The 72,089-nt window shown below is 48.2% G+C and overlaps 1 non-coding gene across 1 annotated transcript; it reads left to right on the top strand.

Annotated features, from left to right (window-relative positions):
• The first annotated feature begins 1,106 nt into the window (after positions 1-1,106).
• LOC147712621 (small nucleolar RNA snR60/Z15/Z230/Z193/J17) lies at positions 1,107-1,190 on the top strand. Its single transcript, XR_015296166.1, has one exon. It is a non-coding gene; the product is annotated as a small nucleolar RNA snR60/Z15/Z230/Z193/J17 (small nucleolar RNA).
• Positions 1,191-72,089: the final 70,899 nt, after the last annotated feature.

Here is a 72,089-nt window from a genome sequence, read left to right on the forward strand (position 1 = left end):
CTTATGGACGATAGCGATGCCTCCTCCTGTTTGCTTGATGCGGTCCTTACGGATGATCTTGTAGCCGTCCGGGATGGCAATGGTGATGTCTGGGGCTGAAGAGGCATTCATCCATGTTTCTGTTAGGAAGGCGACGTCCGGTGAGATGGTGTCTAGTAGATTCCAGAGGTCGATGGCGTGTCTGTGGACCGAGCGGGTGTTGAGCAGGATGCATTTTAGGTGGTTGGTGTCAGGTCTCTGTTTGGTGTTGATGGATGAGGAGTTGGTTTTGGTGCCGTCGAACTTGCAGGAGTTGCAAGAGAAGGGTCCATGGGTGTGACCAGGAGCGGCTTGAACGGAGTTGGGGGAACGGCCGGGGTTAAGGGCTAGGAGGGTGGTGGCATCGTAAGTGATGCGAGTGGGCTGGGCATTGCGGGAACCAGGGGGTCTGGCGCTGGGCGCGGTCCAGGCGCGGACGGGCGTAGACGGGCTTACCTTTGGCGCACCTTCGGCGCGGCCGTAGCGTGTGGATGCTGCGCGTGGGTCCATCTGTCCATAAATGGATAGTGGGGGGGGGAGCGTGGGAGGGTCAGCTTGGGAGGCGGGAACGGGGAGGAGACACGGGGACAGGTAAACACAAACAACAACAGCAAAATGGCGGTGGGGTAGCGCGATTCTAAGCAGTACACGCGCTAAAGTTGCCACTAATCAGGAGCACTGAGCAAATTAATAAATTAAATTATTGCGCAGAAAAACGATACCAGGCAAATGCAGATTAAAATTATTCAATCAAAGTAAAACGATACCAAGCGCTATACAGGAGCGCTATGCAGAGGAGATACCAGGCGCTGTGCAGCTGCCCTATCTCTGGAAGGCAGGGCTCGAGGAGGAGCGAGTGGGAGCGACCTCTGAATGCGAGAGTCAGACGGTCACAGAGGCAGAGGGGGACGGGGCCTGCAGGTCGATGCTATTGTGTGGGAGGGTCAGCTTGGGAGGCGGGAGCGAGGAGGAGACACGGGGACAGGTAAACACAAACACAAACAGGTAAAGACAGGACCGTTTATATTTCAAATGCATGTATTTTCGTGTACTGCGTTTGTGCAGCACGCGATGGATCTGCACCGAGATCGATACAATGATGATCACATAGTTCAGCAGATGAACAGTGGTGAATAAGAGCTCTTATCTTTCACTCCTATCTGATGTATCGATGGCTTGTGGCAAAAGCAGCAATTTGTATGTAATGTGTGCAGGAAAACAAATGCATGTCGTCTCCTTTCTTTTCAGCCTCAAAAGAAGTATGATGAATTCAAGGTAAGTGTGTGTTTTTTTTTGTGGTTTTTCCGCTCTTCTCTACCCCACCCCCTCTCCCTTAGTTTGGCACTAACAGGCAGTGTTGTAGCCTTTCCTATCGGTGTCGTTCCTGGGCAACTTTATTTGACCCGTGCCTTGCAGGGCTACTGTTGGACAGGCCACATGAAGGGCTCGCTCCCTCCCCGCATGACAGGGCCCGAGCCCCGGCCCTCCAGGTGTTACCCACAGAAGCAACCCGCACCCCGTCCCCTACGGGACTCCTGCCCCCGGACATCTCTGTATCATGGGGCCGAGCCACTACCAGCTCCATCGCCCGGCCCGGCCGCCATCTTGGACCCTGCACCACGAGGCTGCGTGGCCTCGACTCGACCCTAACCCTGGGCCTGGCCAGGCCCCGACATCCTGGCACCGCCATCCTCCCAGGAGGTGAGCGGACCACTTGGCAGGTCAATGGGAGAAAGAAGTGTCGATGGCTCTCCCCCGCCAGGTGCCGATCGCCCCCAGCTCCCCCGGGCGCTGGCTCCACCCCCCTGCTGGGTGTCTGGACTCCCTCATCCCGGACCTCCCGACCTCCGAGTGCGAGGGTCCGGACATCAAAGGGCGCCAGACCTATAACTGGGGCAGCTCCAGAGTAGGAAGGCAGTTATATCCTGGAGTCGAGAGACACCGTGAAGAACTCATCCTTGACGGACTACTGGCGCTGCCGTAGCCCTGCCTTGTGAACTATCGTCCTGCCTGCTGTCGCTGCCGCAACCTTCTGCATCCTTCATCCTCGTCGGGACCTGCTGGCGCTGCCGCGGACCGTTGTAACTACCACCTTCACTGGGACCTGCTGGCGCTGCCGCGGACCGTCGCTACCTACGATCATCTCGGGACCTGCCGGCGCTGCCGCGGCCCGTCCACCTAGAACGCCGAGCTTGAGGATTGTGAGCTATCCATCATATCATCGCATCTACCAGATTGGTAACAAGACTGTCCCGCTACCCCCTTTCCCATCCAAGAGACTAGAATCGAGGGGACCCCTGAGTCCTGACCTCCTTGTACCATTCTATCGTACTTCAAGATTGCTTATAAAGAACGTTAAACCTTATCTTTGTGTGGTGTACATCTGTGGGGGGGAAGTTACTCGTCTGTACGATCGCTGGAGACGGCTCTCCCCGGAGACCTCTCCCCTTGTCCTCGGCAGACCCTCCAGGTCCGTCTAACATTGGTGGCCAGCGGCGCGATCCGAATCAACGCGTAATTGTACAAAGAGTAGCTCACCCCACGACTAAACCACAATGACAACCAAAGAGAGCGGATCCACCGAGAAATTCCAGATAGAGAAATTGAAAGAGTACAGCCATCGTGAGTTGAAACAATTTTGCATTGAACTAGGCATTGCTACCACCGGTCTGAGCACTAAAGACGATTTCAAGCACGCCATTGAGTCTTGGACAGAAACCGGGGCCGTCAGACCCCCGGACCAAAACATTGCAGCATCAGAAAGGAACACCACGGCTCCCGAGGAGTGAAGCACGGGTCTCTCGCAGGAAGAGATCCAAGAGAGAGAAAGAAACAGACTACATGAGTTAGAAATGGCACGGCTCAAAATGGACGGTGAACTAAAATTAGCCGAACAAAAACTGAACCTGGAACATCTGCGGCTCCGAGAAGAACGGGAAGAAAAACAGAGGCAAAGAGAACTCGAAGAAAAGAGACTAGCATACGAACACGAGCGCAAACTGGCAGAATTAGACCTACGGAAGCAAAACAAAGATCTGGGGGTGCCCGAGCAACCGCGCACCCCAGGAGCGACAGAAAAAAAGGTACACATCCCCAAGGATGTCGTACGAGAATATTTCCGAGACGACGACATCCAACAGTGGTTCAAGGCCTACGAGATCGCCATGACCTCCCACCGGATCGACCGAAGTGACTGGGGAGCCGGTCTATGGGGGAGGTTCGTCAATGAAGGCCGCGATGCCCTGTTACAGCTCCCCGACCATCTGATGACATCCTATGACCACATGAAGGCTGCCCTCCTCACTCGATATGGGCTCACACCCGAAATGTACCACCAGAGGTTCCGAGACTGCACCCGGATCCCGGGTACAACTTGGGTGGAATATGTAAACTAAATCAGCCGAGACTTCGAGGGTTGGATAAAGGGGAACCACGTAACGACCTACGAGCAACTTTTTAATCTCATGGTGTGGGAGCACCTCTCCAACAACTGCTTCGTCGAGCTCAGGCAGCACCTCCTCGACAGTAAATTGACTGATCCACGGCAGCTCGCCGCCGAACCTGACCGATGGGAGAGCCCCCGAGTAGGCCGGAGTGGGCCGCACGAACAGAACAGGAACAACCAAGGTCAGCACCGTCCCCGAGGAGGAGGAGGAGGAGGCCAGGGACGGGGAAGAGACACCGCCCCGGCCGCTCCCGCTACCAGCACCCCGCCCCCGGCCGGCCGGGGCAACCCCCCGGTGCGCCCGGGGTTCCGAGCCAATGTCACGTGTCACCAATGCCAGCGAGTCGGCCACTACGCCAATGACCCGAACTGTCCACAGAACCAGACTCCGAGGCCCCGCCAGGTAGCTGCCGCCGCCCTGGGGGGAGAGCAAATCTCCGAAGAACAGGAAGAATGCGAACAAGAACAACACGAGTGGGAACCGGCCGCCATGGTGCTAGCGTGCCTAGGGGGAAGAGACATGGTCCCGCGGGCTCCCCTACCCGCCAACACCAGAAAATACAGTCAGTGGGTGAACATTAATGGGCGCAGGGCCGAAGCACTACGTGACACGGGGGCCAGTGTGACGGCCGTCCGCTGTCACCTGGTGACCCCGGAACAGATCCTGCCGAACATCCTCCGCCCCGTCCGTTCAGCCGACAATTCCGAGAGTCTGTGTCGGATGGCCTGCGTCCCCTTCGAATGGGGAGGAGTCTCCGGCATGTTGAAGGTGACGGTCCGAGATGATGCCCCCGTGGACTGTCTCCTGGGGAATGATCTTGAGAGTTCCCCGTGGGCCGCCGTGGAAAGAAGAGAGCACCTGGGGATGTTGGGCCTCCCGGACTGGGCATGCGTAACCACTCGGTCCATGGCCGCCCGGGCCATCTCCCGACCTGAAGAACCAGAATGGCCAGCACCTCCTCCCCCGGTCGCTCCAGTGGAGGACACCGACCACACCAACCCCCCTGAGCAAACCCCCGAAGGGCTCGCTCAGCTCCAGGACCTTCCCGACCTGGCTCAGTGGCGTCAAGAAGGGGGACCCACCCAGGAGCAGTTCCGTCAAGAGCAGAAGACCTGTCCCTCCCTCGAGGGACTGCGACAGCAAGCCCTCGCCCAGAGCACGGGAGACACCGCCGGAGCCCATTGGATCTATTGGGACAACGACCTGTTGTATAGTGAACAAAGAATCGCGGAGTTAGGGGCCAGTCGAGTGTTGGTGGTGCCCCTCCGTTTTAGAGACTTCTTGTTGAATTTGGCCCACGATGTCCCTCTGGCTGGACACCTGGGACAGGACAAAACCTACAGTCGCCTGGTGACCCACTTTTTCTGGCCAAAGATGAGAAACGACGTCCTCAACCACTGCCGGTCCTGCCCCACGTGCCAGGCCAGCGGGAAGAGCGGCCGCAAACTCAAAGCACCTCTGCAACCGTTCCCAGTTGTCACCACCCCGTTCGAGAGGGTGGGAATAGACATCGTGGGGCCCCTGGACCCCCGAACAGCACAAGGACATCGGTTCATCCTGGTACTGGTGGACCACGCCACCCGCTACCCCGAGGCTGTTCCCCTGCGAACTGTAACAGCCCCGGTGGTCGGCCGGGCCTTAATGGGGATCTTCTCCCGGGTGGGCTTCCCCCGATAAGTCGTCAGCGACAGAGGCACAAACTTTATTTCAAAATACATGAAAACCCTCTGGCAACAGTGCGGGGTCACCTACCGATTCACGACCCCCTATAACCCTCAAGGAAACGGACTAGTCGAGCGGTTCAACCGCACGCTCAAGGGAATGATCTGGGGGTTGGAAGAGCCCCTCCGTCGCCAGTGGGATGTGCTACTCCCGTGCCTCCTCTTCGCCTATCGAGAAGTCCCCCAGAAGTCCCTCGGCTTCAGTCCTTTCGAACTCTTGTACGGACACCCTGTTCGAGGGCCCCTCAGCCTAGTCAAAGAAGGTTGGGAGATGGCCCCCCTGAAGACCCCTCCAGACGTCTTCAAGTACCTCCTGACCCTACGCAATCAGACCAGACGATTCAGAGAAATGGCAAAAGCGAATCTTGAGGCCAGTCAGGAGGACATGAAGCAATGGTACGATCAAAATGCCTCCTCCATCGAATTCGAACCTGGCCAACAAGTGTGGGTGATGTCCCCCACCGAACCGTGTGCCTTGCAGGACAAGTGGACGGGGCCCTTCAAAGTGGTCGAGCGCAAGAGCCCCGTCACCTATCTCATCGATATGGAATCTCCCCGGAACCCCCTCCGGGTCCTCCACGCCAACAGACTCAAACCCCACTTTGTGCGCTCGGAGCTCAGCCTCCTGATGGCTACGGACAGTGGAGCGGAAGAAGACTCCGAGCCTCTCCCTGATCTCCTAAAGACCCGTGAGAAAGATGGATCCGTAGACGGGGTCCGACTCTCAGATGTCCTCACCCCGGAACAGCGCCAAGACTGCCGGGACCTCCTGCTGCAATTTGCGACCCTGTTTTCCCTCATCCCAGGGGTCAACCCCTGGTGCTTGCACGACGTGGACACTGGGGACAGTCCCCATATCAGACATCGGGCGTACCGCGTACCAGATCGGGTACGTGCCTGCATCCAAGAAGAGGTGTCAAAGATGCTCACGCTCGGGGTCATTGAGCCCTCGGACAGCCCCTGGGCCAGCCCGGTCGTGCTGGTCCCCAAAGCTGCTGCCCCCGGCACCACTCCTGAGCTCCGATTCTGCGTCGACTATCGGGGCCTGAACGCTGTCACCAGAACCGATGCTCATCCCATCCCCCGAGCAGATGAACTGATCGACCGCATGGGGGCTGCCCGCTACCTCAGCATCTTCGACCTGACAGCGGGCTACTGGCAGATCGGTCTCACACCCCGGGCCCAAGAACGATCCGCCTTTTCCACCCCCGATGGCCACTACCACTTCAAAGTCATGCCATTCGGCATGAAGAACGCTCCAGCTACTTTTCAGCGACTGGTGAACCAGGTATTGGCGGGACTCGAGGAGTTCAGCGCCGCCTACCTGGACGATATCACTGTGTACAGCCGCCACTGGTCAGACCACCTCCGCCACCTCCGAGAGGTCCTGCAGGCCCTCCAACAGGCCGGCCTCACAATCAAGGCCAGCAAGTGCCAAATTGGTCAGGGGTCCGTGACCTATCTCGGACACCAAGTGGGAAGCGGTCTGGTGGCCCCTCTTCAACTCAAGATCGCTGCCATCCAGTCCTGGCAGCCTCCAGTCACGCAAACCGAGGTCCGAGCCTTCTTGGGGCTCACCGGCTACTACCGGCGGTTTGTGAGGGACTATGGCAGCATTGTGGGGCCCCTCACAGAACTCACATCCAAAAACCACCCGAAGGAGGTCAACTGGACTCCAGACTGTCAAGCGGCCTTCGAGAAACTGAAGGCCGCCATGTGCACTGCCCCTGTGCTCCAGGCCCCCGACTACAGCCGGGAATTCATCGTACAAACAGATGCCTCCGACCATGGCATCGGGGCGGTCCTCTCCCAGTTGAACCCCGAAGGACTTGACCAACTGGTGGCCTTCATCAGCAGACGCCTACTGGCCCGAGAACAGCGCTGGAGCACCATCGAGAGGGAGGCCATCGCAGTGGTGTGGGCCCTCAAGAAGCTCCGGCCCTATCTCTTCGGTACCCACTTCCGGGTGCAAACAGATCATCGGCCCCTGCAGTGGCTAATGCAGATGCGGGGGGAAAATCCCAAACTATTGCGTTGGTCCATCTCCCTGCAGGGGATGGACTTCACTGTGGAACACCGACCTGGCCAAGACCACACCAACGCGGATGGCCTGTCACGCTTTTTCCGCCTCGACGAGGAGAGTCCCCAAGAGGATGGGTAACTCTCCCCGCCTTCAGCTGGGGGGGACGCATGTTGGACAGGCCACATGAAGGGCTCGCTCCCTCCCCGCATGACAGGGCCCGAGCCCCGGCCCTCCAGGTGTTACCCACAGAAGCAACCCGCACCCCGTCCCCTACGGGACTCCTGCCCCCGGACATCTCTGTATCATGGGGCCGAGCCACTACCAGCTCCATCGCCCGGCCCGGCCGCCATCTTGGACCCTGCACCACGAGGCTGCGTGGCCTCGACTCGACCCTAACCCTGGGCCTGGCCAGGCCCCGACATCCCGGCACCACCATCCTCCCAGGTGGTGAGCGGACCACTTGGCAGGTCAATGGGAGAAAGAAGTGTCGATGGCTCTCCCCCGCCAGGTGCCGATCGCCCCCAGCTCCCCCGGGCGCTGGCTCCACCCCCCTGCTGGGTGTCTGGACTCCCTCATCCCAGACCTCCCGACCTCTAAGTGCGAGGGTCCGGACATCCAAGGGCGCCAGACCTATAACTGGGGCAGCTCCAGAGTAGGAAGGCAGCTGTATCCTGGAGTCGAGAGACACCGTGAAGAACTCATCCTTGACGGACTACTGGCACTGCCGTAGCCCTGCCTTGTGAACTATCGTCCTGCCTGCTGGCCCTGCCGCAACCTTCTGCATCCTTCATCCTCGTCGGGACCTGCTGGCGCTGCCGCGGACCGTTGTAACTACCACCTTCACCGTGACCTGCTGGCGCTGCCGCGGACCGTCGCTACCTACGATCATCTCGGGACCTGCCGGCGCTGCCGCGGCCCGTCCACCTAGAACGCCGAGCTCGAGGATTGTGAGCTATCCATCATATCATCGCATCTACCAGATTGGTAACAAGACTGTCCAGCTACCCCCTTTCCCATCCAAGAGACTAGAATCGAGGGGACCCCTGAGTCCTGACCTCCTTGTACCATTCTATCGTACTTCAAGATTGCTTATAAAGAACGTTAAACCTTATCTTTGTGTGGTGTACATCTGTGGGGGGGAAGTTACTAGTCTGTACGATCGCTGGAGACGGCTCTCCCCGGAGACCTCTCCCCTTGTCCTCGGCCGACCCTCCAGGTCCGTCTAACAGCTACTCATGCCCCGAGATTTGGCTTCTGTTGTAAATAAAGCAAGTTTTGACTGTAAAATGGTCCCTGCTTTTCTCGTCCATTCTCTCGCTCTCCAAGTTTTGGATTTTTCTTATAATTTTGGTTATCTTAACTCACTGAAGTTGTGCAGCCTGCATCTTATTTATGGAATCCCACAGCAGTGGCTCGTGTTACTTTCTTTGTGTGGTGCAGCGGGTGGATGAATCTGCCCCATGCTTAATTGGTGGTTGCTTTGCGTGATGAGACGGTCAGACTTCACTTGCACGTGACAGTCTGTATTAGCTTTATCTGATGTGGCATTGTGAAGCCATCCTCCTGATAGTGTTTTTTTTGTTTTACCCCATTTGTTAATCCTAAACTGTGCCTATTTGTTCTTTGCAAATTACACACTGCAGCAATCGTGAACGGTAAATTTCTACTCTTGACCAAGTAAATTGAGAATTTCGTGGCTTAAGTGATGAGACATGTCAGACCTGAAACACCCGTATGAATACAAGGCCGACTTATGCACCTAGAGGTGCTCTTGCACGAACTGTACAATGGTGTGTAGGTCAATGACTTATGACAAGTCGGCAGCGCGTGACTGTCTGGCACTTGCAGCTTGCTCTTGCATTACTACCACCCTCTGCTATTACAATTGGCTTTATTTCCTGCATGAACAGCATACGTAGCAGCTCTCGTGTCTGTCCCCTCATGAGCAATCGTACAACTGGTTCCTTGTCAAACAGCCTTCTATGTAGTAGTTGGTTTAAGGGTACTAACTTGGGAGTACTCATGGTATTCCTCGAAGGGGGGGGGGGGGCTCCTTGCTTGACCTGTGCATGAGTGCCCCAAGGGAACATCAGCACTGGGCTGCTGCTAACCTGCCAGGGCACTAACGTTCTGAAATGTTAAATAGGCTAGTTACATGGTAACAGAAGTAAAGGAAAAACGCAGGAGTCGTGCACCACTTAACCCCGAGGAATAGCCTCATGTTGCAGACATTGTAGACAAACATGTAACCAGCATTGGCATGCCCAATAAGTCTCGCATTTGGGAGCTTGTAAGTATTTAGTTATGCAGCACAATATCCTTGGTGCAACAACATCAACTGTTGCGTGGCTAAACATATAAGGTACCAAAGGCAAGACTTATTGGCTATGCCAGTGCTTGTTACATTAGTTTCTAGACCGCCTTTTGACATCTGTTCTATTAATGTTTAGAATGTAAGCCTACATGCCACACTGACTGGATAGTGATGTACCACTTCAATAAAGACATGTTAGAAAAAAAAAACTTTAGGGGCCATAATCTTATGCCTATGATTGTTGAAAAGCTATTCCTTTTCCTGGTTTCCTAAAAAACTCTCATACCTTAGGTAAATCTAAAAAGAAAATCATAGATTTCCATATGTGCATCTAAACCAGTAGATTTTACGCTGATATTGGTTGATTTTGGGACAGGGTTAAGCTGCAAATGCACCTTAACTCTTCTATTGGTACGTCAAGAAATGCATTGCTTGACCTGACTGGAAAATTAGGGTGCACTTTGACACCTAGTTTGCACACTTAGATGAGCAGCTTTTGCCACTAAAGCTAGGTGTATACATTGGATGTGATATCTGTGAATACCTTAATTATGGGTGTGAATGTATTTTCCACATTCCTATTCCCAATCCCCCAACTCTTGAAACACACAGTAACAAACTCGGCACTGGAGCAGTGGTAAAAGATAAGAGTATCCAGCAACTATTACTACTGCACCAGATCTGGCATCCATACTGGCACAGCGACTTGTACTAAGTGCGCTCTGTTGCTGTTTCCTTACACCTATCACTAAGAGCGGCACCTACACTTGCAGAAATAGACTGCAAGGTGGGAGGAAGACAACACAAATTCCTCCCTTACAGGCCCATCACCAACACCTTTTGTACTTTCAATATCCTGTCTTAGAGATGAGAGCATCACGGTTGAAACCTTTCAATTTGTTTCAGACAGGCGCACATCAGAGCCCACAATGACACTTCTCAAATTGCTAAAAATAGACAGATATTTGGAAGAGAGATTTTTCAAACTATCTATGAGGTGTTGGTCTATGCACAATCGTGTAAGAATGTCAAGTGCATCTGCCTGTGTGTAATTGTGTATAACTTAAGGATCTCTGCAACACAAACACTGAGATGTCTTACATGAAGTATAGATCCGTAACCTGAAAGTTACACACTGTTTTCCGCAGCAAGCACATTGACCCACCTAGCTGTTTAATAAGTACAACCTATAACCATATTGCAAGGAGATCTTTTCCGCAAACGTTTTAACTACTAGAGTAATTTTACCATTATTAAACCTTGACACGTGCTACATTCACCAAAGACCCTTTGCAGCAAGATGCCTTAACCCCACAGGACATCTTCAACTACACATTTGGTCATGACTATTTTGATAAGCTACAGAAAATCTTTACTATCACACTTGTCCTTGTTGCATTTATTTCTGCGGCACAATACAAAAAAATATATAAATATATATAAATTGTTTGTCATGCATCCCATCCCTTATGACACTGCTCTACATGACTCGCTCCCTCTGTGCTGCCATCCCACTAGACCCCTCAATGTAACGGTTCCAGAGGTACACTGATTCCATTTCTGTAGTCCTGGCTGGGATTCAGGAAGGGGAAATTAATCAAATCCTGAATCCTTGAAACTGAATTGGAAGCGCAGACCCAAAATCCTACTTGTGGTAGGTGAGATACTTGACCCAGGTCACTAGTGACCTCACTGATCTACAAGTGATGCAGTAGAAGTAGCTCGTTTGATGATTGGTCGTATGAATTAAGCAGACAAGCCACTGACAGCAAACTTTGCATTAGCCTAAATTCTTTTTACAAAAAATGCCAGATAACAGTGAGTTTGCCCATGGACATAGACATATCTACAAATGCGTCCCCTACCAGACCCTGCTGCCCCACTCTACGTACAACAGCGTTGTAAAAAAACAAAAAAAAAACCAAGATGCTACTGCCCACTAGATTAGTATTCAACCATATAGGATCACATCTGTCCCCAACTGCCCCTGAAGCCAGGTCACTGAACAGTGCTTTAACCAAACACCCTGTCAGTACGCAGAGGTTGTCGTCACCAGCCGTTGTCTGACTCGAGGGCAGCATACCTTTTGAAGCCTTCGTGGTCTGTATTCAATGAGAGGGAAGCGAGTGAGAGGTGACAGCAAGAAACCAATGAGCAGCAGCAAAGATGCAAGAGGGGGAAGGGAGCTGGGCAAACAGATAAGGAACCTAGAGAAGGAGATATAACACAAAGGCAAGGTGAGCAGGAAAGGGGAAGAGTGAAGTGGGCAAACGAGAAACACCGGGAGAATGCCAGACGTAAATGAACTATTGTAGGAAAGAAGAACAAGACGACTCCTTCTTGGTAATGGATTGGGAAGGGCAGAACCTGGGAGGGGAGCAATACTGAGCGAGGCATGCATGCCTAGGAGTGTAGGAGGTAAGAGGGAGCAATAGGAATGGAGAGCCCATCGTTCGTATGTAGCCGAATGGCGGGAGGCAAGTATCCTGTGATTGAGGGCAAATCTCTGACAAATCTCCTGTGCTTGAAAAATGAAAGTGCGTCTATAATGAAACGGGTGCTGATGTAAAGCGCTCTCCTACCTGTGGGTCAAGAATGCGCTATTTGAAACTGCAACAAAAAAACACATGGGACTACTAGGAGTATAACGCACCCCTCAACACAAGACACTGTTTGAAACTGAGCTGCAATTAGCGAATGTAAACAAAGCACATCTCTTACGTTAGCTGTGCGCTTGTCACTGCCTTCTCTAATCTTATTTAATCCAACTCACATATGGGCTGCTCGAACTCCACTGGCGTGCTCGCGCAATAACCACTCCACGCTGTTACTTTAGCGTAAAAGGCCATTTATTAGGACAGGGTTGACAACCAATTCAAGATAACACCATTAAACAGTTAACAATCCCCCAACTCAATCCTTCCACACATCATCCACTCTCATCCTCCACTTACTCAACTCCCCCAATTCACGCCACGACCTCTTCACTTATCATTCACTTCCACCCTTCTCATTCAACCTCCTCCAACATCTACAGTCATGGCACTCCTGCCTGCCACACCCCCATCCTGCACCTGTATCCCCCTCCCCGGAAGGGTGATTCTTCCCGTCATGGACTCCCCACCCCTCCCAAGTGCCGCCAACCAGGGAACCTCCGGAGGGCGGTAACCTGCCCCACTCAAAGCAGCGCACCTTTCGTTCTCAGTCACGCCGACACCAGATAGACTCATTCCACAACAGACTGATAGCATCCCGCATCCTGCATTTCCATCAAATAATACGCGTTTCCCATGTACGAAAAGTGCACTCCATCGTCCCGAAAAAGAAGGGGTTCCTCCAGACGGAGGCCTGTGTGAGCAATCACTTTGATCCCTTTATCGGCACAAAAAAGTCTCATGGCCCTATTCAACTTACGCCGTGCCCTTTCAATGGCTGCCGGCTTCAATGCCCCTCTCCAAATACGTTGTGGCACAAACTCTGTCCAAACAATACAGGCAGCCAGATTGCTCCTCATGGCTTCTAAGTCCAGTATCATCAAATGTAGCAATGCCACTCCTGACTGCTTGACTAGGTCATTTTCCCCCAAATGGAGCACAATCATGTCCGGAAAACCCAGTTGGCCCACCTTCCTCGTCAGCATGGGCAGCAAATCGCCCCAACGCATGCCACTCTTACCCCACCACTGGACCTCATGATGGCTGCTCCTCAGTCCAAGGCTACGGCCGTACACCTGTCTGTCTGCATATTTTGAGGCGCAGTGAACAAAGGAATGCCCAACGATCCAGGTAACAGTCTTGGCCCCTGGCCCCCGGACGCAACCTACGGAGAAAAAGAGATTAGCACACAGTGAAAGCCATAACCGCGCCAAAACAGAAGCCCTCAACAACTCCCTCAACACCCTCCCCCCGAAACTCATTTGCGTACATAGCATTCACAACAGCGAGACCGCCAGCGCCCCCGCCCCAAACGCACTGCTGCCGTGGCTGCGCCTATCCAGAAAGAATGAGTCCTGTACCGAGAAGGATCCCTGCCTACGCGTCGCAGCGCCATCCGCAACACCGCCAACAACTGAAAAGATAGTCACCCTCCTCAAAGAGGCACCCTAAAATATCTCTCCCGACGACTGCTGCCCCCTGGTGCAAAACACTCTCCACTCGCGCACCAGGCACACCTCCACACAACAACTCTCCCGCAACCATACCCATTTGCCACATCCACCTTGGTCTGTCTTTGAACAACCCAACCAGATACCAACACGCGACCCATACAAAAGCACATCCTCAAACTGCCGCCCAGGCGCACCCCTCTCCCCCAGCAACTCAGACACCCGAAAAGGCCCAAAGAACATCCAAATCATGCACAAACGAAACAACCTCAGTTCCTGGTCATCATAACAACAATGGGGCAGCTCCGCCAAAAGGCCCTGCAACAACTCAAACGTAATGGCCTCCTGAGGCTCCTCCCCCATCCACCCCCCTTAAATGTCCCCAACCTTTCAGCATTCTACTCAGTAAAGGAGACCTAGCGGGATCAAAACCCAAATAAACCATGCTGTAAAACAAAATCCCTGCCAGTTTGCCTGAAATCGTCGTCTGAGACAGCCCCTTATCTATGCAATGCAACACAAAACGAACCACACCTTGCTCACAGTCACTTTCAGGCATACGCCATGTGCTCCTGGTCCAACCCAAAAACGCACCAAATTGAGACCATGCCAATCTGTAGGAGCGTCGGGTGGAGTCCGCGATGGATCTTTCAACCAACCCCACAGCTCTCACTCCCCCCAGGCCCAGATACCCTCCGGCACCTTGGTCTTGCAAGCATCCGCAATAACATTGCTTGCACCTGGGACATGTTGCGCGCAGAACAGCACATTGAAACGCAAACACAGCAGCATGAAACTTCGCAGCAAGCGCAGCACCCTCCAATCCCTCGCCTTCTGGTTGTTCACCAAATCCATCACCGTCCTGTTATCCACATGAAAAAGCACCGGACTGTTTCAAAACTCGGGCTCCCAGACCTGCAACGCCACCAACAAAGGAAAGAACTCCAAAAAGGCAATGCTCCGTCCCTGCCGCAACCAATGATCCGGCCACTGCTCCGCACACCATCTCCCATCCCAGAAAATTCCAAAACCTGCTGCACCTGCCGCATCCGAATAGAGCTGCACCTGCCAAACCATCTTATCATGTCCAAAATCCATGGAAACGTCATTGAAATCTCCCAAAAAGGTCAGCCACACCCGGAGATCCGACCGGACCCCGAGCATGACACAGACCCTGTGGGAGCGCCGCCCATGACATGGACATGCCAAGGCGCCTACAAAATGTCCTCCGGCCCTCACCAGTCGGCAAGCAAAATTCAGCAAACCCAAAAGACGCTGCACTGACCGCAAATCAATCTTCCGGACCTCAACCACCTGCAACAGAAACACCTGAATCTCCGACACCTTCTGCTCCGGCAAGCGCGCCTGCCAGGCCCGCAAATCAAGCTCAATACCCAAAAAGGTCAAACAGCATCTGGGCCCTGCCGTCTTTACAGGCGCCAAAGGAACTCCAAACGACTTAGCCACACTCTGAAACTGCGCCAACGCCACCCCACACTCACCAGTCTTTCCTCGTCCCAGAAACAAAAAATCATCCAAATAGTGCGACACCAGCCGGTGTCCACTCCGATCCACAAAGGCCCACTGCAGAAAAGAACTGAAAGTCTCAAAAAGCGTGCAAGAAATCACACACCCCATCGGCAAGACCCTGTCCACAAAAGTGGTCCCCCCAAACTGCATTCCTAGCAAAGAGAAATCAGCCGGGTGAATGGGCAGGAGGCGAAAGGCCGACTTGATGTCACATTTAGCCAGTTCCGCCCCCCGACCACACCTCCGCACCAGACCAATAGCATCATTGGCTGACGCATACAACACCCTGGAGTCCTCTTCCGCAATGAAATCATTCACTGAACTCCCCTCCGGCCATGACAGATGATGAATCAGCCTGTACTCCCCTTGCTCCTTCTTAGGGACCACACCCAAAGGTGAAATAATGAGGTCTGACATCGGCCACGCACCAAACTGGCCCGCAATCCTGCCTTCCATCAGTTCCTTCTGCAATTTTTCCTCCACCACCTTCGGTAATTCCTTCGCAGACGGCAGATTCTCCGCCCACAGTCTCTCCGGAGGACCCTGATACCCTACCCAAAAACCTTCCATAAACCCCCAATGCAACTTCAAAGCCACCTCTCTATCACTGTATCGAGAGAGCCATGTACCCATGGCCACCACATCAACTGGTGTAGGGGCCCTTTGGCCCAGACTGTCTCTGGCCCTTTGTAATCCTCCACTGCTCGGAAGATGTGGGCAGTGTAAAGCCCTGCGTAACCAGGTGTCGCCCCCCACACATGGTACACTCGTGTTTAAATTTACAGGGGTGTCGCGTGCAGAATCCTTTATTAAAGTTCCAGGATGCTCCAACAGTGGCTCCCCAGACTTGGGCTGCTGACCAGCAGTTCCTGTGTAGGTAGCTTGATTCCCTGCTCCCGCGGAAGATCCCTAACCACCCGCCCCAGATTGGGCGGGACGCGACTGAAATGACCGGTATGCTACCGGAGGGCCACTCACAGTGTGTGTAGATGCCGCCGCCTGCGTAAATAATAATAATTAAACATCTTGTATAGCGCCTGGTTACACTAGGAACAGTGTGTCCCCGACATCCATTGAACCCAAAGCTCCTGATCAATATCCCCCCATGCCTTGTCCGGGTTGACACTAATCCTTGCCCAAAACTCCTCATGATAACTGAGCTAAGCAAATCCACCAAAATGCAACTGTGCTTTCCTGATGATATCCATTTATTTGAAAAGAGCTATCGCCCTGCCCCCATGCTTCTCTCAATAAATACTGGCATAAATCAAAAACGCTGACGTCCAATTTTCCATCGTAACAGGCACTCTCGGCCGCCTAGTCAATTCCCATTCCTCCTCCTTGGACCCCTCTTTTGCCTGAATCTCTCTATGTAACAATTTGAAAACATCTACGTACTCATGCTTCCATATCCTTGCCCTCGTCTTTTCCGACAAATGCGACCCAAGTGGCATCGCCAAGCCCATATAAGGCAACTTTTTCCGGTGCTTATCAGGTTCCTCAGGCTTATCAGTTTGCACACTGGCGACCACCACCTGCGCTTTCCCCTCCCCCACCTTCCCCTCGGAGCCCCTTATGCCTCCCCGTCCCAGACACTCCCATCGCCGACCCCCACCATCCTACAGGCCTTCTTGCGACCCCCTTTGGCACCATCCTCCCACGCATCCCACCATGCACCCTCACCTTAGAGTTTGATGGGCACCTCCCGGTCTTTCCATCTGGCATCCACCGTCTTCAGTCCCACCTGCGAGCCCTGACTGGTGCTGCTCTGTGTCCCCTGTAACATACCAAGTGTCTCTATTGCCGCCGCATTCTTCCCCACGCATCCATCCTCTTGCAACTCACCCTCTTCCAACTCATCCTCATCCTCGTCATAGTCCAGTTGTTCATCATCCACAACCTCCACCACAGCTCACTGCACCTCACTCACCACTCTCTTTGCACCTTTACCTCTCACCCCAGGCACAAACTCGCACTCCAGAACACCTCCGCGCGGACCCCCCTGCTGCTTCGCACCAGCATTTAGAGGCCATCTTGCGCCCCGCCGGCCCACCCTTGCCTCTGCCAGCTTCAACCGCTGGCTGGTAAACCCCCCCCCATACCCCCCTGGGCCCTCTGCGCCAGAGGGGGCCCCAGCGCCTTCAGGTCTCAATGTTGTCAAAACAGTCCCCGGCCCCTCTACCCAGATCCACTCACCACTGACCCCTGCAGCTCTTGGCCTCGGACCCCTGCCTGCTCCCGGTACCACCCCAAGCGCAAGGCGGCACCATGCCCCCAGGCACCCTCGCTCAACCTGCCTCCCTGGTGGCACACAAAGCCTGCCAACGCTGCTCTGTCTCCTCTATGATGCAACGCTGGTCACGGGCCTTCTCCTCCTCCGACATGTGGTCCCACCATGCGTCCCAGGGTACCTGGCCCGCCTCCTCAGCCTGCCCTACAACCTGGGGAGGGGCTTGGGTGCCCCCCACTGTTGGTTTCCTGACCATCTGGGCAACATGGGCCCTCAGGGGCCCCTTGCCCTTGGAACCTTGCGATTTAACCACCCCCTTTCTACCACAGGACAGATCCACTGGCTGTTCCCCCATGGCCCCCCCTTCCTCTGATTCCCCCTCAGACAGGCGCAGGACAAAATCCTCACCAGCCGGCTCCTCTGTGGCACTCTCACCCTCCCCCGCACTGTCCTCACTGGTGTCCCCTACCCAATCCCCAAAAACATCCCCAGGCAGCACATTGACCTGTAGGTCTTGCTGTGCCCCCCCTAACCCAGGGCACCCAGGCACTAGCTTCATACTCCTGGCTGCCCCACCAATTGGTCCTGCCCTCTCATCGAGAGCCACTGTGCCCTGTTCACTGCGGGGGCGCGCGGGGTGGCTCAGACGCCTCCCGCCGCGCTTGCCTGACTCTGGGTGCTTCCTGCCCCGCCCCCGCCCCGACTTGGACTGTGGCGGCTCATCAAGACAAGCTGATGTAAGCAAGCCTCAGCTAGGCCTACCAGTGCAAGGGGTTCGCCCTTCTCTGCACAGAGTCCTCAGACCATAGGAAGAAGTTGGCACAAAAACTGGAAAATACAAATGCAAAGTTTATTAAACCTTTAAAGGTGGTATTACAGTCCACACAACACCCTTCAGTATTGTATAGAGTAGCACACTGAACTAAAGCACATGGCCCCTTTTATATACAATGAGGGGGCTCAAAAGAAGGCGGTACAAAATACAAGAGCAGTTTTATGACCATATAAGGACATATTGGAAAGCACAATCGATGAGTGGGCGGAGTTAACAGTCTTCAGAAACTAGTAAACACATTCCTATCTGGAACTAATTAGTAACAGCCGCAGACCCTACTGGGCATGTCTGGCCATGCTGGAAGTGGGGGATGCTAAATATAGCCTGTTGCCGGGCAGACTTCAGGCGCAGTTAACAAGGAGGTAGGACAAAGCACATGATGAGCACATGGCAATGTATGGCATACAAAATGGCCGCTACTAATACAAAATGGAGTCGGTTCATTTGCTACGATAATGGTAAAATACAGCATGTCTTCTGCTAATGCTTAACCTAATCGCCGTTGATTTACAACAAAGCCGCCACCGCCGCGGCCACACCTGAGGAAGCAAAGCGCGGCGTTCTGGTAATCCCAACCCACGCCTGCTCCAGCACGCTGGGCTGAAGGAGATCATACCTCCCAGCCTGGCCAAGAAACAACAGTGCGGCACATACCGCCACCGCGTCCGGCTCCGCCATGGCCCGCCCACGCACTACCGCCTACCTTCAGGGAAGCCCTTCCCCCGCCGACACTGACACTCGGACATGAAGCGACTCCGAGGCACCCGAGTAACGCCTCCGCCCAACGCTTCCGACTCCAGCAAACACACCCGCAGGAACCTGACTTGAACTACGCTACCCTACGCAAGGTATCGGCAAAATACCCCGCAACTAAAAACCCCTCAAACTTTCCCTGACCTAGCCCTGATGGCGCTGGGACAGGAAGAGGAAGGACTTCCTCTCCTGTCCCCTTTATAACCCAGCCCTAAACCCCACCCCTAATCCCACACCTACCGTATCTAACACCCTGTCCTAGCTATCGTGCGAACACCCCAGGTGAAGGCTGGTCTGCCGACCTCACTTCCCCGGGGGGCCGCATTATGGGGGAAGATCAACATTCTTGGTGCCAAAGCGAACAGAAAACTATACTGCTTTAGAGTCTGAGGCACTTCTTATTAGCCCAGCTAAAATTAGATGGAAGGGAATCAGTAAATAACTAACGTACCTGCTGTTTGTAGAAGTGCAGCGGTCAGCCACTCTTTAAATTGAAAGCGGATCTGCGCTAAAATAACATGAAAGGCGCGGGCGATAAACAGCACGCAAGTCAAGTCAATTAACAGTATGCAAACGCTAAAAAAGTGGATGTATAAAATAAACAAGCCGGGGTAGGATGGCAGCGGATAGCCGGCGCCCCTCCTCTTTCCCCCAGCGGCTGTGCACAGCTCTCACTTTCCCAGCGTTTATGGTATCATTTCACACAGACTCGCGGTCTGATAAAGGGAAACGTGCATTTGCATTAGGAGGGTGGAGGAAGGCTTATAACATGAAGCTGAAGGGGGAAGCAATCGAAAGGGGTAGTGCGGCGTTGCAGCCGAAAACAGTAGTTAGGTGCCGCTACTTCCGGACTACACAGAAGTCACTATCCGACCAACAGGCAGTAAAAAGCCAGCTAACAGGAGACATGCCAACTTTAAACAAATCATGAACAACTACAGGGGCAACCCAACCAATGTCTCTGATGGCTTCACAATTTAAATCGGCTGTTTATTTGAGTTTTCTTATACAGCACAATGTGAATATGAATTTCCCTGCAAGCTCCTTAAATATAATGTGACTGCTTGTGCAATATTTTTAATACAGGTGAATTCTCAAATTTAAAGATATCTGGTGTTGGTAATTCTATGTCAGTTCACCAAGTGTGTGGAAGGGATCTTTCTTCTTTCGTTATTCTGGTTAATTTTTAACCAAATCAATACTTTTTCACTGGGAGTTTTCTTCTTTCCCGTCTCTTCTCTCTCTTTTCCTTTTTTAGGTCTCGGACTAGCGTTGCACTGCGCAGCCGAGATTTAATGTCTTTCAGTATGGGGGCCCGTACCCGCCCCTCTTCTCCATTGGCTGGCTTCCTAAACGGAGGCCAGCCATTGGAGGAGAGAGGCGTCACTCGGTTCAAGCCCCGTCTTTTCCAGATTCGGGGCGTATTTTTTCTCTTTTTTCTTGTTTTCGTTCTCTCCTATTCCCATTGGCTGGAATTTTACCTTCCAGCCAATGGGAAGAGGAGGGAACGAAAACCACGTCCCGAATCTGAAAAAGACGATGCTTTCTCTGAGGCATTCCTGCCTCGCCTTGGAGAAGCATGGTCGTGTGGAGCACTCCTCTCTTGCCTTTGAGATTGCAGTAATTTTTTTTAACATTGCTTGTTAGGTTTGTTTTCGAAATTATCAAAGGGCAAGATTAGGCCCATCTGCTAAATTACACCCCTAGATGACATTGTGGCACCAGTGATTTCCTTTTGAGTCAGGGCTTTTCGGGGCAGTGTTTTAGTCGTGTGATTTTATCTTGCACTCGAATTGACGAGGGCCACATCCAGAACAGCTTAACGTAGAAGACAAGGGAACCTTAAAACAGACAAGTGCGCGCCCGCTAGGTTTGGCCTCAACAGGGTGGCTCTAATGACGTAATTCTTTCTGGGGGCCTACCGGGAAGGAGTTTGGACGCATGCGCACGCCGGTGTCAGACTTCTTTAATAGCTGGCGCTGTGCTCCTCCTTGGATCAATCTCTTGCCGTTTGAATCTGCTCTCAGGTGAATTATGGCTGGAAAACGTTTCTACGAGTTGTCCGCGCAGCTGCTGGCATCTGGAGAGATCCTCAACTTCAACGCTTCAAGGGCATGGTGGTTCTCATCGAGAACGTGGCATCGCTCTGAGGCACGACGGTGCGGGATTACACCCATATGAACCAGCTCCAGCAGACCTTTGGGGATCGCGGGCTGGTGTGACTGGGCTTCCCGTGCAATCAGTTTGGGCATCAGGTAAGGAGGGCGAGGCTAGCTGCACCACTGGTGTGTACCACGCACGTGCACCGGGATACCACAGGTGTGCCACTCCCGAGTGCGTGGGAGTCTTACCTGTGAGTGACCGTGAAAGTGCCAGGTGCGATTACCGCAATTATATGTGCGAGGTTATTGAGGCACACATATGTATAAACCACCCCCTGTACCGTAAGCTAGGGGTTGATACCTTTAAGGGATTGTAGCCAAGAATTCAGCTGAACTTTAAGCGGCGGTTAATAGAATTCTCCCCCCCCCCTCACACACCCATCCTCCTAAATAACCACAGAGTTCTCTCTAAATCCTAAACCTACATGCCAACGTTTTTTAGACAGGGACGTGGGAGATTTAAAACAAAAAATCGGGAGAATTAAAATTCCCCATTGACTTCTATTGTAGAAAATGCAATTTCAGGCGGGAGACTGCTAAAATAAAGCCATGTTTTGGCTTGAAAAATTGTCAGTCTCCCGGCTGAATCGGGTCTATTGGCATGTATCCCAAAATTAGTTGTTTTACAGAGGGTGGCGAGCCAACACATTAAGCGATAGACGAGGTTTGGGGCTGGCTTGGCTCTTTAGAGCCTGCTCACTAGCCGGAGCCATGATAATAGTTGGCGGAAGTCCAGCAACAGGCATATTTTAAAATATGATCAACTCTGTTTATGATTCAATGAATTTAATGTGGAAAGATTTTATCCTAAGTAGTACAGGTTGTTCTACTGCATTGAAAAGCATGTATTAAAACAAAGTTTTTAAACATGAAACTAGCAAGCTTTCTGCTGCTCACCCTGACATCACTAGCATTAGACTGTCGAACCCTGTCATCTGTACCCTACACGTGGTAGATTCTTATTAAGAGATGAAGCCACATCATTATTTTTGTACACCTCGTGCCCTTATTTCACCTATTTAAAAGTTTTCTTATGTATATTAACGTACAAAAAAAGGTCCAGAAATATTGGGTGTGCCTGGGACCACAATTGGGTCAAGCGGGGAAGCCGGGCGTGAGTAGGTGTTCTGTAGTCACCTTAGTGCCGGTGGCTGGCAGAAGCTGCTGAAGCCTCGGCTGCAGCTTTAGCGACTCGCCCACCTCACCGCTAGGGCCTTATTTACCAGCCCATTGCGCAGCCGGTGCATTACTTTTCCCCATATTTAGTGGCACAAGGGATGTGTAAATAAGCCCCTTGCCTTCCAATATGCTCGTCATGATGTGAGTGACGACCCCTGCCTTCAGTGGCGGTAACAAAACTTGAGCGGAGGGACTGCAAAGTACAGAAACTCCCTCCCCACCCGGACCCAATCAGGAGGAGCTCTAAGACCATGTGCCCTCACCTGTGCACAATGCCGAGGGCCCCTACCCCTCTGGGGGCTAATATTACGCCACTGGCATCCTTACTTCAAGACAGCAGTTGCGCCTAATGTCCGAAGTGGCATGCGCGTTATATCTTAATTTCTTTCGTTTCGTGTCCGGTTCAGAATTCTCACTACAATACAGTGGTGGTGGGCGGACGGCTCATCTTTGCAATGCCTAGTTTACAGTTTACACTCTAACATTTCATTGTAATTGTTTGGAGTGGCCTGGGAGTTGTATAGCCAAAACATTACTGGCATTCCACACCAGGCACGCAACGCCCATTGCTGAAAGGGCCCCTCCCCCTCCTTGGAGCGTATGCTTCTTCGCCTCTCGGATCAGGCTCCATTGTTTAACTCAGTATCGACCGAAGCATGCTCCTTGGCAGCATGAACAGATTAGCCAGCCCCGTGGTACGGCACCTGTCTCTGCCATGGAGATTGTAGTCCACCTGACTCACAGCCCAGTACCCTGGCCTCCGGAGATGGGCCAGTGAGGTAAGAGAGCGCCTCGCACTTCTGACCGGGATTACTCCCCCACTCCCCTCCCCCCAATTCTCTTCCAGTCAGAAGAGCTGCCCGGCCATCCCCGGGGTGCAGCTCTCCGTGAAGGATGACGAGGTTAATGAAGCGCCGCTGCTGTAGCTGCGCTCAAAGGTAGCTCTTGGCTTGAGCCCATCATTTTCCATCTCCGGCTGAGTTTTGGGGTTCACGCTCTAGTTTACTGACTCTTTCCAAGACTAGAGGTTGATTGCGTAGAGTTCTGTGGGTAATAATGGCTCCGCTCCCGCCAGGCACGAGCTGTGTGTGTGTGTGTGGAACTCTGTGTGTGTGTGGGGGGGGCTCTGTGTATGTGTGTGGGGCTCTGTGTGTGTGTGGGGCTCTGTGTGTGTGTGGAGGGGGTTCTGTGTGTGTGTGTGTGGGGCTCTATGTGTGTGTGGCTCTCTGTGTGTGTGTGGCTTTGTGTGTGTGTGGTCTGTGTCCGCGAATACTCTCTATTACACTCTAATGCTCACCTATTGCCATTGTAAATGACAATACCATTTATTTATGTTTAAAAAAAATGAAAAAAATGTCATCAGCAATACCAATAGCTCTACCTTTAATAATGGCGAGACCATTGCATTGTAAATGCTTGTCTTCTCTTCCATCAAGGGAGTCAAAAATATGTTATTTGTGATACATGTATTTGTAATTGCAGAACTTTTTGACGCTCAGTGAACAATTTTGTCCTGATGATGACCGTGTAATTGAACAGTGGTTGAAACGCCGTCGACGCATATGTGGCCAATAAATTTCAGAGGACACATAATTCTTGTATATGTTGTATCTTCACTGTAAAATATTTGTTGTTTGCCACCTGTCTGGTTTTTGTGATGTACTGTTTTGTATACCAGCGAGTATTTACCTGAGCGTGTTTGTTTTTCTTAAATTATGTATTTATAATAAATTTGTGATATTTTTCTAAAGAATTTTTATACTGTTTGGTTTATCTGATATATGGTTTCCCTTTATTCCCTTTTTTTCTTTCTTTACCTTCTATCTTACAAATGTAAATTTGTTTGTAATAACCTATGTGTGAGTAGACAACATTTGTTGTTAATCAACTGTCTCCTGAACTGTTGTTAGGAATATAAACTTTAAACAAATGGCAAGCGGCAGGAGAAATAACCTGGAGTTTCACATAACATACAGATTACTTGATGCCTCGGAGAGGCAACGCATGCGCTGCCTACTGCGAGAACTAAAAAGGTTATGCATGCTGAGGCAACTGCCTCAGCCCCACAGTACCAAATCCAGCCCAATCAGTGACACTGCCAATTCAAATAATTAAGGCTCCGTGTTCACAATAAAAACATTTTGCAGTTTAATGTACCTTACGGAGGCCATGCTGCCAGTTTCTCTGCATTCCAGTGATCATGGAATTCCACATGTAAGGCAGATCAGAAAATGACCTTAAATCTATGCATCCGGTGAAATTCGATCCATCGGCCAGGGTCTCTTGCCCCCACCAGAGCTCCAAACATAATGTTTGCCTCTGGACACTGCCTCAACAGGACTCTTCACCTGGGACTCGTTAGAAAGAGTGTGAACACTGCAATAGTTTTGTGTTGTGCAGTCATTGGTGTGTTTGTACTCAGGTGCAGCCCGGCCCTAATAAATAAATGCTGGTGCTAAGCACGGGAAACTACAGGCGCAAATTAAGCACTGGGGCAAAGTACGAAACTGTTTTGGTCGGATTGGAAGAGTGTTGGTAAATGTGATTTCTAGGCAATCCACGAGTATTTTACTAAGGACTTTATAATCCACATTAATGATCGAAAATGGGTGATGGGAGGCAACAACTGCTGGGTCCCAATTAGATTTGGGTATAGAAGTGCATATGGCTTCCTGTACAGTTGGAGGAAGGGTGCCTAGTTGAACAGTCACCGCAAACAAAGTCTTGATTCGCAGCACTAACAGAGCTTCATAAGCTTAATAAAACGTGATCCTGAGTCCATCGAAACCTGGAGATTTACCACAGGATGCTGCTTGGATTAGCTGCTATATCTCCTGAACTGTGATAGAGGAGTTGAGTGTTAGTGCCACATCTGGGGTGATCCAAGGAATATCAAGGTTATCTAGAAGCTGGTGGAACATGGGTAGGTCCAACACAGGGCCTGCCTTGTAGAAGCCTCTGCAATGTTAGTTAAAGATTGGTTAATGTTGTATTGCATAAATACATGTGTGCCAGTGTTATCCCTAATGGTGAGTATAGGTGACGCTAAATTGTGGGGGTAGATAAGTCATGCTGATAGTTTACTCACCTGCATCATGTGTGTGAGCTTTATAGGAATTTGCGCCAAGACATCGCAGGTGCTTCATAAGTTTAGCATATTCGCTTCGAAGGGGCTTAAGCAGCCATGGAGATTGGAGTCTGTCAGAATCAAGTTTTCAAGGTCATCTAACAAGCCTTCAGTGCATTGGATGCCAGCCTCCATTGATGCGTGGACGCCAATGGTGGTTCGTAGTGTGAGGTCTCCTTTCACTTCTGTGTAGGGCTCCCACTCATGAGCCCTTGAAGAGGCTGTGCTGGCATTCTCAGTAAAATCCTGTACTGGGGCTTCCTCTAACACTCACAAAATGCTTGATCCTTCAGCCACAGTGGTTGCATCCCCCAGGTGGGAACAAGAGTAGGGACTCTCCCCCATGCGAGACAAGCTCTTCAAAGGTTATTGTCAGAGATTGTTGTACTAGGATAATTCACTGATTTAAACTGTGATTGTAGAGATTGGGGGCAGACCAGACGATCAGCAGGCATAGACATAGACATATACATAGACATTGTCTCCCGTGAATAGAAAGAGTATTCCAGTGCATGGGGTGGTTCAAGCACCAGACATCATTGAGTGCCCAGTGGTGGAGCAAGTCAGCAAGAGCAGTTGTATTGTGAGTGGCCTGGGTACCCTGTAGAGGAGGGTAGGAACAGTCAAGTGTTTTATTCATTATTGGATTGAAATGTCTCCTAAATTTCTAGTGGTACATCTTCCCAAGGTGAGAAAGTGTGAGAAAGTGAGGTTAAGTAGCTAGATTGATTAGTATTGGGGGTAAACTGATCGCACACCAGAGACAGTCCATCAAGGCATCTTCTGGGCAGTGCATACCTGCCTTCTGTGTTGATCTGGGAGTCCTCCCAGGGGCGTAACACAAGCCCCCGCATCCCCCGCATTGCGGGGGGGCCTCGCACTCCAGGGGGCCCCGCCGGGGCCCCTCACTGTACATTGATGACGAGTCTGACGACGTAATGTATCATGAATTATTTTAAAATTATGAACGGTCCCGGCTGGGGCCCCGTGAGCCTGGCAGCAGCAGGAATTTGCTACATTTCTGGGTGGTAGGGCAAAGTGGTACATGGTGCGCCGCGCTGCCGGGGGGGGGGGGGCCTCCATGTGCTTTGCAGGGGGGCCCTCTCAAGTTTCGTTACGCCACTGAGTCCTCCAAAAGGAAAGGGACACCTGCACGGATCCAAATCGTAGCACCCCTAGCGTATGAGGAGTAATGTGTACTTAATGATGCTACCTCTCTATCCATGACGCAGCGCTGCAACCTCTGTATCATTAAGGTGAGTTTCCTGGAAGAAAGTTATGTGTGCACCCTGTTGTCCCAAGTGCACACACTCTTGATAGCGCTCTCTAGGACCCCTCAATCCTGCGAACATTCCAAGTAAGATGTGCGCATTTACCCCATGGGCCTATATCGGTCATGGGAAGTCGAGTGTATGTATGTAGAGCAATACCATCATGATTGCAGAAATCCCACCCAAGGGTTTTAGGAGGAATAATTAGGGCCATTGTATATATGAGTTTGACTTACCGGTGGTGTGGTCTCCCTCACCAAAGAGCAAACAAACCCAGTCAGCAGCCAAACTGGCATCCAACCAAAAACCAACCAACTTCTCCCAACAAAGGTAACACAATTGAACATCATCAACATTAGTAAGGAAAAAGTAGGAAAAAGTAGGAGGAGGGACTCAGGATTAAACTACACCACTGTAGGATGCAAGAAGGGTATAATATGCAGGAGGGAGGCAGCAGCAGTGAGTCAACATAATCTCCTAATGGTCGCCATAGTCTTAGAGGAATGGAGACAAGCCATCAATATTGTACTAGAGAAGAGAAGTCAGCACTGCACAGTCCCATGACGGAGGTCACAAGAGGGGATTCTACAAGGAAGGGGGAAAGTAAAGCATTGTTAGCGATTATGCAGTTCTCTCACACCCTGCAATTGCAGCCCACCAGGCACTCCTCATAGAGGCAGGGGAGTAGCTGAAGGTCCAGCACATTAAAAGGGTAGCAGGTATAATGTTTTATTCAGTTAGGAAAGTGCCACTAAGCAGCAGGAGGAAAATATCTGTGAATTGGGAAGAGTGGAAAATGAGGCTGAGAGGATGCAGGGGGTTGGCCACAAGTCACACTAGTACCTGGACTAGTCAATTCCTCCACCACGCTGCTTGTCCCCAATACTGGCAGAGTATAGCGCTCCAGACAATGCAGCCTCATAAACCTTATCTGTTCAGGTAATCAAGCAGGCCACAGCAGAACCACTGATGTTACTGGTAGCCACCCTGGGCAGGAAACGGTTAAAGGGACTTGTAGTTAGGTGAAAATGTCAGTTAAAACATAACATTATAAACTAAGAAAATCACTGAAATTCACCAGTTATAGCTATCTCAAGTAACCACAGCCCATGCCCTAAATTTATAGTAACGTGCACCCTTTATCTTACAGGCCTCTTTGTACCATGGTACTGTTTAAATTTGACCCAACTATACACGTTGCAAATGGATAACCTGAAAGTGCACTTAGCACTTGTTTCCTGTGTGGCCTAAAACATTAACAAGAGATGTCGCACTTGATATCATTATTAAAGTGCATTCACTGTGGCATTAGAGAATTCATGCGTAACTGTGTGTGCCATAACTCATTAAACGAGATTTACTGTTTAGCTCATTGAATTAGAAACCTTCCTCACATAAGTAGAATGTGATAATTCTGGAAAAACTAATGGATTAATGTAATGTGTACACTAAGGTTAAACGTATAATTCATATAACATGTAGTTACTTAGGTAAACTTACACATGATTATGAAAGATTTACCGTATGCCACAAGCAATATGAATCTAACATACTGACAAGTTATATTCATTTGTGTTTAAAAATGCAAAGCATATTAAATGTGCACCATTGATTTAATATTTTAAACTTGCCCTCACTAGCCCTCTTTTCCATTCTGCATAAAACACTGTTTTCCATTTCTGCCAGCAATGATTTTCCTTTGCAGGTATTCACATGCATTGGTAGTTTGAGATTAGATGAAACACTGTATTAGCGATAGAGAGAAAGCTGGAGAAGAAGACCTTGACAATAGAATATGGAGAACCAGAGTATTAACTGAAGAGTACAATTCAGCAATGTTGGGCTTGGTTGAGCAAGGACAGTACCCATGTTCATTGTGGGATAATTTGCAGATGTTACATCTTATAACGTGAGAATGGAAAAGGACAATGGAACCCTTGATGATGGGAACAGAGGGGTGGTACCTGACTGATTTAGTGTGAATAAATGATTCTACACTGTCTGATGCTGGAGCACTTTTCTTTGGACTTAAAAAGGTTTAGACCTCTTTGCGTATTCCCTTTGATTCATGCTGATTGTGGCTTAGTCTAGACATTCAAAAATTCCCCTGACCCAAGAAGACGCTTCGCCTGCACTTGCCTTTTTGCTGCTGAGAGGGGCCAAGGACCACAGGGCCCAGGACGCTTAGGGGCATGGCCAACTTGCCCCTCTCCCCGCTGACCAGGGGCTTGATCTGCACCTCGCATCTTCCGCTCCTCGGAAGACGCTTCGCCCGCACTTGCCCTTTTGCTGCTGAGAGGGGCCAAGGACCACAGGGCCCAGGACGCTGTGGGGCATGGCCTACTCTCCCCCCCCCCCGCTGACCGGGGGCTTGATCTGCACCTCGCGTCTTCCACTGGAAGACGCTTCGCCCGCACTTGCCCTTTTGCTGCTGAGAGGGGCCATGGACCACAGGGCCCAGGACGCTGCGGGTCACGGCCAACTCGCCCCTCCTCCGCTGACCGGGGGCTTGATCTGCACCTCGCGTCTTCCGCTCTGCGGAAGATGCTTCGCCCGCACTTGCCCTTTTGCTGCTGAGATGGGTCAAGGACCACAGGGCCCGGGACGCTGTGGGGCACGGCCAACTCGCCCCTCTCCCCGCTGACCGGGGGCTTGATCTGCACCTCGCGTCTTCCACTCCGTGGAAGACGCTTCGCCTGCACTTGCCCTTTTGCTGCTGAGAGGGGTCAAGGACCACAGGGCCCAGGACGCTGCGGGGCACGACCAACTGGCCCTTTCTCCCCGCTAATTGGAGAGTTAAAAGCGACCAGCCAATTCCGGCCCGCGGGACGAGCGCAGGCGGCGCAGGGCTAAGCCCAGGCAAAGGGCGGGCCATCTGTGGCCATCAGGGGCCAGAAGAGGCCGGGCAGGGCCATTCCATTTGGCCAAAATTTCAAAGTCGTCCCTGGACCTTGAACTGTGCTGGCTAAGACTTGGTATTGTAATATATTAATTCAGTCATATGGTGTTGTTACATATTGCATAACAGGCTTTTAACTTGTGATCAGTAAGCTACGCCTAATTGCATTACTAACGTTTAGTATATGGGTTAAGTCTTAAAACCGCACATTATTCCTACATAGAGGGATAGTTCAATCAGGTAAATATGTCGAAACGCAAACTAAGGGGTCGATTAGGATGGCGGACGGAAGGATGACCGCTGGCCTGAAGTAGGCAGAAAATGCCTTTTTTCAATCCGCCAGCCATGGCCAGTCCGTCCTCCATATTAGGATGGAAAGCACTGTCAAATTTCCGTACACCGCGGAAGAACAAGCACCGACGCGTAAATACACCCGACCCCGCAGCGGACGTAACCAACCAGAGACACCGCCGTACGGAATGACGTCTCCGACCGTCCACGTCATCACGATAGCGGATAAGACACAGCAAATCGCAGAGAAAAAAACACAAGCTTGAACACGGCAGATTCACCACAGTGGTTAGGGAAAATATTGCAGAGAGATACCCACCACAGGCAGATCGCCGTCATGGACACAGCTCTAAAAGCATATCCGATCCTCTTCGTGCTCCACCACCAGCAAGTCATGGACCGTCGCCAACGACGACGCAGGTACGCAAACACACCAATCGCTGCCAGGAGGGGAGTACCGGCCGGGGCTGTGACGTGGGGAGGGGAGGTGCATGTTGGGGAAACAGCTTTTACAATAGCACCAACATATCAACAATGCAAGGAGACAACCAGGAATGATACTGAGAAACCACTACACACAAATAACTTATTTTATTGCACATATTAGTAAATGACTCCTAGAGTAGGCAGGAGCGTGGGCACTGGATACAACAGAAAAGGTACATCAGAGGCAGCACATGAGAGGGCACAATGCAGCATCCTAACAGCAACAGGGCAGTGTTCATAACAGATTAGGTACATCTGAGGCAGCACATGAGACGGGAACAGAGCATCAACAATCAATGGCAAGGCACAGAGCAGGTACATCTGAGGTAGCACAAGAGAGGGGCACAGAGCATCAACAGTCCATGGCAAGGCACAGAGCAGGTACATCAGAGGCAGCACATGAGAGGGGATAAGTCCATGGCAAGGCACAGAGCAGGTACATCTGAGGCAGCACATGAGAGTGGCTAAGTGCATCAACAGTCCATGGCAAGGCACAGAGCAGGTGCATCTGGGGAAGCACATGAGAGGGGCACCGAGCATCAACAGTCCATGGCATGGCACAGAGCAGGTACATCAGAGGCAGCACATGAGAGGGGCACAGAGCATCAACAGTCCATGGCAAGGCACAGACCAGGTACATCAGAGGCAGCACATGAGAGGGAACAGTGCAGCATCCCAACAGCAACAGGGCAGTGTTCATAACAGAACAGGTACATCAGAGGCAGCACATGAGAGGGCACAATGCAGCATCCTAACAGCAACAGGGTAGTGTTCATAACAGAACAGGTACATCTGAGGCAGCACAAGGACGTGTGTCAAGTGCCCTGCCCCATGGACATTATTAATGCAAGGTTGGGTATAATGGACTATCTACACACCAAGTACAATGACATGTGAGTGATGGGAACTATACCTCGCAGCACAGAATCTGGTGGACTGCTCGACCTCGTAGCCTCGGACACAGTGGCAGGATCTGATACCGGATTAGGGGACACAGCCATAGCTCTAGTGACTGACACATGAGCCATAGACCCAGACACACTGCCAGCACCGGAAACAGGAGTGTGAGACACAGCCACAGCTCTAGTGACTGACACATGAGCCATAGACCCAGACACACTGCCAGCACCAGAAACAGGAGTGTGAGACACAGCCTCAGCTCTAGTGACTGACACATCAGCCATAGACCCATACACACTGCCAGCACCAGAAACAGGAGTGTGAGACTTAGCCACAGCTCTAGTGACTGGCACATGAGCCATAGACCCAGACACACTGCCAGCACCAGAAACAGGAGTGTGAGACACAGCCACAGATGTAGTGACTGACACATGAGCCTTAGACCCAGACACACTGCCAGCACCAGATACAGGAGTGTGAGACACAGCCACAGCTCTAGTGACTGACACATGAGCCATAGACCCAGACACACTGCCAGGACATGTCCTTGTACAGTGACCAACAAATACCATGCCAGCATCTGAGACATGAGAGTGGCGGACACTCACATTGGCAGTACCTGAAACAGGAGAGGGCACAACTGACACAGTGCTACTAGATGAGGCATGACAGCGAACAACAGACACAGTGCCACTATCTGACACATGAGAGTGAACTGCAGCTGACTCACTAGGACCACTGAAATGATGAGCCACAGGGCTGTATGGTCCAGGAGGGAGGGTGGCTCTGGGAGCTGGGGACAGCTGTACTGGAGCGACATTGAGGTGGGCAGGTGTCACTGGTGTGTGTCTCCGTTTCTTTGGGATACGGAAGGGCACCCTGGACATGACTGTACTGGTAAGTGGTGTGGCCTCATAAGAAACATCACCCATCAAAGTTGGATCATGTGCTGGTGTGGGTCTGTTCTCTGGGGATGTGCTGGAACCTGCTTGACGTTTTCTGTGGCCCTGCCTTCTGCCCTCTGCATCATGTTATGGGGGATGCAACAACAGTGTACTCCTTCCTCTGCTTCAGCGGGGTGTGGATGGGAGTAGAGGTATGGGGGGACTCCAACGCTGACACATGTGTTTTACGTTCCTTCACCAACATCAGCTTCAGGGCATGCAGGGGTGATGTATGTCTGTCCTTGATGGAGCTCGTGTCCATGGGGGATCCCTTGGCCCTGGGAGGTGCCTTGGCCATTGGAGGTGTCCTGTCTCTGGAATGTGCCTGATCCGTGGACGGTGCCCTGTCCCTGGGAGTTGGCTTGTCCTTTGTAGTGTCCCTGTCCATTGTAGTGTCCCTTTCCTTTGTAGTGTCCCTGTCCTTGGGAGTGTCCCTGGCCTTGGTAGGTGCCCTTTCCTTTGCAGTGTCCTTGTCCATGGGAGTGTCCCTGGCCTTGGGAGGTACCCTTTCCTTTGCAGTGTCCTTGTCCTTGGGAGTTTCCCTGGCCTTGGTAGGTGCCCTTTCCTTTGCAGTGTCCTTGTCCTTTGGAGTGTCCCTGGCCTTGGTAGGTGCCCTTTCCTTTGCAGTGTCCTTGTCCTTGGGAGTGTCCCTGGCCTTAGGAGGTGCCCTTTCCTTCGTAGTGTCCTTGTCCTTGGGAGTGTCCCTGGCCTTGGGAGTCGCCCTTTCCTTTGTAGTGTCCTTGTGAATGTCCATGGCTTTGGGAGGTGCCCTTTCCTTCGCAGTGTCCTTGTCCTTGAGAGTGTCCCTGGCCTTGGGAGGTGCCCTTTCCTTTGCAGTGTCCTTGTCCTTGGGAGTGTCCCTGGCCTTGGGAGGTGCCCTTGCCTTGAGAGTACCTTTTGAGGGGGATGCCTGTGTTACAAGTAAATCCCTGTCCCCCAACACTCCTTGAGGATCCTGTGTGTCAACTCCAGGGTAGCTTATGTTGTGTTCTGTGAAAGATTTCCCTGTCCTAGGGGATGGTGTATGTGCCCTCCGTGCCCTGCCTTGCTGCCTGTGGCTGCTTCCAGTGCAATACCCCGAAAATGAGGCCTGGTCAGAAATGTCACTCTCCGCTGAGACATCCAGTGGTGTGGATGGGGGAACTGAATTAGAACCTTGTCCATGCGACTTTTGAACGGCTGCAGACACTGTGTTGGATAATGAGTGAACTGTTCTGTGGAGACCAGCAACATCGCCATGCATCCCCTCCATGAATGCTACCACCTGCCCCAACTTCCTATTGTGGTCTAGGAATGCATTGATCATGTTGGTCTGCCCTACACACAGCTGTCGCAGCAGATCAACCGCCTCAGCACAAAGGTCACAGGGGCAGGGGCAGCGGTGCCTGCACCGAAGGCCACTCTGCTCCCCCTACTCTGGCAAACACAAGCAGTACTTGTTGCAGTTGGTGGCAGTGTGGGCCCTGTGTACTGTGTATCAACTGAAGGTGTAGATTGCCCACTCCCTGTGTCTACCAACAGTGCTGACTCACCAACACTGTCTGAAGATGTGAGTCCTCAGGGACAGTTCTGTCCCCCTCTCCGGGGCTGCTCTCTTCAGTCTCAGTCTGTGTGTGTGTGTGATCTCGGATCTGGATGCATTGCCACCACTGAGCTCTGTCGTTTGTGGGTCAGTGCCCTCGGCCAAAGCTGAAAGAGAGAGAAAAGAGGTAAACCTAAGTGCCACACTCACATACTGCAAATTACAAAACCAAAACTTCCTTGACTTCTGACCAACATGTAGCACCCATCCTGCACACGAACCACCCCTACCAGACCATCCTCATGTCAAAGAACCGGGGGTGCCTGTGAAACATGTACATCAAACAAACCGGGCAAGTGCATGCAGACCACCACACATGTGGTGCCATGGGAACACAGATCTCAACGGCATGTCCTGGGTCCCTGCACTACAATGCAACTGGTATGTCCACCTGGCTGACATGGATGCCAACGCTCACTCCGCTAATGGCACCAACATGCAATTGCAGCACAACATACACACCACGGATGTCACTACTGTGTCTGAGCAGCAATACATGCATGCCCTCACAAGTCACAAACACATTCAGTGTGCTTACCGCTAGTTTGTGGCTGCCCCCTCTCAACCGGGTGGACAGTAAGCATGGGTGAATTTTGCGAATCTGGCGTTCGCGAATATTTGTGAATTTGCGAACTCGCAATCCGCAAAATCCGCGAATTCTCGCGAATTTGCGGATTTTTTTTTGTGTTCGCAAGGATTTCTGCCAGTTCGCAAGGATTTCTGCCAGTTCGTGAGGGTTTTGTACCAGTTCGCAATTGCAAACTTACATGTCGGCTCGCAACGGTCACAATTATGTTGTTTCTACGTCTGGTTCATCATCACAGGTTCCCAGAACCCTCTGTTTCACCCCTGCCACCCTCTGTTTTACCCATGCCATCCTCTGGTGCATCAATGCCACCCTCTGGTTCATCATCACTGTAGATTATGGGGGGGGGAAGCAAGCACACCTGCCTGCTTCAACTGACATGAATTAATTTGGGGTTGATTTATTAATGTGTCACTGTTTTAAAATTCCAGTCTGGCACCTGCTTCCTTATCTGTAATTTGCTTTCTGTTGCAGTGCAATTTTTTTTCCAGGACCTTTGTGGCCTACTTGTAGCTATTCTATGAGCCTGCTGTGAGGGTCAGAGCAGGGTCATATAATTGTTGCAACTAGCAACTGAACTCTGGAGGGGCCCTTGTCAGGAAGCACTACAGGGAATGGTTACTCATGATGAGTTTGAACTTTTGAACCTGCTGAATGCTTTTTTTGTGTTCGCAAGCATTTCTGCCAGTTCGCAAGGATTTCTGCCAGTTCGCGAGGATTTTGTACCAGTTCGCAATTGCGAACTTACACCGCACGCAGCAAAAAAATCCGCTGCGTGCGAATTTGCAGATTTTGCGGGAAATTCGCGGATCTCGCGGATTGCGAATTTACCGAAAATCCACAAAATCCGCGAGCGTAACGGATTTTCCACCCATGCTTAGCGGACAGGTCAGGATGCGTCACAGCAATGATACGGAGTATTAGAGGGGTCATGGTGCGTTGTGCAAGCCGGGAGGATTATGGAATCTGCCCCAGGGTCATCTCTGCCACATTCTTTCTGAGCCTGGAGATGTCGTCCCAGCGCTTGTGGCAGTGTGTGTGTCGTCTATTGCACACCCCCACTGCCCGTACACCACGTGCTGTGGTCCGCCACACGGCCTTGCGAAGGTGCAGCTTACCTACCATGATGGGAGACAAAAGGGGAAAGTCAGTGGACATTTGGCCATTCACACATATAGGAGCAACACGTATCCTTCAGCAGCCATGCACAGTACAGCACATGTGAAAGTCTCACAGCACACCGCCAAGATTGCAGAAGCCAGGAGTCAGTGGCCACCTCATGCAACCGACATGTCCCCCACTGCACTTACCACCTGTCCGGGGGCACTGTAGAGCCGTTCATAGTGGCGGAGCACACCGGCCACAAGGACATCCAGCTCCACTGGGGTGAAGGGTCGAGACCGGATCTTTCGCACTCTCAGCATGGCAAGGTCCAGGACTGTGGCACAACAGCAGCAGTTGGTGGATTGCTCAGCAGCAGCAGGTAGAGGTGATGGGTGCAGGCATCAGTTGGTGGATTTCTCAGCAGGTAGAGGTGATGGGTGCAGGCAGCAGTTGGTGGATTGCTCAGTAGCAGCAGCTAGAGGTGATGGGTGCAGGCAGCAGTTGGTGGATTGCTCAGCAGCAGCAGGTAGAGGTGATGGGTGCAGGCAGCAGTGGCTGGAAGCAGTGGAAGTGTGCTGCAGAAATTCACACATTTATAGGGCCCTGAGCTGATATCAGTGGCACACGTCTGCAGCAATTGGTTTTCCCGGGCTGCCTCATTCAAAATGAGCCAATGACTGGCCCTGCTGTGGCAGTGCACGGCTTCCGCTATTTTTGAATTCGCTTACGCACCCCGCGTTACCTGTCATTGGCTACATGTGCAAGGACCGTCAGGGTCACTTACCGGCAACCGCATGTGCGCGCTACCGAGATGGTGCATCATTTGAAATTCAACACTCACTGGCGTCGCAATGACGGAGCATGAATTCCGCGGGGGCGGGGCAGGCTAACACATACATTTGAATGTGCAAGTGGGAATGGCAGTTGGTACCCCCCCTTTCAGTCACATTGCAGCACCCACCGCAGACCGCCAAGCCTGGCCGGTCACCCACCGCCGGGCCTGGCTGGTCACCCACCGCCGGTTGCGGGTGTTGGGTGACCACCCTGTGTATTGATGTCAGTCTGGCATGGTTGGCCCTGGCTAGTCACCCACCGCCGGGTGCGGGCGGTGGGTGACAGCCCTGTGTATTGATGTCAGCCTGGCATGGTTTGCCCCGGCCGGTCATCCACTGCTGGGTGCGGGCGGTGGGTGACCGCCCTGTGTATTGATGTCAGCCTGGCATGGTTGGCCCTGGCCGGTCACTCACCGCCAGGTGCGGGCGGTGGGTGACCACCGGGTACGGGCGGTGGGTGACCGCCCTGTGTATTAATGTCAGCCTGGCATGGTTGGCCCTGGCCGGTCACCCACTGCTGGGTACACCACCCTGTGTATTGATGTCAGCCTGGCATGGTTGGCCCTGGCCGGTCACCCACCACCGGGTGCGGGCGGTAGGTAACCGCCTGGTGCGGGTGGTGGGTGATGGCCGGGTGCGGCCGGTAGGTCACTGGCCAGGCCCGGCGGTGGGTGACCGGCCAGCACCAACCATGCCAGGCTGACATCAATACACAGGGCGGTCACCCACCACCCACACCCAGCGGTGGGTGGGCACCCGCACCGGGTGGTCTGCGGTGGGTGCTGCTATGCGACTGCAAGGGGGGATACTAACTGGCATTTCAACTTGTACATTCAAATGTATGTGTTAGCCTGCCCCGTACCGGGCCTCTCTTGGTATCACTTTACGCGGACGACATGGTTTTGTACGTCCGCACTCCGGAGACCAATCTACAACCCCTGCTGTCCGAAATTACGCGCTTTGGCGAGCACTCAGGCCTTAAGGTAAATTGGCACAAATCACAACTGTTTCCACTGACCCCCGCCACTGTGCGGTGGCCTTGCTCCCTCCCGTTGGAGTAGTGTGAGGACTCAGTTAAATACCTTGGGATACATGTCCATCTCGATACCGTATCCATTATTCGCCTGAATTATGGCCACGCCCTTGACTTTTTGGAGGATAACACTGAACGGTGGCTTCGCCTCCCTTTGTCAATGGCCGGGCGCATTGCCATTGTTAAGATGGTGGTTCTGCCCCGGTTTTTATACCTCTTCAACAACATTCCGATCCCTCTCACCAAAGTTTTTTTCACCCAATTGCGCACTGCCCTGTCGAGATTGGTATGGGGGAGGAAACGCCCTCGCCTAGCCTGGCGCACGCTGACACTACCTTACGAGAGGGGCAGCTTTGGGGTCCCAGACTTCTACCTTTACTACCTGGTCGCTCAGTGCTCGTATGCCCACCCTTGGTACCACCCCGATGCCAGAATCCAACATTTGAAACCCGAAGCCGACGCGGCGCTCCCGGTGTCCCTGGATGCCATTCTCCCCAAAGGCCTCCCCCGCGACCCACCCCCACTGGCTCCCTATAACGGGCGAAACGGTGATTTGCCAGTCGCTCTCAAAATTCCAACTGAGTACGATCGGTGATCTATTCCCCAACGGCCATGCTATCACTATAACCGAAGACCCCTGCTTCACCGAGCGCACTTTTATGGACACCTTTGTGCTCACGAGAATAAGGGCGCTGATGCGTGCTACATTTCCCACCTTCCCACTACCACCCGATGACACTCCGGCACTTACATCCATCATACAGAATACATCGAGGGCTCACGTTGTGTCCAAACTCTACAAGCTGTGCTTGTCCTCACTCCCATCGTCCAATGAGGCGGTTCGCGCCGCATGGGAACAGGATCTAGGCACACAGATCTCTGACGACCAATGGGAGGCGTGTTGTGCCATGACCAGGGAGGTTTCCATGAATAGCAGACACAAACTCATACACTTCAAATTCCTTCGAAGACTGTACCACACACCAGAGTTGGCCCACAGAATTGACCCCGCACGACCCCACACCTGCCACAAATGTAACGCCCCTCAGGCCGACTTTGCTCATCTTTCCTGGACTTGCCCGAAGCTGCACACCTACTGGGTTGAGGTACACAACACTCTGGGTGCTATATTGGGCCTGTCGCTGTCTGTCATACCGGAGATTGCTATTCTGGGGTATGTGTCCAATTTTCCCCGCAAAATTTGCAAGTTAACATCAATTTGCTTCCTGCTGGCCAAGAGAGAGGTTGCGCTGCACTGGTGCTCGCGACGTGCTCCCACGGTCACTGCGTGGCTAAGGAGTGTGGCGTACTGCAATGTAAACAGTGTGGAATATTCTGACCAACTCCCGGCCTCTTCCCGCCCTACAGACATCTGGGGTCCGTACCGCCAATACATTACAGGGAAGGCATTAGAGGCGCCCTCTCAGTCCCTACATCCCAATACTCCGACCGGGGTGGGTTAGAGCGTGGGACACCCCTTCCTTACACCCATTCTGGCGAAGATTCTAATGCAACGTGCTGCCGCCCCTTAGGTGTTGGGGCGGGGCCTTGGTGGGTCGGGGTCCCACCGCCATCCTCGACACAGGGGACATCATGCCCGTGGTTGAAGGTTTTAGCACGTTGTGCGATTCATTTCTTGGACCTTCATGTCAACTCCGGCTTATGTGGACTCCTGCTCTTCGTTCAGCTCCTTGTAGGGTGGAACGGTTCATTGTTTGATTTTACTGTGATGTGGTTGTTGTCAGCGGTACTACTTGACATCATACAAACTGATTTGATGTGTTGGTCTTGCAATCTAGTTATAATGATTTTTGTCCCTTTTATCTTTCTTTTACTTTTCGTGCTATTGGTTATGTTTAATTTGTACTTCAGTTGCCTTATCAGAAAAAGATTCTACTGTATCATTCACAATGTTCTATGGTGCAACCCTACTGTTAGCCTAATTGTACTCATTGATATGCTGACTGTGATACTTGATGTCCATAAGTACATGACATGTCTCAGTTTTTTTACTACTGTGGATTGCCTCATAAGCCTTAATAAAGTGTTTAAAAAAAAAAAAAAAAAAGAGCTGTTTGCTGCCCCATGAGGTCAACCATTTGTCCCAATCGGGTGTCCACGGACAGCAACAGCTGGCAGGTCTGTAGCGAGTCTTGGTGTGCCCGATCCACCTGTGCCTGTGATCGCTGGTAGGAGGCTTTCACTCTGGCGATGGCATCCAGGGTCTCAGTCTCAGGATGGGCTGGGTGTTGTTCCCGACCTCGCCTTGCACCTGCACTCCTGTTTGAGACCTGCAGCGTCACCTGTGTCCTCTCCCGTCCACTCTCCCTGCGAGCCTGAGATGTCTATGGCCCATCATGGGATGATGGGTCAGGCAGGGTGGCACAGGCAGGAGTGGTGGTGGTGGTGGTGGTAGCTGCACAGCTCACAATGGCAGGTGTTGGTGTTGTGACACTGGCCAAGGTGGTGCAGGCAGGGATGTCCTGGGAGTCTTATGGCCCTGGGAGTGTGCTTGGGCCAGCATCGCCCTCTGCACCCGAGGTGTCCATGGATTCTTCTCCAGAGAGTCCTGGCTGTGAGGGGGCGACTGGTGCTGGCGGTTGCTGGTTTCGCCTATCTAGTTGCGATCACCTGAGGGACAAGAATTTAACAATCAATGTCGTGGACATGACAGGTTTGTTGTTGTTACATTACACATTACTATGGAATCAGGACATGGTTGTTGGTGTTGGTGTCATCATGTTGGTGTGGTAGACAGTACTGGGCATTATGATGGTGTAGAGGTGGGGAGACAATACTTGGATATGTGCGGTCCGTCCTGCTATTGGATGGTGCCCCTGTGAAGATGGCTACCTACCTGTAGGTTTGAAGGAGGAGATGCACTGGTCAACAAATGGTGGGCAGACTCCATCTTGCTCTGGGATGGAACATGGGGGCCTGTTGGGAGTTGTGGTGCTGGACCCACCCCCCCCACCTCCACCCTCCCTGTAGACATGGGGGCCTGTTGGGAGTTGTATTGCTGGTCTCTCACCCAATAACCCCCCCAACCCCCACCCTCCCTGTAGACATGGGGGCCTGTTGGGAGTTGTGGTGTTGGCTGCTTTGACAACATGCACGCCTGGGAACGTAGGAGGCAACATTTGTGCTTGGTCATGGTGGGTGCATTTTTGCCTAGGCCTTCACATTTGGGTGACTGTGTGGTCCACATGCATGGATTGGAGCCAGGGAGATGTGTCTTGGCAGTTGTGCAAGGCAGACCATGACAGTGTGATAGTGGTCATTGGTTTGTACTTACCAGCCTCAAGTCCCTCTTCTATTCCTTCCAGGCTCTCAGGGTGAAGTATGCCCAGCACCTTCTCCTCCCATTCGGCAAATGGTATAGGCTTCGGGGGAGTGCCGCTGCCAGTGTGGTGTGTCCGCTGGTGGTTCTTGGCCCTGATGCCTTTCACCCTTGCCTTGAGTTCATGCCACCGCCTCTGGATCTCGTGTTTGGTGCGTGGCACAGTCCCTGAAGCATTCACTCTGGTCACTATCCTGTTCCACATGTTAGTTTTGGTCACCAAGGTGGTCTGCTGGACTAAGTTACCGAACAGATGTGGTTCGAGACGGATGATTTCATCCACCATGACCTTCAGCTCAGTCTCTGTGAACTTGAGGTTTTTCTTGGGTGCCATGGTGTATGATGTGCAAGGTGTTGGTGGAGTGGGTGGTGTGTGCTGGTGTGTGGTATGTAGGGATGGTGTTGTGGGGGTCTGTGTGGTGGGTGTGTTGGTGTGCAGGTTGTATGTGTGTTTGTGTGTGTCTGCTGTTTATGCTATTCTGCCTCTTTCTTCCAGCTGTGCTGTGATGCTAAGGATGGTGGTAATGGGAGGGATTCATTTTATACTCTGTGTGGTTGTTGTGTCCCAATGGTTGCTGCCAGTCATGTGTTCTGTGGGTGTGGTTACTTGGGTGCTCTTGTTTGTATGGGGCCGAGGTGTCATTGGAGCGAGTAGTTGTTGGGGGTGGGTGTGTGTCCTGTTTTGTGTGTTTTCTATTTACTTCCATCTGCCATTTTTGAATCGGTTTGACGGTAGGGGTGATGTTTGTTTGGTCCTCCCGCAGTCAGGCTCCGTTTGTCGATAATTCCACGGCGGTCGTGGGAGGTGGTAAGTTCCGTTGGGATGGCGGGGTTATCCTAATTGTGCGGCCGGACCCTCCGCAGGTGTTTCGACGGTTGGGCCTGTTTCCACGGTGAATGCGTCCGCGGCGGAGGGTCTTTCTGTGGTACCGTCCGCTTGCGGCGGTCTTTCATGTGATCCGTCTGCTGCGGTCGATGTTTAATGTGATCCGTCCACCGAGGTCGGTATTTGCTGTCAGTAATATCCTAATCGCTACCGCGGTCGGGAGTATTTTTGCCGCGACCATGGCGGACGGAACACGTTTCCGTCCGCCTTCCTAATGACCCCCTAAATAAGGGATCGAACAGTGTCTCCGAGATACCTGGTACCACCATAGATTGCTACCTTGTAAAGGCGGTTAGCGCTATTAATGAGGAGATTGACAGAGCAGAAAGGAGGTTATCGTTGGGATTAGGAATTTTACCTGATCCCCTAACCATGATAGATACAGAGCTAGTAACTAGCTCTGTGACTACCATACTCCCTCTAACCACCCCAGATATGATTTCACCTGTACAGGTTGCAGATGGCGACCCTGAGTTAGTCGAAATACCTAGCAACTCAATAAATAATGGGTCCCCTTCCCCAAAGAGAAAACGGAATTGCAGGAGGGCCCAGTCGAAACAATTAAAACAAGGACCAGCTAAGAAATGCACTTCTGGCTTTGCCCACAAACCCATCACAGAAGCACAGATAACGGATGGAATACTTAATGATGAGCAGGCCAGTAAAATTATGGCAATAGTAACCAGCTCACTAGCACTACACATCAAACCGTTGGAGGATAGGATAGAACAACTTATAGGAGAGGTGGGCAGATTAAAAGATACAATTATCTCATTGGGAAAAAAAACGATCGAAAGTGCAACAGGGGCACCAGAGTGCACACAGGGACATGAGGTAGTTCAAAGGAATGGGGGTACCCTTGTATCGACAAGAATAGAATGTTTAAATATAAACTCAACCCTAGGTACACAAACTTCAAGAAGTACCCCAATTAGTTCGGGACAAGGTATGGGCAGGCCAGGGAGCAATAGCTGTCCAGGGAGATATAAGGGCTTACCGCAGACAGATACACGCAGCTTAGGCAAAAAGCAACAGGGATTTATAAGATCTAGATCAATTAATTTGCCCCCAGCGTGCTGCCCGTACGTAGCTGTATTGGCGAATGTCCCCCCACTTAGCCCAGGCGTTGTAGAAACACACGATTCGCCAAAAAATAAGGTCGTGGATCGGTTACACCGTAACTGTGATTATCCCATTTCGTGTATAGACCAAATCCTCACAACTAGGAGAGTTAATTGTTTTACTGCTAGGCTAGTGGTAATGTTACTAGGTACTGGCGCTATAGAGGAGTGTACACCTTGCCTAGTTGTAGGTACTATGGTTATGATTTTTCAGTGGTGCTAAAAGGAGAAGAGAACCACTATCCTCTTCTGGTTAGGCAGATGCCACAAGCCGCTTGATTCTCCTTAGCACACACTTTTTATAATATAATGCACATATATACATGTGTTTCCACCATACATTTGACACATAAAACTGAATTTCAGTCCTTTTATTCAGGGTGGTTGAAGTTTTATTTCAGGAAACGTAACAGCCGACACGTGTTTCATCGTTGTGGGGAATGTAACCCCCGACTTTTTCAAGGCTATTCTCCAATGTGTCGTATTGTTATTTTCCGAGGTGATAATTCCAACCCTCGAAGGGGTTCTTGTGAGGATGTCTTGAATATACGGAAATCTTCTTATTATTGTGGAAACCAATATATTGGTTTAGTATTTTGCAGCTTTAAGCCGCTGTCTTCGACGGAGAGTTATTCGTCCCCTCCGCTGTTTCTATCTTGCAGTTTCCACAATAATAAGAAGATTTCCGTATACTCAAGACATCCTCACAAGAACCCCTTCGAGGGTTGGAATTATCACCTCGGAAAATAACAATACGACACATTGGAGAATAGCCTTGAAAAAGTCTGGGGTTACATTCCCCACAACGACGAAACACGTGTCGGCTGTGACGTTTCCTGAAATAAAACTTCAACCACCCTGAATAAAAGGAATGAAATTTAGGAGAGTTAATCGGATAGGGCCATCAAATAAATCTTTTAAAGGGGACCACGTAATTGCTCATTTTAAAAACCTGCATTACGCTCGTATAGTCCTAAATAAGGGGCCTACAAGGTCTATCACCGGTGAAAGTATCTTCCTGCTACCCCTAGGGGTTTTCTATAGGCATTTAGCAGAGGATAGAATAATGACACATGGCTTGAATTGGGGGAGATCAAATCTACCCACTCCTGCATTACACTATCCCTCAATCATGTTGACAAATAGATTTATGCCACTTTCTTCATTAGAGGAAACAGATTGACATAACTTATCCCGCCATAACAAAGGTAAGGTGGAATAAGAAAGCATGAATTGCCCAGGGGGTGTGGGACAGTTAGGAAAGGCCAATAGCTGCATGGGGGCATCCGAGGTACTGGGAATTAACGGCCCTAGTAATCAGTTAGATGTTCTACAGGAACAAAATCTGTATAGCGTCACCAATGTAGAGGTTCGTACGCACAAAGTAAATGGTATGATCCCGCCCTGGATGAGTGAAGTATCTGCCACCAGGGTGAGAGACCACGACCATGGGTACAGCCTAGCCATATGGAATATAGCGGGATGGAGTAAGAAGATAGACTCCTTAGCCTGGAAGGATTTTGTCGATAGCCATGATATCCTATGTTTCCAGGAGACCTGGTGTACCGAGCAGGTTAATTTTGATGGGTTTGTTTCCTTTAATCTCCCTGCCCTGGCAGCCCCCGCAGGTAGTGTTAAAGGTGGAATTTTAATACTCCTGTCCGTAAATCTACTGGTGGAAGTCAAAACATACAAATCAATTGGTTGTCACTCACAGCTATTGTGGTTAAAACATAACAATGGTCGTAATGTGCTGCTTGTTAATTTTTATAACAGCTTATTTGATTCCACACGCCACAATGTGGTCGCTGAATTAGAGAACGCATTAGAAAATATGTGCACTGATTTATCTGTTAATTTTGATTTTCTATGGGGGGGGTGATTTTAATATACCTATATGTCCTCTTTCCCCAACTAAGGTATGTGGGTTTAGCAATGATTTTGGTGATGAATGTATACACTTCCCCCACAGTACCTATGCAGAGCTGCTAAACTCTGTTATGGTTAAATTTGATCTAGAGGTGCTGCAGTGTGCAAGTGATGAAGAAGGTAATCCTTTGCTAACTTCAAAGAAACTATCTAGCATACGTCAAATTTCAAGTTTTTTCAGTTTTTCAGAATTATGCATTCATCATTCTTGCATTCAGAAATGACTCTTGTTCATATAATCCGGTTGTTTCTTGTGAAGTTTATTCTTGGACTCTCACAGCCAACACGTGTTTCGTTGTATTGGTAATGTAACCCACGACTTTCTCAAGGCTTTAGAGGTAAAAGAAAAGAACATGCAATATTGTTTTAGGACCTAATATAAAGTCCCATTGTTACAGTGTTAATTCATCACACTGTTAACCATTAGTTATTGTCCAAGTTGGTTCATTGTTAAGCATTTGTACCGTGCATCAAAGCATCTCAAGTGGTGGTTAGTCAGTTCACTTAGTACTTTTGAAAAAACAATAAAGATATATTTATTTTCATATTTGCTATATCATTTAACAGATAATATACCTCTGTAAACAGTAGGTCTATGAAAACAGAGTAAGACCGAGAGACCAACGTGCAGTGTTGACATATAAGTGATTAGTGCTTGTTCTAGAAATGACGTTGATTTGGGAGAGGGGGTTGAAACCCTGCTATTTTCACGGGTTTTGCCAGCTCCGCAATGGGAGCACCCAGTTTGTTTCCAGCTGCACCCTTTATCATGAAGCACAATTTCATCCATATCTGCATTTTTCACTGTCTGTGACTGATGTAGGTAATTAAACAGCGGCCATAAGCGCAACCCCTCCAGATATTAAATCTGGGTGAAATAAAGGGCAAGTAAAATTCTTGGGCATGTGAGGGCAGTAAGAGCGGGGCGGTGTCTTCTGTAGTGACCGTGAAACTGCCCCTTAGTTTTTATTATTTTAAGCATGGTTCAGCAAAGATTGTAAGGGCAATGCTTGTGTTTTTTAAAAAAAGTTGCACGGAGAACCAGCTCAGTTGTGCTCCTCTGCAAATTCCATAACACCCCCCTACTTCCTTTAGCTACGAAAAATTGAAGCTCTCAGAGACAGCATAAACCACTATATTAAAGCAGCAAACTTGAGCACAATGACTGGATTAGCTTAAAAGTGAAGCTCGATGTCACAAAAGTTTAACTTTTAGAATTGAGTCACTTGAAATGGAACACCCCGCCCCCCACGCTCGTGTCTAAAGGAGTGACACTCTCTAGAGTGCAAACAGAGTCCAGTCCCACGCAGGGCTTCCGGCCAAGGTCGAAGACCTGTGCCCCCTTGCCTCACACACACACAACAAGCTCCTGATTGTGGTCGGCGCCAAATCCACATTTTTCGTCGGACCTGCCCATCTTTGCCCTAGGGGGGTGTTTTCAAGGTCTCTTGCGCTTTCAGGAAACCGAAGGTGCTGCTTGAAACGGAGCTGCACAAATGGGTCTATGAATTGGGACCACCAAGAAAGAATTATCTAAACGTCACTGTCTGGGGTGCATTGTAGCCCCCTAAATCAAGGGGGGGCGCTACTGTGGCAGAATACAATGTTAACAAGACCCCTAACTTTGACCTGGGTATGGGGGCACAGAGGCTAAACGAGGTGTCGGAGAAATGATTAAAACCGAAACGACAATGCAAAAAGGTGAGAGGAAAATTGAACGAGGGTGCAAAGAAGGGAAAAGCGTGCCAAGGAAAGGCATGCATGAAATACAGAAATAAGGAATTCGAAGGAAAGAGGACACAATTAGAAGGAGGAAAATGAAGGTACAAGGGAAAGAATGGCTTCGAGGAAAAACTCAAATAAAATAAATGGAAGAAGGGAAAGAGAAAGAAATGTACATGTATCAGTGCGGCTCCGTAAGAAGGATCGGGACCGCTCACTCACGTAGTATAAGGTTCAAAATGGGGGAAAGTATATATATTTTTTAGTTTTATGTAGTGCAAACTAGACCGAGACATCGAGCATCAATCAGAGCGCTTCACATGACCACCTGTTTAGTTACACAAGGACACATTCATTTTGTTAGGCACTAGGAGATTAAGTGATTTGCCCAGAATCACAGGATGTGGAGTCGTATCCCAGCTCCAAAGTGGACAGTCAAGCCGTGAGGCCACATCTCTGTTACCAGAGACACCAGGTGTTAAGTGAGGGTGTCTGCATTAGTTGAGCTATGCATGTCAGCCCCGAAGGGATAGGTTTGATGGATCGGAGGTACTTCCTAAGAAAGCTTCACTCGCAAGCCAATAACCTGTGTATTGCTCACTGAAGGCTGTTTCTTAGCGCTGGAGTACATTTACTTATAAGCTACACCTTATTGCTCTTCCTGCTGGTCTGATTCCACTGATCTCAACCTCGAACACAAAGCCTGCAAGATCTATTTCTTCTGCAGCAAATTTACATTTATAACAAGTCTGTCGCTTTTCAGCTGCACCCGGTGTGTCTGAAAAGGTGGTTATTTCATGTGTGTCTATTGAAGACTTTCATAAAAGATCCACTGACTTGCAGTGATGGCAAATATGTATTTTAGGTCTGAGAAAGGAGTCTGTGTGAAAGAGCACCTTAATTCAAGGGGTCAGTATTTCAAATGGTCAGTGTAGTGGCCAGGGTTTAAATAAATGTGGAAAAATACTAGATGCAGTGTCGTCTTTTACTTGTGGGAAAAATAAATGTGGATAAATACAGATAAAATACCCCAAAAATAAATATGGATGAATACAGACGGAAATGGCAAAAAAATAAATACCATAAAACTGGGAGCCCTAATTATAATCATAGCAATTGGTAATGTCTGGCTCGAAATACGGCGTAAAAAGATTAATATTTGCTTATAACTGCAAACGAGCTAAAAAAAATTGATAGTAATGACGTACGGCACGTCAATGTGACATACTATTTTATCATGTGCGTAAAAGCCGAAACGTCACGTATTTCGAAAATGTTATACTACGAATCTGGGTAAAATCTACAGGGTTTGGTAAACGCGCATAGATGCTATAATGACGCCTACCTTTTGCCATTCGACTGGTATATTCATACGTCCCCCGTCCTTCAGTAACTCTCCGGTTCAACAGTATACTCGCAGAACACTGTTTTATTTTTACCAGCACTCGTGTCAGTTCCTGCATGTGTTTGAGGCTCGTCGCTTAATATCGCGAGAGCCACGTGAAGAGTGCGAGCATCATCCAGCACAATGAATCGTTGTGGCGGCCATCTTAGGAAGTCTATTTGAGTATTTTAGCGTATTGTACTTTACTGCTTGAAGTAAAGCAGCTTGTTTACGAAGTGTATTCTCCACAGAGAATCTATTTAAACATGAATACCTGTTATTATATTAAAGCCAGAAATTGGCCTGTTATTGTTTTTTTACAAAAGTATAAGAAACTTTAGTCACTTATGAGGTTAGTTGTGAAATACCGCGAAGTATTACGAGAGGCTACATAACCCGCTTATTCTCCCAGTAGAGTATGTGACAGCCGTGGCCATATTGGAATGTCTAATGGACGTTCTAACGTTAATGTTTTTTCTATATCTTGTACACTCGACCGCTTTGGAAAGTTGTATTATTTGTATAAGCCACATACATTATTCATAATGTAGCCATCTTTTAAAGATTCAATACCTATGTCCAGCGTCAAGAATATCACTATTGTGCTATATTGGAATGCCAATAAACCGTTCTGTCGTGTTGATGTTTTAATTCTACGTTACAAGTCGACCTATTTGGAACGTTTATACTTCTCACACTGGCCCGAATAATCATATATATATATTGTTAATATTATAGTTATATCATGGTTGTTTTAGTGCATAAAGATTCAGTGAAAAATAATATATCTATAGTTATGTCCCAGTGCTACGTGATATACGTGATTGATGGTTAGTACTGTATTGTGCTTCTATTGTTGATTGTGTTCCAAGGATGGTACTCCTAATTAGTCTCTCCTTCCTATGTGGTTCATTACAAGGGATATGAGTAACATAGTCGTATTCCATACATAGTTAAGTAAGTGACATAGAACTTAATGTGCATATATCATTGCATTTGTAATATCAGAAACTCATCAATATCTATCACTTCTAGTCCTTGTTTAGAGTAGTATGGTCATTATTTCCTAATAGTTGAACATGTCTGGGATCATGTCTGTAGTCAGCATCAGTATGTTGTCTAGGTGCCTAAAAAGTAGTGTAGCTCATGATCTATGTTTAGGCCCTGGTCAACACTCCGTAATTTAAGTATCCTGTATGCTTCTCTCCTCCTCAGTGATAGTTCTCTGTTACCACCTCTTGGGTTTTTTGGCATATACTCAATACCAAAACATCTGAAGGAGTGGTTTTGTGATTTGGCTGGGCAGATTGACATGCGAGCAGCCACTGGGTATCTCATGTCTCCCTGTTTAACTGCTCTCATATGTTCGTTTATTCTGTCCCACAGCTGCCTGATTGTGCTGCCCACATATCTCTTGCCACATTTGCAGACCAAGGCATAGACTACAAATTTAGTTAGAAAATTGATATTAGTGTGGATGCGATATTTGCGTTTGTCAGGTCCTTCAAATTCTGTCATCTTTTTGTATGCCCATTTGCATGCAATACATTGTCCGCAGCTGTAGAATCCTACTGTGTGTCTGTCAAGCCATGTGTCCCTCGTATTTGGTGTAGGTTAACTAGGACTTAGTATGTTTCTGAGTGAGGAACCTTTCCTGTATGTTATGGTTGGTCTTTCTGTTATGTATTCTTTAAGAGTTAGGTCATTTCGTAATAGGTGCCAATGTTTATTGAGGCTCCTCCGTAATATTTGTGCCCAGTTATTGTAGCCTGTTACTACTCTGATTTTGTCCTCCTTATTTTTGTTCTTGGGCAGTTCTTTCAGTGTGTCTGCACGTTTTACTTTGTTATTTTTTTCTTCTGCCCTCATAAGTAATTTCTTGTCATAATCTCTATTTCCAAATCTTTTGAGAACCCCTTTCTTATGAGTTTCAAATTCATCATCTCTGCTACAGTCTCTGCAAGTTCTGATGAGTACTCCATAGGGGATTGCTCTTTTTTGATGTTCAGTGGGTGCGCTGGAGGCATGTAGTGATGAGTTGCAGGCTGTGGATTTGTGGTATAGTCTACTGTGTATAGTGTTGTTGTGTATGTAGAATTCTACATCGAGAAATGCTAGTTTGCTCTTGCTATATTCCATTGTAAATCTTATGCTAAGATCATTGTCATTTAAATATTTGAGAAATTCCTGTAATTCCTCAGCTGTCCCAGTCCAGATCATAATGCAGTCATCTATATACCTGCCCCAGAACAGTATAGCGTCATTCCACTTGGAGCCCAATTGACCCCAGACTCTCATCTCCTCAAACCACCCCATAACCAGGTTGGCATACGAGGGAGAGAATCTGGAGCCCATTGCCACTCCCTGTTTCTATCTAAACCATTGGTCTTTATATAGAAAGACATTGTTGTCAAGTATGGTTTCCACCATTTCCAAAATCATTTCTGTATGTAGCAAAGAACTGACTGCCCTTTGGTTTAGCATCTTTTTTTACTGCTGTAAGTCCTATGTCTCTCCTGATGCTAGTGTAGAGCGAAACTACATCTAAGGAGACCATGAGCATGTTATCTTCCCAGCTCAGGTCTGCCATAGTGCCCAGTATATGTTTAGTATCTCTGATGTATGATGGGAGGTTTACTACCAGTGGCATGAGAAATAAGTCCACATATTCTGTCTTTTCGTTGGTCCGCCTATACCACCTTATTTTTATTTTCTAAATACGAGATATGATATTACCATATATGCATGTGCAGCACCGAAAACCACTACTAGCGGGGTACTAATTCATGTCGAACTTAGTTACTATAGCTTCAATATGGGCACAGAATTTTTGTTAACTAGCTTCTCCATAGCAATATAATATCTTACAATAATTAGGAATCCTGCCTTACTCCTACAGCCCTCCACATGAATTAACAGAGCTAAGAAGCAACACACCTTGACTTCTTTACTAAATCCAATTGAGATGCCAAGAGCGTCCCCAACAGAAACCCACTGCGGGTTGGAATTATCACCGCAAAATAAGTAAGTAATAAGACAAGTTACATTGGCGATACGATGAATATACATTAAACGTAGTTATATTTATACTGATGATCTTTTTAAAATAATCTCATCATATTTACAGATACGACCGCATTACCACTGAAAGAGGTATTTCAGGGAATTTGACTCACTTTCACCAGATACTGTGCATGTAACGTCACATCAATAAATATTCATTTTCACATTTACCCATGGTTGTAAGCTCCCAAATCAACTATATCACCTCCGAAACACGAAAGCTTTTCTAGAACAAGCACTAATCACTTATATGTCTACACTGCACGTTGGTCTCTCCGTCTTACTATGTGTTCATAGACCTACTGGTTACAGAGGTACATTATGTGTTAAATGATATAGCAAATATGAAAATATATATATCTTTATCATTTTTTCAAAAGTACTAAGTGACGGCACGAATGCTTAACAATGAACCATCTTGGACAATATCTAATGGTTAACAGTGTGATGAATTAACACTGTAACAATGGGACTTTATATTTGGTCCTAAAACAATATTGTATGTTCTTTTCTTTTACCCATGCAGCCTTGAGAAAGTCGTGGGTTACATTCTAATACGATGAAACACGTGTTGGCTGTGAGAGTCCAAGAATAAACTTCACAAGAAACAACCGGGTTATATGAACAAGAGTCATTTCTTAATGCAAGAATGATGAATGCATAATTCTGAAAAACTGAAAAAACTTGATATTTGACGTGTGCTAGGGAGTTTCTTTGCTTATGTACGGACCCTTGCCAAACTTAAAGGGAGTTGTGGTTCCCTTTACCTTATAGCACCGTTTCCAAATACTGACCTTGCTACATCAGTGTGATATTCTGACTGGCGCCTCAAATACCTAAAACAATACCACTAGCCTAGTATTTTCCATTGCCAACTTTCACTGGCAGGAATGCCCGCACTACAATTGATCATGTATTGGCCTCAGTGAACATTAGTTTATATTGTACCACCCCAGAGATTATAGATCTATTTATTAGTGATCATAATTGTATTACTTTATTACTAAGCATCTGGGGACGTAAAGGCCAAATAACACAAACCATAGTAGATGATATAACTCCATGTAGATGAAATGGTGTTAGGATCAAGTGGAAAGGGGAACATTTGGATAAGCTTTTAAAAAATATCGTTACGGCATGTCATGTTGAGATACACGAGAGTTTGGACGATAATATGGACCCTCCAGGTATTTTACTGTGTTTTAGTAAGATCAATGATATAATTAACAACATTATGACTATAACCAGGGGGAACAGGCAAATGCAGAATAAAGGATGGTTTGGTCATGCCTGTACTCAAGCCCTGACGCAACCAAAGCTAGCTCTGTCAAGTAGAACTAGGGATAGGTTGAATTTTAAAAACCTGAGATTAGTTTATAAAGAGCAGCTGAAGCGGAGGAAGAGGGAGCTTCAAGAAGAGGCCTGGGACAAACTTACAATGGCTGTAGATACTTCCAACAGCAAGAAGTTCTGGGACACAGTTAACTCCCCCGTCCTAAGGAATGAGGATGCTCCCGACTTAACATCACATGTTAGCTGTAAAGCCTGGGTAAAACATTTTTCTAGTATCTTTGACCCAGGGGACTTGGGCAGTACGATCTCTATTGAGACAGATATTTGGCCTATCCTTCCTCTTAATTTCACACTTGCAGAGGTGAAATATGGAATTAGCAGTAGCAAGGGCAGGAAAGCGCCCGGTTCAGTTGGTGTACCAGTAGATCTATATAAAGCCGAACCAGCACTATGGGGCCCCATTCTGACTAGAGTCTTTAATGCCGCAGTAACGTAAAACACACCACCTACATGGGGCAAATCCATAATCATTCCCATATACAAGAAAGGGAATAGATCCGAGGCCAAATATTACCGTCCTATCTCACTCTTAGACTCATCTGTCAAGATCATGAGTAGGGTGCTGTTAGTGAGGTTAGAGGAATGGACAGAGGACAATGTGATTTTAGCCCAGTCACAATATGGGTTTAGGAAAAGGCGGGGCATCTTGGAACAATGCATTAACTTAGACCTTTTAATAGGAAAATATACACGCGTAAAGCAGAGGTCCCTCTTCCTCTGCTTTGCAGATCTAAGTAGTGCATTCGACCTAGTGGACCGTGCTTTGCGGTGGCCAACTTTATTAGAACTTGGAGCCCTCGAGCCTATAATCTGCTTTCTCGCCAGGCTCTACAATAGACTATCCATACGAGTGCGGTACGGACAGATGGGCGAATGCACCCCCAAATTTAAGGTTACTTTAGGTATCAGGCAAAGATGTGTACTTGTGCCACTCCTTTTTAGTCTTTTTATTAATGCAATCGATGCTGAATTAAAAACGGTAAAGTCCGATGCACCCCAGGATGTACCGGTACTGCTGTATGCAGATGATGCAGTACTCCTATCAAGGACGCCATTAGACCTACAGAGGCTAATCGACAAGTTTACAGATTTTATTAAGGGCAGGAAGCTGCAGATAAATAAAACCAAAACATTTGCCCTAATCTGTGGCCCAAGTGCAGGGAAAACGAAATCCTTTTATGTAGACCGCCAAAGAATTTTAACTGTTGAGAAGTTCTGCTACCTGGGTATGATCTTTTCGAGCAGTGGGATGTGGACACAGGAGGTCATGAATGTCAGGGCCAGAATGGCAAAAAGTGGTTACGGGGTTTTTAAATTTGCTGCTAAACTTTGGGACCGCCGCTTCCGCAACATGGTGCACATTTACCGATCTAGATGCACATCGGTTGCACTGTATGGAGCTGTGGTTTTGGGTCACTGCCGCCACACACAACTTCAAACAGAGGAAAACAAGTTCCTTAGAAAGTTACTCTGTTTACCCAAGTCAGCCTCCACTGAGCTTATACATAGTGAAGTGGGATTGGATTATCTGACTGGTCTAATTGGGCTAAGACCTTTAATGGTATGGAGATCTATTTAGTTGAAGGAAGAAACTGCTTTTAATAGAAGTATTATTAATGATTGCCTTCACCTGGACAATTGCTTAAAGATCCCATGGCTTAAATATGTGGTTTCAACATTTAAGGATGTATTAAAAAATTTATATTATGGCAAACCCCGGCAGTGCAAGTGAAATCCCCAAGAGGGAACTCAAATATTCCTACTTGAGGAAGAAAGCTTGTGATCGCCAAACTAATACTGGGCAGTTAACAACCCATATGTTTTACATAACACATGTGGATACTGAAGGCTTCCAACAATGCCTAACAACGGTTACTAGAACTTCACATCGTTTTGTCCTCACTTGAATGAGATTGGGTATTGTACATCATTTGGTCGCATTTCCATGTATTAAAAAGTATCCCACTGCCCCATGTCCTGTGATGGCGTCACAAAACAGATTACCCTGCATTTCCTCCACATATGCGATTTATATTTGCACCTTCGTATCGCTTTCCTTAAACCCCTGTTCAAAAAGCACAGCACTTTATCTGTTAACATTGCTATGAATTTGTTGTTTTTATTACATGAACCTGATATCTGTTTTTTTACTGAAACATATATTTTAAAATCAATTGCTGCTAGAAGGAGTATGCTTTTTTTAATATTTTAGTTATGATGCTGTATTTCACATGTAATGAACTGTATATGATTTAACTGTTGTTTATGTGCTTTTATGATTGTTTTGCAATAATCGAATAAAGCTTACTGAATTGAATTGAATTGACTCTTGACTTAGCTTCTGCAATGCTGACACCTTCCTTTATTTTCCTCAATTCCCATACTTTCCCACAAATTTCTGTTTTTCTGCAGTTTCCTGAATTTTTTGATTACTTAGACTAATGAACTAATGAACTAATGACTTTGTTTGGACTTTAACATGGACAATTCTAGATCTACTCACCTATAGGAGAGAAGACCAAAAAATCTTCTCTGAGCATCAGATATTACTACTGATCTTTTGTATTGCTGCGACTAAACTTCTTGTTTGTTTTATACTGGTATGCCTGAACTGATTTAGGAGGTTGGGTTACCCAGTTGTTGTTCTATATCTTTATAGCATGGTACTGAGATTTATGTACCTTAACTTGATTGATAATTTGTAATAAACATTCTTGACTTTGTTAACTCATTCCTGGTTCTTATTGTGTAGTCAAATGGGTTAAACTGTTAATTGAAATTGATTGTTGTAATGTTAACTTTTCTTACCTCTCAGTCGGATAAAAAGGTCAACCGTAGGACGAATAGTATGAGGGTATTCCTAAAATACTGCATCACTAGGGACTTACAGGTAAGTTGGACTTGCCATTTAGGGTTATAGACGATTTCAAAATGTTTTAGGGGGTGAGAGCGGTAAACAGCCATTACAACAAAACTTTTACAACGCATTGCACTGGGGGGCGCTCTAGGATAGGGAATAAGTTTAATTTTCTATCCAACAGCTTCCCTAATGTCCACGGGGACTGGAGTTGGAATAGAAAATTAAACTTTTCACTATCCAGCACCTCTAAGCGCTATGCGTTGTAAAGGTATGCGATGTAAAAACCGCGTTGTAAAGGCAGGCGTTGTAATAGCCTGCGTTGTAACGTCATACATCCGGTGAGAGTATGTGCCCTGGATCGCAGTGTCCCAGGGAGCAGAGTTAAAATGGCAGCAATAAAATATATCAAGAAGTGGGGTAGACTATGCAAAAAGGGGCATTTTCCATCATGTATTGTTCCTCATTGTTCCACCTCTCCACTTGTTCTCTCCCACATTTACTACTAAAACATATATCTTTGTATGCAGAGATCTCAACCACTGTTGCAGAAGGCGCGCCTAAGACAAGCCCGTCTGCGCCTGTCAGCGTCCCGGAAGGGTCCGGGGCCAGGCATCCTGCCGGTTTTGCCCCAGTGCCGACTAAGGTAATTGCCTTTGACAGGGATCGCCTGTTAGATCTTGACAAGCGATCAACATGCAAACCTCATATAGATATCATGCGTAATAACCTTTCCATGAGATGCATAGACTGTAACTGGGCAGCGTGCCCTTCTCCTACAGGAAATAAAGCTAATAAAGATAGGTCTGCCCTGATCAGGGGATATGATGCTCCACAAAAATGTTGGAAGGCGTCTTTACTGAACGTTCGCTCCTTAAAAAAACATGAATTTGAAATTTATGATTTTTTAACTGACGGTACTCCCGATTTGTTGTTTCTTACTGAAACTTGGCTAACAGATGCTTCTAATCCTACTATTGCCAAAGCGATTCCCCAGGGCTATCAGATTTTGAGGAAGGATCGCCCTGTGGGGAGAGGCCGAGGGCTAGCCATTGTATATAGGAGCTCTTTCACCTGTACTCCTCTAGTGAAAGCAGAGCTAGAGGATGCAGAGAGTTTGGGCTTTCTCCTGACACACTTGGCCCATCAGTCTTTGGCAGGAATGGTTATCTACCGCCCACCTGGTTAAGCAAATAATTTCTTGGATACTATCAGCCATTCCATCACCCCTATTGCAGCTAAATATAGCCATTGAATGGTTTTGGGTGATTTCAATATTCATTTGGATAAGTCTCTGGATGCGGATTCTTTAAGATTGGGTGAATCCTTTGATACTCATAATCTGACTCCTTTTGCATGCCTTTCTACGCATGATAAAGGGCATATATTGGATCAGGTCTTCTCCTCTAACGAGATCTATATGGATGCCCCCCTAGCCATAACTTGGTCTGACCACCATTTGATCAATTTTAAAATTGGCAGAGATTTCGCCAGGCCTCAACCCCTTGACAAAGTAAAAAGGCCAGGCACGGTTTTAGGCCATTCCATCTGATGACACCTGAGGCCATTCAGTGCGCGCAGCGCCATCAGCCATTTTCTCTAAGTGGTGCCTTGGAACAAGATGTGCAGATCTTAGAAGGTTGGTTACAGCAACAGATCCCTGAATTGGCCCCTCCCTCTGTGAAGCCGGCTAAACCCTTTCGAGTTTCGGTTCCTTGGTTCTCAGAAGCCTTAAGGGAAAGTAAAAGGGCCTGTAAGCATCTTGGAAGAATATGGCGAAGTACCTATAATACTTCAGATAAATTGACGTACAAACTTGCTTTGAAAAATCAAGGAAGTACAGGAGGGAAAGAAACTTTTTTTGGCAACTAATATTGATTTAGCGGCTAATAAAGGTGAAACCCTCTTCAACATCATAAAGAGTGTCTCCTCCCCTGTGATACTAAGCCAACCATTTGTTCCTATGAGCGATTGGACTGATAGAATGGCCCTCTTTTTTATGAAAAAATGTAATTGATCCAGGATTCCTTGGCAGCCCAAACATTGGATTCGGAGGATGCTGAGGGATCCCCCCTAGCTGCAGGCCCCAGTCCTAGTGCCTCACTTAGGGAGTTCCCGGTGATGACTCTGGAACAATCACTGGTGTATAAGAAAGCTTTGAAATCTGGCTCGCCCACTGATCACTGCCCAGTGAAGGTCATGTCTTCATTAGCGGAAGAGGTTAACCCCTGTGTGAATTCTATCTTGAACACCGCTTTATGGGTAGGGATGATGCCACAAAGGTGGAAACATGCTAAAAATCCTCCCTCTACTTAAGAAACCAGCGGCAGACCCTGAGGCAGCCTGTAATTATAGTCCCATCTCTCTTCTGCCGTTCTTTTTGAAGGTCTTGGAAACATTTGTAAATGAAGTCTTGACGAACTATGCTGAGACCAACGAATTGTTCCACTCTAGCCAATCTGGCTTCAGAGCTAATTTTAGCACCTAAACGGCTCTGCTGGAAGTTGCACAAACTATTAAGGCTACATTGGACAGAGGATGTAATGCAGTTTTGGTTCTATTGGACCTCTCTGCATCCTTCGATACCGTGCCCCATTCTAGTTTACTGCAAAGACTTAGAGCCCGATGTAGGTGGCCATTTACCGGTAAATGGGTTTCCAGATGTAGGGGGCCTATGTTTTACCGATTCTGTAAATTTACCGAATCGGTAAATTTACAGAATCGGTAAAATACTGAATCGATATATTTACCGATTCGGTGAATCCACATGTAGGTGGCACTCCTAAGAGTGCCACAGGCCCTTCAGAATCTGTATTTTACCACCCAATCCTATTGGGTGGTAAAATACCGAATTCAGGTGTGCATGCACACCTGTGCAATGTGACACACAGACATGCCCTTAGGGCATGTATGTGTGCCACATGGCACACAAGTCCGGAATTGGGGTGCTAGAGGGTGTCAAAGTGACACCCCCTGCACCCTTGCTGAAATCGGTATTTACCGAATCGGTAAATACCGATTCGTTAATGCCCATTGATTCCTATGGGCTTCAATGCCCATTGGAATCAATGGGCATTACCGATTCGGTATTTACAGAATCGGTAAATACCGAATCTTAACGATTCAGTATTTACCGAGTCTGAATTACCTACATCCCCCCCCTCTATTTTACCACTTCTTAAATACCGATTCGGTATTATTCGGTATTTAAGAAGTGGTAAAAAAATATTACCTACATCGGGCCCTTAGTGACTGCCGTAACGGAGGCACGGTGTTGAGGTGGCTTCTGTCCTTTCTCGCCGACCGTTCACAAATCATATGGTGTCCCCCTTTCACGGCCACGATCCCTCTCATGAATGTTGGGGTGCCTCAGGGCTCGATAATGAGCCCTACTTTATTTAATTTGTATATGCCCCCCCTGGCCCCTCCGGCCGAGAAATTAGGTGCCAAAATAGTGTCATATGCTGATGACACTCAGTTGTTGTTTACCTGCGAGAAAGAAGTGGAGTTCAAAGGTAACTTAATTAATACCTGTCTCTCTAAAGTCTTCTCCTGGTTAAGCCTTAACCATCTAAAATGTAACTCAGAGAAGTCTGAGATTATTTTCTTTGGCTCGCTGCCACCCGATACCTGGCATGCATGGTGGTCCTAGGATATGTCCCCCCCTATGTCTGCCGTCTGCACTGTGAAAAATCTGGGAATCAAGCTGGATTCAACTCTCTCTATGAAGGCCCAAGTGCAGTCGGTAGCTGGAGTCTGCTTTGGATTGCTGAGAATGTTACAGAATATTCTCCCCTTGCGCTCCATCCCTTACAGGAAGACAGTAGTCCAGGTCTTAATAATTTCTAGACTGGACTACGTCAATTCCTTGTATTTCGGCCTGCCGGAATATCTTCAGGGCCGGCTACAAGTGATCCAGAATGCAGCGGCTAGAGCCATTTTTTGACTGGTCCAAGAACCCACACCTCCCAGTCCTGTCTTCGCTCCACTGGCTTCCGGTACGGAAGAGAATTCGGTTTAAAGCTTTGGTCCTGGTTTTTAAAGCCTTCCATAAGATTGGAGTCCCTTATCCTAGGGACAGATTCCGCCCTTATCTTCCTCAGTGTACCCTGAGATCTTCATCCCAACTTCTGATTACTACCCCCAAGCTACTACTGTCCCGGATTGGGGGTAGATCCTTCCAAGCTGCGGCCTCACGGTTATTGAATAGCCTTCATTTTTCTATTAGGCAGAGTCCTGATCTACTTACCTTTAGGAAAAGTCTTAAACGTGGATCTTTCAGTTATGAGTTCTTTAGCAGGTGACCTGATGTGTTCTATGTTACGTGGCTGATGTTTGGTTTTAGCGCCGGGACTCTCCAGGGAGTAGCCGTGCGCTGTATAAATATGCGCTAACATAACATCTTGTGAGGTCACAAGACAATGTTAGACACAAGAGACAAAGCACATACCAAGCATAGAAAAGATGGCACACAGGATAATGGAAAGTATATAATATTATGTGTAAAATTACATTTCCCGGGATCAGTACTGGCAAATTAGTATTTAGGCACAACTATCTCTGAGCTCCCTTCTTTGGCAATAGCAGTTGTAATTCCTCATCACTCGTGTTAAATTACCCCTGTCTTAACTCATCCTTTGGCATTCGTTGTTTTCTCCCTTATTTGGTTTCCCAAGGTCAACTTGATTGCTTGACTATTGTTATTTGTTACCTGCCTTTTAGTATCTTGTCAATTATCCTTCCCGGTATACAGACATAATATTGAGTAAAAAATATAGAACTGCACAAATATCGAAGTAAAAATATAGAATGGACAAAATATCGAATAGTGGTGAAAAATATCGTTTTGAAGGTAAGTAATGTAATGTTGATTTTTAAAATATAGAAAGATAAACTATCAAAGTATATAATATAGTTATTAAGAAATATCGAATTTTTAATAATATCGAATTTTTTAAAGTGTTTTTTATGATATGTTATTCAATTTTTGCTTAATTTAATTCTGTAGCGGGTTGTGGGTTTATAGGGGAATAGAGTGGGAAGTAATGTAATTGTAATTCATTAAATATGTTAATTTATTAGTTGATATTCATTTTGAATTAATTGCTAATTAATTTTTAATTGCTAATTGAATTATTTTTAATTTGTAATTAATTCCTATTAATTGATAATTATGCTAATTTAATTATTTTATTTTCCGAAGCGGGTTGTGGGTTCATAGGGGAATAGGGTGGGAAGTAATTTAATTGTAATAATTAAATATGTTAATTTATTTATTGGTATTTATTTTGAATTAATTGTTAATTAATCATTAAATTGCAATTAATTTTACATTGATAATTAACTTTTAATTGGTAATTCATTTTTTTAAATTGATTAATTGATACTTATATTAATGTTATTTATTTATTTTTGGTAGTGGATTGTGTGTTTATTTGGGAATAGGGTGGGAGGTAATTTAATTGTAATTAAATCAATCATTATTATTTATTTATTGGTATTGATTTATTGTTAATTAATTGTTAATTGTTAATTAATTTGTATTAATATGAAATTAATTTGAATAACTAATATTTATTTGTATTTGTAATTGATTCATTATTACATAATTTTAAATTTGTAATTTATTTTAATTAATTTTTTATTGGTATTGATATTTAATTTATTTGTATTAATATATTAAATCTTTACTTTTCCTACAGTTAAACTCACTAGAATGGGAATAGTAATTTTGACCCCTACACTATCCAACGCTTCCCCTACTGTTGCACTCTCTGGAGTGGGAATAGTAATTTTTACCCCTACGCTATCCAACGCTTTCCCTACTGTTGCAACCTCTGGAGTGGGAATAGTAATTTTTACCCCTACGCTATCCAATGCTTTCCCTACTGTTGCACTCTCTAGGGTGGGAATAGTAATTTTTACCCCTACGCTATCCAACGCTTTCCCTACTGTTGCACTCTCTGGAGTGGGAATAGTAATTTTTACCCTCCTGTTATCCAACGCTTTCCCTACTGTTGCACTCTCTGGAGTGGGAATGGTCATTTTTACCCTTACGCTATCCAAAGCTTTCCCTACTGTTGCACCCTCTGGAGTGGGAATAGTAACTTTTACCCTACGCTATCCAATGCTTTCCCTACTGTTTACTCTTTGGAGTGGGAATAGTAATTTCTACCCCTACGCTATCCAACACTTTCCCTACTGTTGCACTCTCTGGAGTGGGAATAGTAATTTTTACCCCTACTCTATCCAACGCTTTCCCTACTGTTGCACTTACTGGAGTGGGAATATTAATTCTAACCCCTACGCTATCCAACGCTTCCCTACTGTTGCACTCACTGGAGTGGGAATAGTAATTTTTACCCCTAAGCTATCCAACAGTAAAAATATTGTATATTATTAATTAATATTATGTTAATATATATACATATATATATGTGTTAGAAAATTAAATTGCATATTTTTAACTTAAATTAATTATTTATTAATTATACAATTATTTAAGTATTTTTAAGTATGTTTTAGTTAATTATAGTTATTATTTAATTAATTTTAAATTGCTTTTATGACATTTAAAAAAAATCGATATTTTGACAATATTTATTTTTTAAACTATATTTTTGATTCAATATTTTTGTACTTACCTGTTTGTAGATAGTAATTCGATATTTTGTATTCAATATTTTAACTTCGATATTTGTATAAGTCTATATTAGTGTAATCGATATTATGTCAGTGATCCGATCTTCCCAGTCCAGGCTTCCAGGGCACAAGTCCTAAAAAATGAAGTGGGGGGACACTGTCACCTTTCGTGACGTCACAACAGGAAGTGACATCACGAAAGGTGGCTTGCACCAGCGGGTTCATTGCCTCCCCTCGCTCACCCTTTAGATGCGATTGTTCCACACTCAGTGGCTCATGCTGCCTCTCAGCCCCAGGTCACAGGGTCAGATTCCACTGCCTGTTCTCTGTTACGTTAGCTTACTCTGAAATCCCTTTTAAAGCGCTTGGCCTCTCTAGGACAAGATCCGATCTCGTCCCAGAGAGGCCAAAGAGTGAAGTCCAGCTGTTTGGCAGGGGGGACGTCGTCCACCCAGTAACATAGGTGGGTGGACGCCGTCCACCCGCGTGGTACCCCTACTTGATCCATGCATGCTTCCGTCCTCCCGGTGCTGCGTAGTTTTGCAGTCGACCGGGGTTAGTAACTGTTTGCCTTCGGCTTGCACTGGGTAAATTCAGCACAGTGATACTTCCATGTCCTATTTCCTTCTTGTTAAGTGACCCTTTAGTAATGTGGGTTCTTTCCCTCGTAGGTGGAGACCTAACTTTGACTGTGAGATGCTTTGCCTAGGGAATCCAATCTGAGTCTTACAAATAGTAGTCTGTAGTAGTGGCTCTTCTCTCTTCCTCTCGTCGTCCACTTTTCTCCTAAGTCTCGGTCTCTACTACCATCCTTGACATATTCCAATGGGATGGATCAGCCTCTGAGGGGGCCAAGGAATTGGCCTTAGCCTCCTCTTGCTTACCGTGCGTAGATGGGGTCCAGATTAATAATTTAGACATTCAATTGAAAGTATATCAAACTGGACGCACTCGGCCTACGATAAGATTACCCATAGTTACACCATTTCACCCAAAATATAGGTGAAACATGAAATGCCCTTTGACCCTCTCATATTAACATGATTGGAAGGAGCTCTTGCAATCTGTGACCACCGTTTTTTAAATGTTTTGAAAAACAACTAACAATCATCACTTATATACTTACCTTGCTTCCAGACATAGCTGATCCAGTCGACAACGCCAAGAAACCCCTTGGAAGATAGTGTTAGCTTCAAATCCTCAGAAATACAATGTATCCTGCACATGGGCCAAGCCCCTAGCTCCCGGGCATTCTGAATACGCAGGGTACGGAGACTTTCACAAGTATTATACCTGTGGAAAACATGATTTAAATGTGTTTGTTTGTTTTGTAAATAAAACTCTGTAAATGAACCACATTGCCATTTTAGAATAAACTGTGAATTTTATAACTAAAATACTAACTCTTTAGAAGACTTTTCTTTTAAACTTGTAAATCTAAAATGAACAATTTCAGATAAGCCTTTCACACCAAGAATCATATGTATTTCCAGAGCTGCCATGTCACCTGTCCCTATAGTTATTTGTTATTCTGTAGTAATTGGGACCGGCGCTGGGAAACTGATGCAAAGCGTTTTCAGTAATTGTCTGAATCGATTGCAAACAATGCCGGGTGATTACATTTGCAGCTCCCCTACACACCGAAATAGCTATTAGTCATTGCAGGTATTGGAAACCATGCTACGTTTCAGCTAGCCTTAACGATATTACGCTGAATAGCCTGCAAATCCACAGGGATTATCCACTTAGCATAAAATACTGCAGCCGGTGGAGATGTGTGCAGGGGCACAGCATGCTGGAATGCCAGAAGTTATTGCGAGAACACAGTAGTAATTGTATCCGTAAATTGGTTTCAAAGTTCAGGCGTTGCGTAAATCCTATGAACAAACCCAATGCAAATGTCCAGATGGAGAGGCTCTGAAGCCTAGTGGGCCAGAGAGGTATCACCAAAGCGGATGACGCTCGAACCACTTGTTAGTGGCCTGGTGATCCAACACAGGGATTACATTGTGCATGAACCAGTGTCGGCTCCTCCGCTATGGCAGAGGAGCGTCACCCCACTGCTTTTAAGCAATGCGTAGTAGAAACATGCAATGATAATAACTTTGCATTATTATCATTTTATGCTTCATGCTGCTTTGCAGGCGGGTGGGGCTGCTCTGTTCTCGGAGCAGGGCAGGGGAGGAGTGGTTTGCCCATTCCTAAGTGTGCAATGACTGCTTGGTCGGCCCTCTCGGGCCAGCCATGCACCCTTTCGCTGTTCTCCATGCAGGCTGCATTACAGCCTGCATGCAACATGCCCAGGCCCCCATTCCCTGGATGAGCGTCAAACCAGTTCCATGAGTTCCACAAAGAGAGCAGGGGCATTGCCCGGTTACTCACCGGTAATAACCATTACTCCGAGTCCTGGTCTCCCCGTCCCATTCCTGATGAAGTGAGCAGCTAGTCTGCTCTACAGAACCCCTACCTAGCTGAGCTGTTGGCACTTCCCCCTAGGATGACGTCACCATCACGTGACTACAAAAGGGGGAAGTGCCGGAAGAAACATCCTGAAAATACCAAAGACAACAGAATGAAACACATACAATCACCCACAGACACCCCAAATCAGGGAGGGAGGGAAGGGCTCAGGAATGGGACGGGGAGACCTGGACTCGGAGTAATGGTTATTACCGGTGAGTAACCGGGCATTACCTCCTCGTCCTGTCTCCCCGTCCCATTCCTGATGAAGTGAGCCCATACCCAAGCACACGGTGACTGTAAGAAAAAAACAGACCAGAAAAATGTCAAAAAACAGGTCCATTTTAATCCACAAAAAGAAGTACAAATCATAAATCATGTACAGCAGACAGGACAGAAGCCCCAAAGGCAGCAGAGGCCACCATCCCCAACTCCAAACGATAATGGGCAACAAAAGTGTGGGGAGAAGCCCATGTGGCAGCATTGCAAATGTTCCTCAATGAGGCCCCTTTGAACATGGCCCAGGAGGAAGAAACACTCCGAGTCGACCGACCTTGAACAGAAGAAGGCAGGGGACAGTGGGCAGAATCGTAAGCAGAAACCACAGCGCCCCTGACCCAACGAGACAAGGTGGACAGACAAGGGCGAAGCCCCTGACCCGACAGGCCATAGGTGACGAACAGGGAATCCACTTTACGAAAACCGGCCGTACGCTCCAAGTAGACGTTGAGAGCCCTCAGCACATCCAGCGAATGGAGGAGCACCTCCTCAGGAGAAGAAGGAACCGGAAAAAACACAGGGAGAACAATATCCTCCTGACAGTGAAAGGAAGAAACCACCTTGGGAAGAAAGAACTGACTCGGACGGAGAATGACCTTGTCAGTGCAGAACCGTAAGACAGGGGGAGAAGCCATCAGCACACCAATCTCACCAACCCTCCGCCCAGAAGTAATGGCCACCTGGAAAATAACCTTCGCAGAAAGGAACGTCAGGGCCACGGAGTCCAAAGGCTCGAAAGGAGGACCCATCAAAGCCCACAGAACCAAGGGAAGATCCCTAGGAGGCACAGGTGAACGGGAAACAGGACGCTGAAGCAAGAAACTCCGCAGAAGGCGAGACACCAACGGGGAGACAGAGGAGACAGAGGAACCCCGAAAGGCAAGAATGGCAGCCCACTGCGCCCGCAGGGAAGAAACCGCAAGTCCCAGGATGAAACCATCCCGCAAGAAGTCTAGCACCCTCACGGCCACACAGGAGGCAGAAGACAAACTCTTCCAGTGGCGGGCATAAGACTTCAAGGTGGAAAGCTGAAGACATTGGGCAACCTCCATCAAGAAACCCAAATCCAGCAAACTCAACCTCTCAAGTGCCAAACCCCCAGCCGGAGGCGTCGCAGGGAGGCAAGACGGAGAAGAGGAGCCCGCAGGGGGGAGGGAGACAGGGGAAACCTCCAATGAGGGCAAACAGCAAAAGTCAGCAGAAGGGGAAACCAAGACTGCAGAGACCACTCTGGAACCACCAGGAGAACCTCTGCCCGATCCAAACGAATCTTCTGGAGGACCCTCGGAATTAACGCAAACGGAGGGAAGGCAAACAGCAGACCCCCCGACCAAGGAATCGAGAAAGCATCGGTCGCCCAAGCCAATGGAGACGGAATGATCCTGCAAAACAGAGGAAGAAGGGCGGAATCCTCCGAGGCAAAAAGATCCAGCCAAGGAAGGCGGAACCGGAGGACAATCTGCCCGAACAGATCCGGGGACAGACAGAGGGACACCGAGGAGGGGAACACCCTGCTCAAAGTATCCGCAGGCCCATTCTCCTTCCCCGGAAGATAGACCGCCGTCAGAGACAACAGATTCGACTCGGCCCAAAGGCCGATCTCCCGGGACAGGAGAAAGAGAGAATGACACATGCCCCCCAGGTGATTCACATAGGATCGAACCACCTGATTGTCGGTCTGCACAGAGACCGCCCGACCCCAAAGGAGAGGAGCGAACCAAAGGAGAGCAAGCCAGACCGCCCTCAACTCCTTCCAGTTCGAGGACTGGAGGGACACGAACCGGGACCACCAACCCTGACCCTTGGAAGGACCCAGAACAGCCCCCCATCCCAACGCACTCGCATCCGTGGACAACACGACCACAGACTGAGGGGGAAGGAGATCGAACCCCCCGGAAAGGGAGAGAGGAGCCAACCACCACTGGAGATCCGCCCGAATCCCCGGAGTGACAGGTATTAGAGTCTCGTAGTCCAAGGAGGCGGGATCCCAGTGAGACAGAACATGATGCAACAGGGGGTACAGATGCAGTCTGGCCCAAGGAAGGAGATGTAGAGTGGACGCCATCTCCCCCTGACTCCGCAACCAGAGACGGGCAGACACATGCGACTGGGAAAGAAGCCATGAAAGGTGGCGAAACAAAGTCAACTGGTGCTCCTGGGAGAGGAACACCATGCCCAGGTCCATCCAGAAGAAGCCCCCAGGAACTTCAGGGACTGAGAGGGCACCGGGGAGGACTTCCGGTGGTTGATAAGGAACCCAAAGGAACCCAGCAGATGACACACCTTGTCCACATCCGACAGAGCCTGCGAAAAAGAGGGAGAGACAATCAGCCAGTCATCCAGATATGGAAACACCAGCAGCCCCCTGGAATGAAGAATACCCACCAGAGGGGCCAGGAGCTTGGTGAACACCCTGGGCGCAGAGGACAGGCCGAAAGGCAGCACCCGGAACTGGTAGTGATGGGTCCCCACAGCAAAGCGCAGAAAATGCTGGTCGGCAGGATGGACAGGAACATGCAGGTATGCATCCATCAAATCCAGGGACGCCAGGAAGCCACCCGGAAGGACCAGAGACAGGATGGACTGGAGGGTCACCATCTTGAAAGGGCGATGAACGACGAAGCTGTTGACACGCTTCAGATCCAGAACAGGACGAAGATCTGAAGTGTCCTTCTTGGAAACCAGAAAGAGGATTGAGTAGCAACCCTCAGCCTTTTCCAGGGGTGGAACCTCCACAATAGCCTTCTTCTCCAACAGGAGTTGAACACCCGTCAACAAAGCCACTCTTCGCATAGGAAGACGGGGCAGGGGAGTCTGAACAAAACCCGGAGGAGGAGGAGAGGAAAACTCTATCCGGCAACCTTCCGAAACAGTCTGAACCACCCAGGCATCCGGAACCGACAACCACTGGGCGCGGAAGCACTGGAGTCGACCACCAACGGGCAAAGGCAGACAGTCATTGTCAAGAGGAGGAAGAGGGAGTGGCAACACTGGCAGCGGCCCGGGGCTTGGCACTTCCAGGGGCCCCCCGGCCACGACCCCTGCCTCGAAAGGGCTGAGAAGCGCCACGAGCAGGAGGCCCAAAAGCGCGACCATAACCAAATCCACGCCCCGAGTAGGAGGACGGATCGAAGACACCAGCTTGCGATTCTCCGCGGACTGCTTGACCATACCCTCCAGCTGAGGACCGAACACCTTAGAACCTTCAAAAGGCAACTTAAGGAGGACCGACTTCTGCGAAGAGTCCGCCTTCCAGGAACACATCCAAATATGACGCCGGGCAGCAATGGAAGCCCCAGAAGCGGCGGCCGCCGCCCCCAAATTGTCAAAGGAAATGTCCGACAGGTAACGCACCTGCATCTCCATCAAAGACAGAAGAGGAGAGGCATCCTCGCCGTCGTTCAGCAGAACAGACAGAGACTGGAAGTTTTTAAGGAGCGACTGAACCATATAGTTGGAATATGCAGTCGCCCGGACAGAGAAATTAGAAGCAGCATAGGAACGCTTCACCGCCCCCTCAACGCGCTTATCCACAGCGTCCACAGGAAGGGCGTCCTCAGAAACGACCAAACCCTGAGAGGAAAGGCCAGCCATCAAATTGTCCACTTTCACAGCCTGAGGGAATTAATCAGCAAAACCCTCAAGAGGGTAACGTCTGGACAGGAAACGAGGAAAAGAAGACTTGTCCACCTCCTTCCATTCGTGAGACAGCACATTACGCACAGCACCATGCAAAGGCAAAGAATCCGGAGCAGGCTGGACATACTGCGTAAAAAAGTCATCCTCAACAACAGCATCCGCAGGAGGAGAAAAACCCAAGTTGGACCTCACATGGGCAAACAGTTCAGTGAGCCCAGCACCCAGAACAAAACGACCACGGACACCCTCATCCTCACCAGGATCAACGTCATCCTCAGGAGCATCTTGTGGATCTAAAGACACACGAGGCACCTTGGGAGGAGGCCCAGCCGCGTCCCTAGCCAGGAAAGCAGCAGCCACAGCCTCATTAATAATGAGGCGCAGGGCATCCAGAGGGGCCGCAGAAGAAGAAGAAGCATCTGAATCCATTGCAGAAGCACAAGTCCAAACAACACTCCCAACAGGCAAAAACAAGGACAAAAACATCCCAAAAAGGACCCCAGATATAGGCGAGGACCCGAACACCTGTGGGAGGAGAAAGAAACCAGGCCGGTATAAAAAGCCCAACCAGCCGCCAAATTCGCCCCCTTAAAAGATGCAGAACACCATACTCCACAGAAAAGCCCCTGCCCGCTAGAGCAGGGCAAAAAACGGACCGGAGAAAGCCCAGGAACGGCCGCTGGAGCAGGCCAACCTAAGCCAGGTGAGCACCATGAAGCACAAACAACAAAAACGGCCGCTAACGCGAGCCGCGTGTAATTCAGTGCCCCCAAACAGAGCCGGCTGCTAACGCGAGCCACGTGAAAGAAAGAAGCCCCAAAACGGAGCCATCGCGGGGGAAACGGCAGCGCATCAAGCACAGGCGGCCGCTAGAGCAGGCCGCCGAAAACACAAAATAAAACAGCAAGGAGACTTACCAGGACACAGCAAGACTCCAAACAGCACAGCCAGGAACGCGGTCGTAGACTGCAGAAAAGAAAAAACAGGATGTTTCTTCCGGCACTTCCCCCTTTTGTAGTCACGTGATAGTGACGTCATCCTAGGGGGAAGTGCCAACAGCTCAGCTAGGTAGGGGTTCTGTAGAGCAGACTAGCTGCTCACTTCATCAGGAATGGGACGGGGAGACAGGACGAGGAGGTAATGACGTGGAACCCGGCGGGCAAGGTAAGTTTATATTTTTTTCATATTCCCCCACGAGACCCCCTGCAACCCAGCCTGTGACCTCCCCCATGAACCACCCCGCACCCGCCCCTCCACCCGCCAGCCACCACTGTCAGGAATACCAGGCCAGGGTTTACATGGTGCAAAGACACAACCAGTTAAACCTCTGGGGCTCCATGGCAGGCAGAGAGCAGAATATCAAGCCAGTTCCAACTTCCGTTCACCCTAAGCAATGTAGGGTACACCTGCTCCTCATCACGAACCTGAGCAACATGGGGAGCATGTCCCTAGAAACCCGCCCCCGCCACCCTCCCCAGGCCACTGCTTAGCAGCTATAGCCGGTCCTCACTCTCTCATATTCCATCTGCTCACAACAGGTGACAAATAAGTATGTTAAAATTCGGAGAATCAGGGAAACCTGTATAAAAGGGCTTAGTAATTCTGTCTGACTAGTTATTCCCTATTCGGGGGAATTGCACTAAAAATCCCCATTAACTCGGAAGGACATACTGGACATAATCATTAATTTTGACATTGGTTTTGCTCATAGGTGTAACGAGAACCAAGAGTCTCAAGCTTTGAAACACATGTTCTCCAGAACACACACTGTCCATGATTGGTTAGCCATCTGAACTTAAATACTGGGGAATTTCTCTCCTTTTATTTGACAATAAGTAATAATTTACCAATTTACCTCTATTGACAAATTGTTTAGAGATAAAATGAGTTTGCAACATTATTGAGTGTCTGTAAAACTCAAGGCCAGTGTCCAACCATATGGCCATAAGTTGCTCCTCAGCAGCACAAAATTCCTACATCCATCACAAAATGCAACCTTTAACTCATACAAAAGCGATCCGTACAACTAAACACTTCAATCCCTAACATCACACTAATCTCTTTAAAACGTAATAAAAATATGTTTTTTATTTTAGGTGGGATTTTATTGAAGCTAATCTTTAGACGAATCACTTTAATTTATTGTAATCTATTCAAAATAATACGATTAAAATTAAAATTAAGTTAATAGTGCTGTACCATTTTATATTTTTTTACATTTAAAATAATATATATAACATTAATCTCCTGATATCTTCCTGTGGTAAAATATAGGGAAAAGTAAAGACATTTTATTAAACTTGAGAACATTCGTAAAAATATTTTTATGTTGAATATTCTGCAAATAGATTTTAGATATATCTATTTAAATGTGGAACAAAATACATTCTACAGCACGGCAACCTTAATAATAATTTAAAATGTAAATATTTGAAATGTATTACATTTAAATAGTATTATTTTAAAAATAATTATTTAAAAAACTCCACCTAAAGTAAAATGTTAATAAGTATTTATTACATACGGTTATGTATTAATTCATGAACAGCCAAAATAAAATAATTTAATTTAGCATTTCCTGTGGGGTTCAAATCTAATTTCTTGTTTCTATTGGAGGGAGTTGTGCTATCAGAAGTGTGCCATCACCCTTGTGCTTTCCATATTTTGCTACCAGGAACAGCCAAACACACGTTAAAGAAAAGAATAACGACAACCAAATCTTGGAAAAACAAAACATTTCCACCAGACCACACATAGACCTACATTCCAAGTCTGGCGAGAATACCATCTCAGTATTCCAGCACCTGGAATTACTTAAACCTTAGGTATCAGTATGCGGCCGGATTCCAATTTATTCTTTAAACAACTCGGAGTTCCCACACATAATTCTTGCATTAACAGCTCCATTTTCATCTGTTTCCCACCTCAGATTTGCGCCATCTTTTAACTGGTGAAATCTCTGGAAATTGCTGGAATGCATTATTTGTACAACACTTATAATTCCTAATTTGTCAAAAAACTCTATTTCTGACCAAATTGAGAAGGTTGTCCACCAGAATATCATATACAGAATATTTGTCTGACATAGATATTGTACCCTAAATATGATTGCAAAAATATTGCACTATTGAATGTAAATTTTCTACTAGTTACTTCAATGGGTTAATATTTAGGACACAATATTTATGTCATTCAGAAATAACTTTATTTCGCCAATGTAGTGATGGCATGAAAAGTATTCAAACACATCAAACACATCAATTTCCACTGTAATTACAATTCAAGATTACAAATATTAAGTCAAATTTACTAAAAAGAATAACGTTGAATTAAAAGGTTATTCATTGTTAAAAAGGGATGATAATTCATAAATACACACACAGTTATTGCACAATTCAGTAGCTTGGTTTACAGTTTAAGTCTTGGATTGACAGTATAATCTTCTTTTTCTCAAAGCAGATAAAAAGAATGAGGCCAAAGAAAAACATGTAAAGGAATCAGACAGTAACTGTAAACAATTTGAAGCCACACAACAATGTTTAAAATTTGTATTACAAATGAGGGGGACAATACATCTTTTTCTTTCTTCACCATAGAATTTGCAAAAGAACAAAAAATGAAGGTAATTCTGAATGCATCTCTTGTCACAAGGGCAAGCGGCAGTTCGGAGATAACATAGATTTTAAAAGGAAAACCTAGCATCAAGGGGATATAATTTAGGCGAAATCTCATTAAAATATATCTATGTTGAAGATATGTAACAAACGATAGATAGATTAAATACGCAGTAATCAAAGTTATGCTCGGGACAGCGTGATATGCTTTGTCGACAGTTTAAGATTAATATCCTGCCTCCTTGCCTGTAACTGGGTCAGTAAACGGATTTTCAGCTGTTTCTTAGAGATGCCAGTACGTTCAAGAAAGGGTCGAAGTAGTTCTTTCAAATTTAAACATGTGAAGACAAACAATTCACCACAAAACAATTCCAATTCTATTCAACAGAAAAGAAGATTTTTAATTTCATAAGTGAAACATTCATTAG

The sequence above is a fragment of the Lissotriton vulgaris genome, chromosome 5 (genome assembly GCF_964263255.1).
Source record: "Lissotriton vulgaris chromosome 5, aLisVul1.2, whole genome shotgun sequence".
In the NCBI taxonomy this organism is placed as follows: domain Eukaryota; kingdom Metazoa; phylum Chordata; class Amphibia; order Caudata; family Salamandridae; genus Lissotriton; species Lissotriton vulgaris.